Source organism: Melozone crissalis, unplaced genomic scaffold (genome assembly GCF_028551555.1).
Source record: "Melozone crissalis strain CALT ecotype California unplaced genomic scaffold, PUWL_Pcris_2 ptg000272l_1, whole genome shotgun sequence".
NCBI lineage: Eukaryota > Metazoa > Chordata > Aves > Passeriformes > Passerellidae > Melozone > Melozone crissalis.
Window position 1 is genome coordinate 1,064,611 of NW_026536026.1, and position 71,614 is coordinate 1,136,224.

Genomic DNA, 71,614 nt, shown 5'->3' on the forward strand with positions numbered 1-71,614 from the left:
CTTTCTGGAGAACATCTTGCCTTCACCAGCCCAGCGTTTTGGAGAGGTTTTCCCGCACATGTGGAGGCTTGCTGGCAGCACATTTCTTCAGCTGGGTGCCCATCACCTTGCAGAGGGCAGAGGCCAGCTTGGTGGCCACAGTGCAGACGTTGGCGCTCCGCACAGGCAGCACCTTGTTCCCCAGGCAGGACCAGAGCACGGGCAGGGCGTCGCGCTGGACGACTTCAGGGCTCCTGGCATGAACCCCCTGCACAAGCACTGCCGGGACAGAGACACAGCTCCTTACCCACCAGCCTCACTGCAAACAGGGATCTGCCTCTGCTTCTGCTTCTTGCCAGTCTCTCTGGCCAAGAGCAGCAAAATAGCACCCAGAGCCCCTTGGTCCAGAAACGGGCAAAGCAGCTGAGCATCCTGGAAACAGAACCACCAACCCCTCAGCACTAATTGCTCCAACCAGAGCCTTGGCCCTGTGGCAGACTTCCTACCTTTCCTAAATTATTTCACAATCTCCGCATGAACAATGAATGAAATGTCCAATTGCCTTGGATTTCCATTAAGAAATTGTCTAAACCCACACTGAAGATTTGGAAATGCACCATAGAGAGGAAATGGAGAGACTTCTAATAAAAGTGATGATTCCATTTTTGTAACTTTGATGCCAAGTGCCAAATGTCTAATCTGGCTCTTCCCTGTGCTCAGTGGCACACAGCAAGGGGCAGGATTAGAACACACCTCAAAACTCAAGCCCACCAGAGATGGCTGCTGCCTGACAGCTGGATGAGAAACATCAGTGACCAGCTGGGGTCTTTGGCAGAATGCTTTTGGGGATTCCAACAAAGAGCTGTTTCAAACCTCAGGGTGTCTTAGATAATTACCCAGACCCCATTGCCTTGGCATTTGGGCATCTCTACATTTAATGCCACTTCCCCTCCCAATGGTAATGGCATTTTCTCTTATAATATTCACTGAAATAGGGGCATAGAGAAAGAAAAATGCTACACATGGGACTGAAATGTAACCAAAATATGAGTGTTTTCTCACATTGTCCCTGAAATATCTCTGCTCATTTTCTGAACTAAACTGTATCAAACACAGACAAATATTTACTACCAAAAGGCTTCTTGCTTGGCAGATTTGGCTGAGAGAAAAAAAACTGAAATGCTCTGGAGACCATTCTTATTTTCTGATCAGACAAAATGTTATCGAGTAGGCATTTAATATTCTGTGGTGGAAGAGACTTCATTTTCTCTATGCTGTTAATCCATCAGCATTGAAGGAGCTCCTGCAAGTAACCAAAACCAATTCTGCTAAGCAGGAAAGGGTTAAGGTACCCATTTTAAGATGGCAATTCATTTGAGTTTAAATATAATTAAAGATATCGGTGACTACTGAACGTGAGGAACAGCTGTCTGTTCCTACTAAATCTCAGAGAGAACATGTGCTTTTTCTAAAGTAGTCCTAATTTATGGTTAATTCCTTTTTTTGAAAAAGAGATCAAAAGAACTGCTAAACTAAATTCCCTATTGCTGGAGATCTGCTTTATTCAAATGCTCTTTAAAGGGCCTTTGACATTCCCAATTGCTGAACATGCCCTTTTGAGATTCCTAATGAAGACACAAAGTGTATTAAACCTTGCATTCAAAGATGTTGGCATATTTAGCAGTGGATTTAGCCCCAGTTCAATCATGGCTATCAATCACCTTCACTACTGTATATTGAGATTATCCTTTTTCCATTCCTTGGCTCTTGCTGACACAGCAAGCTCCTCTGAGGAATCAATTATCAGCTGCATTTGTAGCATTTTGCACAGCGCTGACACAGGCAGACACTGTTTGCACACCCTGAAAGGCTCAGTCCAAGGCCACTCTGACAGCACAGGCAGGGAGCCTCAGCACTCTGCTTCTGTCCCTGTGCCCCAGAGGCTGCCTTGCACTAAACCTGTGCCTCTGATACCTCTGTTGAGTTCTGGCCTAAGCTGTGACCCCCAGGCTCTGCACGGTTCAGCCTCAAAACTTTCCAAGAGAAAAACAAGAAATCTGTGAGGACAAAACAAACTGATGCCCTGAAACAGCACTGGCCACCATTTCCCCTCAAAAATCACAGATATCCCTGCGCTCCCCAGAGAGGAGCCAGCTGGGGCATTTTTAGCCCTCCCTTTGCTGGAGGTGGTTCTGAGATGCCCCAGTGAGAGCTCAGCCCCAGACCAAGCGCTGCCCCCATCTCAGATGCTGCCCAGCTCTGCAGCAGCCAGGGAAAACCTGCCAAACCCACCTGCCTTGGCTATGGGGCAGCAGGGACACGCTCAGCACCTCCTGGTTTGGAGGAGCTGCTCTGCTGTCTGTTCACGGGCATTCCCTGTAAATGCTCCCTGGGAAGAGCTCTTGGCTCAGAAGGGGAGGCCGTACCTGTGATACGCTCGGTGACATCCAGCAGGGCTTGGCCACTCAGGTGATTCCATTGGTGGCTGGACTCTTTCAGCAGTGACACTTTATCTACAAGGGAAACACACATTTCTGCTCACTTTTCTCAGGTCATAGGAGAAAGGGCAGGGCCAACCCCATTTTATAAAATCAAGCACATTTCTGCAGATGTTTGAATCCTATTCTTCTTTCCTTCCAGCATACTTGGCACGGTTTTAAATTCCAAAAGAAAAGCTCTCCTTTCACATTTGTAAATCCAAACTTGTCTGCTGCAGCAGGAGCTGTGTTAAAACATTTCACATCAGGGACCTCGAGAGTTCAGACACATGGAAGCAGTGAAAAGGTTTTGCACCCCAGAGCAAAAAGGAAGAGCCCCATACTTGGGTCACAGAAAGGCACTGAGTCAGGCAGTTCCTGAGTTCACAGAGCAGCTTGGGAGGAGAAAGTGGAAACTCCCCTTGAAGACCTGCCTCTTCAACACTCCTTTGTTCAGGCATATTCCCCCAGTGCAGCATTCTCAGAGCTGACATAAATCTGTGTGGCACAGGAATTTAGAGCAGCCCTTGCCTATGCAGTTAATTGCTGTGGCCACCTTGCCCCATGCAAAACAACAGGTGGAACAAGGCATCCTTGACAGCTGGGTTTATACCTCTTTGTTCTAAAGAAATGAACTTGGTGAATCACAAGTTCCCCTTTGAAAATAGAAGAAAAGAAGAAAAGTGGAAAATAGGCAGCTAATGCCTCTAATGTAGAGTCTTCCAGGTGGCTGCTCTGCAGAAGCTCTGATGGGTCAGTGTCCCTTCATGCACACAGCAAAGCTGTTCATTTGGGAAGTCAGACAGGGCCCAAGCAAACTCCAAACCCCCTTTGCCTCTGAACTGTAGCAGAGCTGTAGCCCAGGACTTGCTCTTCAGACAAGCAGCACAGAGCCAAGGGCTCCTGGGACTGTTGGGAAATGCTGATCCCATTCCAGCCTGTTGGGGATGGTGCATAAGGACTGCACCTGCACAGCCTCTGGTGGGTGTCAGCTGCAGTGTTCCACAGACAAGAGCAGCTGTCAAGGCACTCAGCGCTCTCTTGTGCAAGAGAGACAGAGACGGAGCTGAGGAGAGTCCCTGCCAGGGCTCAGCCTTACCCAAATGAGCAATGGATTCTTCCAGTGCTTTCACAGCTGCCCCATGAACCCTGGGATCCTTTGAGTTCAGGTTCTTTGTTATTCCCTCCACCAAACCAATGATCACCGGGTTCAAGGCATCTTTCAGGGCTCCTGTGATTTCAGCCAGCACGTCCAGCGCCCTCTGCTTCACTTTCTTTGGCTGTCAGATATTCTCAGGACAGACATAAATAATCAAAAATCTGTGAAGAGAACAAGCAACGTGAAAGCTGGATTCAAATGTCCTTGTTTGAAGAGTGGATGTAGCAGTCAGCAATGTAAAGGATGAAAGTGATCCTTTCTGTCAGGGCAGCACTCGCTTGCACAATTTCACTGTTTTCCTGTGGGCCACTCACTGGAATGGTGGCACAGCCTCATGCTGGTTGAAAGATTTTCTTCTGTTTTTAGGAGGTTTGGCTGGGGACCGAATAGTTCCTATGGTATTTCTCTCCATCTATAAATCATTAAATCAATTCCATTTATTAATGCTAAGAATACCTTTGCTTTGAATGCAAGCAGATGTTTACAATGTCCGGTTTTCTATACAGCTGTCTCAAGTACTGAGGGCAGTTATGATTTTACCATGGCTGGAGGAGATCTAAGTTTTCTTTTGTTTGTCTCAGAGGCAGTGTCTGGAGAAGTGCAGGGCTCTGATCAACTCTTCCAGGATCCAGACCATTTCTCTAAGTAACAGGTGGACTTCTGAAATGTAATGTGTTGAACAGTTCTAGGAACATGGATGGAAATGAGTAGCCAGAGCTGTGCCTGTGTAAGAAACGATGGAGTATATAGAAGTATTCTTAAAAAAAACAACTGGGTTTAAACCAACCCAGCCTGATACTTCTCTTCCCTATGCAAACCCATTTTTGGTCTAGGGAACAATTGCCATGCTTTCAGGGGCTGGATTCCCTTCACCCAGCTGGGAGTAGGAGAGAGCAGCAGTTACACCAGCAGAAAATTCTGCCATCATCTGATGAACAGCAGCAATAGGCACCTGCCAGACAAATACAGCTGGACTGAAATAACTTGCCCTGAAGCCTGGACCTGAATTAAATTTTTTCTGGGTAAGAGGGACCAGCGTGTCCCAAACAGCCAGGACAGAGTGCCAAGACACACTGAATTAACTTTGCTGCTACAGGCTCAGGAAAGGAGCTAAATGAAAGGAGCAGTGAAGATACCCTACATACTTGGGCAATGTTAGTGGAGATGAGCTGGGGGCTGGTTTTGCAGAGGTCTCGGAGGAGTTCCACTCCTTCCATCCTTGTCTGAAACCCCTTGGCTTCCAGGAGATGGTAAAGCTTCTGGAGCAGCTCCGTTTCTTCCACAGCTGGAGGTGACGTGACCTGGGCTTGTGCACAGTGTAGGAGGTGTCCATCAGAGGGAGATTCCACCCTGGAAAATAAAACCAAATGAGGACCTGGTGGTGATAATTATCGTAGCATGGCATCCCCATAGTGGAAATAATTAGCATTGACTCCATGATTCCAGAAGGCTGATCAATCACTTTATTATACTGTACTGTACTGTACTGTACTATACCTATACTATACTGAAACTCATCACCCTTACAGACAGTCTGATAGAGACAGACCAGATTGGTCAATTGAATCCAAAACACCATCACCAGTGGCCAATTAAGAAATTACTCTTTGGTAAATAAATCTCCATAACACATCCCACGTGTTCACAACAACAGGTGCAGCAAGTGCAGGTAAGAATTGTTTCTGATTCTTTTCTCTGATCTTCTCACAGCCTTCCCCAGGACAATGCCTGGGAAAGTTGTGCCTGCTTTTCTCTGTGGAGAGAGCTGCAGCCACAGACAATACCTTCAGTTAAGTGTGAGAAAAACATCTTGAGCAGCTTTCCTAATTATGTCATTTCAAGCTGGAAAGTCATGAGGCTCTGAAGAACAACGTGGACCTCATGACAATCACTACAGGAGACAATCTGCCAGTGACATTCTCACCACTGCTCACTCAGGAAAACCAAGGATGAGATGCATCTGATCTATCTTCAGATGGCTGCTGGGGCACATAGGTCACATTGCTTTGTGGAGAAAGAGAGACACTACTGCCAAGTTTAAATGCCTCCTCAGAAGGGATGTGTGTGTCTTAGAATAAGGAAACTCATCACTCTGGAGAAGTGTCTCTACAACCAGGCATGACAATCTGCAAAAGCAGCTCAGATGCATCTGAACAAATGAACAGGGCCATATTTAAAGGATTCAGAAAATCAGTAAGAGAGATAAAAACAGAAACCAGAAATCCCAGAACTACACTCACATTTCATTTGCTTCCCTAGAGATCAGATGCACAGCTTTATAAACCCACTGGGAACAATTCTCCTGGATCAACCTGTCTCTTCCATGAGCACAGGAAGATGCTAGCTGTGCTACTGAGGCATGTGGTCACTTTCCTGCCACTGCTGAGCAAGACAGAGCTAAATAAATCCCCTCTGCTGTCAGAGGAGAACAGGCACAAGCAGCTCTGCAACTGCCATGAAGAGACAGCAAGGAGCAAATTCCTGTCTTAAATGCTGATTGCAGCACAGGGGGAAATAAACCAAACATGCTGTCCATCAAGCAAATTACATGGACGGCAGGAATATCAAGACAAAAAGTACACATTCAGACACCCGTTGACTGAAGTTGTTCAGGAATTGCCTTGCTCCTTGCTACTCAAACTTGGTACTGTTTGAGTGTAAGAAAACCATGATTCAGCCTGGACAAAGCACACGGATGAGAACTGCATCTTTGTGGAATGGCATCTTGCTTCCAGACTGAGATTTCTCATCAAAACATCCATCTGAAAACGATTCCACTCAGGTGAAAGAAAAGCCCTGTTTGAATTTACTTGTCCCAAGTCAGGCAGCAGAAACTTGGCCCTCTCCCAGCCTCCGCAACACTGCCCTTGCCACTGCCCTGGATCGTCTGAGCTGCAGTCAATGGGTGTCTGTTTGTCTCTCCATTTTTGTGGAAACCCCTCCAGAGAAGTTGTGTTCAGCACAATGCACAAGTAGACATTTTTTATCCTAGAGCATTTGTAGGGAAAGGAAACAATCTGTGGCATTGGTCATCTCTGCCAGAAAGTTCTTCCTGAGGAAGAGACATGTAAAGCTTGCCATGTGCTTTCTCACATCTGACAAAAGTGCTCAGTACCGTTTGCTAGCAGACAATGTGGCCTGGGGCTCCTCTGAGCCATCGTTCCTCTCCTCCACCGGCTCCTTGACAGATGGGCCTTCAGCCTTCTGGTTTTTCATCCCCTACAAAGACACAGAGAAACCCCATCAATCCTTAGAATATAAAACAGGAAATTCCCTGTTGAAAACAGAAGTTAGAACCAGGATCACTGCTACCAAGGCTTAGGGAAACATTTCCTAACTTACAGATGGAAACAGACCAGAGATTCAGTGATGCCAACTCTTTGTTTTCAACAGCCCAAGGCAGGTTATGGGTGCTGCCAGACTGAGCAGCAGTCTAAAATCCCAAATTCCTTAGTCTTGAGCAGAAATGGGAATAATGCAAACTGGCAGGCAATGAGTGTTTGTGAAGGAAGCAGCAGAACAAACTGGACTCTTTGGGGGTTGGCGCATTGTGTTGGAAGTCAATTTGGTTCAACACTCACTCTCCCTGTGCCTGCACAAAGGCAAGCTCTCTTCTGTAATGTTAATAATAAATATAAAATCCCCCCCCATCAAACAAACAGAGGATTTTCCACTGGATGCTGCTGAATTCACCAAGCTTCTTCCAGCTCCACAGGGCTGGACAGCAGGGCAGTATTCCCAGAAGACAGACCGTAATTGTAGTAACTAGGATTGACCTGGACGTCTTTTGTAAATTTGGGAATTTTCTTGGCACTACTACTTCCAGTGTCCTTTGCAAAGACTCTGTTGTCTTCAGAAGCACAATTCTCACTTAATTGCTTTAGAGGGGGCAGAGTAGGGAGAACATGGTGGGGGCTTACGCTTAAATGTAAACCCATTTTCTCCCCTTTCCCTTTCCTCTTTGTGACCAATATTGAAAATATGCAAAACCCCACTTTTCCCCTAATAATATCAGTTCCTTTGTGGTCTGCAGATGAACAGGCTGAGGATTAACAGCTCATTCCCAGGAGCAAAATGATTCAGCAGAAGAGGAATGAGCTAAAGACAGATTGGGTATGTTTGATCTCATATTAGCAGTGGCAATACTTGCACAAAGGAGACATTTCTCCTGCCAAGCACTTACTCTCTTCTTAATTCTTGTCAGAATATCTTCATGGTCACAAGGGGAAAGAGATTGTTCCAAAAGCATTTTAAATTGTTGATGGCTGAGCAACATCTTCACCATCTCCTGTCCAAAATGCCTAAGGAAGGAAGGCAGGAAGGAAAAAAAACAAAAGTGAACAAACAAAGGAAGAGTGTTAACAGAAGAGGCTGATAACTTAAACTCATCAGGTGCAATCCTTGCATGAGAAGGCATTACCTACTCAGCAAAGAGGGAGATTTACCTCACTTGACACTGCACAGTGCTGTCAGCTGAACACAAGAGGCAAGAGGAGAATGTGGGGCAACAGAAAAATAGCATTTCACTCTGAAACTGGGGGTGTGCTTCTGTGGCATCAAAGGATCCCAGGGAACAAGCAAAACACATCTGCTTTGTTGTCAGAGCCTGTTAGCAGTGTCTTGCTGCCATTGCACAATAATTTGCCTTTCTTTACCTGGCAGGGAAGCCAGGACACAACACCTCATGCATCTTCTTGATTATTCTATACTATGTGTATGCAGAGGGGCAGCTAGTTGCTCGGGTGTTCTTGGCAGCTATTCATGGGAATTTAATCATCAAAGGGAGGGGATTTTGGTGTTTAGGGTTGATTTTGCCACTAGGAAACCACAGTTTTTTTCAAGAAGAAATGTGGAGCTCACTAAGCCACAGATAACAGCATTCTAAAAATCTGCAGAACAGGTTTAGAAAGACTGAATATGTTGGCTAAAGACCCCTGAAATATTTCTAGGCAAGTCTGAAGTTAATGAGAAATTTATGTTTGGGATCCTTCAGTGATGAACATTAGCCACCACTTTGGCTTTGTTTTGTGCACCTAAGGCCAATCAGAACTGTTGGACTGGCTGATCTGAGCTCCTTTGATCTCAGTAAAAAATCCTTCAAGCCACAGGAAAAAGTTGGCAATGCTTCTTTTTTCTGGCCAACCTCAGGTTTCCCAGTACAGCCATTTGCCCAGGCAGCCCAGAGCAGTGGTCACAGTGCCAAGGCTGACAGAGCTCAAGAAGAGTTTGGACAATGCTCTCAAGCACATGGAGTGACTCTTGGAGTCACTGCCCATGGCCAGGGGATGGACTCGATGATCCTGATGGGCCCTTCCAACTCAGCATATTCCATGATTCTATGACCCTTATTCACACCGTTAGGTAACTTCATTTTCCCTTTAGTTTCCACTCTTGTGTGGTTTCACTTTTATAGCCAGACACAAAACGGTTTTCCTGTTTTGGGAGGTGAAATGAAGATCATTACCTTGTGTCCTTGTGACAGTCCTGAGCAAGCTTCCCTGCCACGTGTGGCAGCCTCTCAGCCCTGGGGGTGCCTGCGAGCTGGGTGACTCCAATTCTCTCCATCAGGGACAGGAGGAGTTGGGCCGCACACTCGCGCACCGGGGCGGGGCGGCTGCTGGGGAGGAGAGAGCAAACCCTGGGCACATACCTGATTCCCACTCTTTCCCATGAGTGTTAGAATCCTACCCATTGGCCCAGGCCCTGCTCTAGGAAAACACATCAAGCCCTTTGTGATTCTGCAGCACAACCCAATGAATCTGCTTCTTGCCCGTAACAGCTGCCAGTGCTGTGCTCTCAGATAAGACCTGGTGGGGCTGAGACCAGAGCCCAGTGGATGCTGTGTCTGCCATCACCTGTTGGGACAAAAAGGGCACTGATCCACCCCTCGGTGTGGCTGATCTCAAAGCCCATCCTGGTGTGTCCTGAATGGGGGCAACAGCTTATCTGGGGCCCAGGCTCACTCTGGCTTCTTCCCATCAGTGCCTGTCAGTGCTCATGCTTGGGCTTTGCCAGCCTTGTTGTGCTAGCTGCCCTGTCCCTGAGGGCTGGAGGGGCTGCAGAGGCTGGAGCCTTCCTTAGCTGGGAGAGGGGCATCTTTGAGCTCAGCCTGCTCATAAACAGGTCAGGGTCCTGATGCTGAAAGCCCCGTCAGGATCAGTTACAGCTTGAGCTGCTCTGGTTTACAAATGGGAAGGCATTCCTTTTGCAAATTGCTGAAAGGTGGGGAAGATGTCCTCCTCTCCTGGGATTGCAGGTCCCTGTGCTTTGTTTCCTGTCAAGAGAACTCTTCAAAAGACTGTACAAATCAGTCTCTGTGCTGGCCACTTGTGCTGCAGAGCTGTCTGCCTGGTTGTGGTCGTTGTTACCCCGCCGACCACAAAGGGCTCAGAGCCCCAGGCGCTGGGGCTGCCTTTTGTATCTCCTGGAAGCTGGGATCTCTGCTTTAAAGTCAGCATCTTGCATTTTGTTTCCCTCAGGGATAATAGTGAACCCTACTGAAAATCCCCATATGAAATACACACATCTGAATTATATTTGCAGCGGGTGAGTCCAACAGCAGTTACTCCTGTACAACCATGGGCCAGGTGTTTTTCTGGTGGAATGTCTATCCAGCGTGAAGTCAGGCCAGCTGCAAAGATGTTCACACACTGGGGATAGATTGTCCCATCTCTCAATGCTGCTCAGAATTTGTGAGTGGGCTCAGAAGGCATTGTCAGAGATGCCTTGCTACCGAGGTCTTGCCTGCATCAAGGAACAGGACCTGGAAGGTCTCCTTGTCTCTCAAGTGTGGGACAGCTCTGTGTCAATTTCTTTAGCATTTTTTGTATGTCTCAAAATCATACTGGCACACTAATGAAAAGAGAAGAAACTTGCTTGCCTGAAAGAGCAACCTATGCCCTATCAAAGCTGAGAGATAACAGTTCCCAGGAACAACTCTTTCCCCTGGTTTGAGGAAGAAAACACTCTGTGGTTAGGATAGGAACCACACCGTTTAGACAGTGAAACCCAAGAGGAAAGACTAAACTCCCTTTAGAAGTTGAACCCCAGTGCTTCAGGAACAGGCCCAGTGCCCATGCACTTGAGAGGAAAATGCATCATCTGCCTTCTGGCAGAGCCCTCCTGCATCCTGCAGGTTTTGACACTTCCAGCAGAGATTTCCTGTGTGGGCTGGCTTTCACTGCAAGGTCTAAACAGCTTCTCCTTTCTCTGCTTCTGTTTTGTTTCTAGGGGGTTTGGAGATGTTTACAGAGCACTCGACACTGCCACAGGAGGAGAGGTAAATGTCAACAGCCCCTGCAGGCTCTGCTGCACTCGAGGGCTTTCCCCTCTGGTGTGAGCTGTGGCTGGAGCTTTGGGCAGAGCTGTGCTGAAAAGGCACAAGAAGCACAGACTGGTGCCAGCCCACAGAACACATTTGGGACTTTGTCCTCCTCAGCTGCCAGAAGGAAGGCACGGAGGGCAGCGGTTCCTTTCAGAGAAGGACGCGCTCACTCGCTCTCCATTGCTAAAACAAAGGTGGTGCCTTTGAGCACCTCACTGCTCTCTGGGGCTACAGCTTCAGAGTCCTGAATTCTCATTTCTGGCTGCTGGCAAATCCATCTGAAAGTTACTGGTAGTTCCTTGGCCACCTGCAGTGCTGCACTTGGAAACTGCACGTAGGGAGAGATCTGCAAGGCGTCCCTGAAAGCCCTAAGCCCTGCCCATATCCCAAGATGTATCCATAGAGTATTAAGGCATGGATTACTTCTTCTGAGTGCCAAACAAAGCAGCAGAGAGTGTGGTCAGAGGTTTGTGGGTGATAACTGAGACACTGCTGTTACCAAGTGGTCAAGGCAAAATGTCAGTGGCCCCACGTGTCCTGTAACTGGCTCCCAAGGGAGCAGAGAAATGGGCTGTTGGAATGTCAGTTCCTAATTACTGCAGTGCCTAATCACAAGGCAATTTGGCACAGCTCAGCCGTGTCATTGCAAAATCACTCGCTCCACGTGCCTTGTGGTCTCGTGCCACCAACCTCCCAAGTTACTGATTTTCAATGTCATTTTAGGTGGCAATTAAAAACATAAATCTTCAAGGAGTGAGGAGGAAGGAGCTAACCTTTAATGAAATAATGATCATGAAGAGGTATAGGAGTCCCAATGTTGTGAATTATTTAGACAGGTGAGAGGCCATGGTCTTATCCCATGGATGTGTGTTTACATAAAGCAAACATTAGAGGTTAAAAACCCACTTTGGTCAGTGGCAGCAAGTAAAGCTGTTAATTTTTATTTATTCATATTTTTCTACTCATCTCCAATGGATGAGAAGAGAGTGCATCTTGTCTGCATGAGTCTTCCCTGGCACACCTAGTTTGATAATTACTCCAAAATTATTCAATACCTGGATCAGCTGTATCTTCCTAACTCAATAGCCTCAAAGTTCACTGCCTCCACATTTATTTGGGATTGATTTTTTAAAGTTTCTTAAGTGCAGATGAAGCATCCTAAAGTGGATTTCCCTTGGATTGTTGCCCCTCTTTGCCATTGCTATGCATGCCAGGAAGACTAGGTGCTTATTTCCAGAAACACCATGCCTGACAGGTTTTTTATCTGGGCTGTTTCTAAACTGCACTTTTCATCTGCTGCCCATCTAAGACATCTCCTTTTTCACAGGTGTGTCTTTCTCTCTGAGACTGCACAGATTGCAAACAATGCACAGCCAAGAGGGAATATCTATTCCTTTGATTCTGTCCTGGTGACAAAGGCATCTGGAAATAAGAAACCTGGAAGCAAAAATCAATGTAGCCATGCATGTTCATCTCCATGCCCTTGTTTCCTTCTTTCAGCTACCTTCTAGGCGAGGAACTCTTGCTGGTTATAGAGTACATGGATGGAGGTGTCCTGAGCGATATCGTCAGCCAGACCTGCCTGTCTGAAGATGAGACAGCAGCCATCAGTCGGGAGGTCAGCAATCCCAGCTGTGTTTCCAAGGGCTTGGGCAGGATTGTCTGGGAAACAGGGGCTCAGAACAGGAGAGGTTTCCTGTGCCAAGCTTTGTTTCTGTGTTGCTGGTATGCTATGGGCAAGTAAAGGCATCTCAAGTGAAAGGCCTGCCAGTGCCCCTGCACTCCCTGTACTCAGTGCCAGTACTCTTATCTCCTGCTGTTGTATTCTCGCTCTGTCTCTTGTATTTGTATTTGCTGTCCTCCACTTTGCCTCTCTAAATGTTTGCCTGGAGTCTGTCTTCACTGCATTCCTTGCCTGTGAAAGCAAAGGTGCTGGTGGCAGGATTTGAAACAAACAGCAAAGAAAAAAGAGAGAGACTTGTTTCTCTCAGTCCTCAGCTAAAAAGGATAGGAGTGCAGCCACAATGCTCTTTGCTTCTGAGCACATGCACTGCAGCAGGAGTCATCCTGGCTGGTTGGCAGGGGACAGCCTACAACAGCAGGTGCTGTTGCTCTTTCAAAAGCTGACGTGCCTTTCCTCAGAAAGGTCCTGCTCTGCAGGTGTTGGAGCAGCAAGCTCTTCCTCTCAGTGGCCATTACTGTTCTGTCATTACTCCCCATTCCCCTGGAGAGGGAATCTTTCAGATTCTTTGTTTCCTTTCTTGTGTGATGAAATCACATCACTCATTTTTGCCCTTCTGTTTCTGTTTTCTCGCTCAGTGCCTGCAAGGACTGGATTTTCTTCATTCAAATGATGTGATCCATCGAGATGTGAAGAGTGACAACATCCTTCTCAAAACCGACGGTTCTGTCAAACTGGGTCAGTATATTCTTGGTCAGGTGCAGCATTCCAGGGATGTGGGTGTGGGGCTGCTTGGAGTGACTGCCAGCTCCCCAAAAATGGTGCTAGTGGCAGTGCAGGGACCCCTGCTGCGAGCTGAAGGCACAGTTGCAACATGCACAGAGGTATAAGGAGCCACAAGCAGTCAAGAGTGGCCTTGCTCTGTGTGTGTCCCTTCCAGAGGGAGGGAGTTACAAGTCCAAAGTTTCCAAAGAACAAAAGCCACTGCTAGAGGCAGTGAAAAAAATGGGGGGATTTTTAAAGTCACCAATGCCAGGAGATTCAACAGCACATTTTCAAACTTCCACTGGGGAATTCTTTTGCTTGCTTTCCTAATTGCACAGAATTCAGATAAAACCAGTATTTTGTTTTCTCCTTAGCTGATTTTGGCCTTGCTACTCAGCTCACCCCTGAGCAGAGCAGATGGTGCTCGGTAACCGGGACTCCTTGGTGGATGGCGCCTGAAGTGGTGACAGGTCAACCATATGGCCCCAAAGTGGACATATGGTCTTTTGGAATTGTGGGAATTGAAATGATAGAACAAGAACCTCCTTACCTGAGTGAAAGTTCTGGCACGGTAAGGAGCAAATACTCACTGATCCCACTGTCTTTCTCACCTGTCCCATGTCCTGTGTGCCACTGGAAAAAATCCCATTGCCATCTGCTGGAACTACTTCCACCAAGGTCCCCTCCTACAAATGTCCCTGCAACACATCAGCATCTGCTGTACTTTTGGTTGTATCAGTGGGGAATTCAAGCCTTACCACATGCAAACAAACTCCAAACAAACAAAGTGTTCTCAGGCAACACTTTCATTTGGGTTAGTGGTTCCAGTTCTTTTGTCTGTGTAGATGGCTTAATAACAGGAAAAAGGCATCTTAAAAGTGTTGTTATATTTCCATAAATGAAGGAAGGAAACCCAACCCCAAACCCAACAAAGTTTCTAAAACCGTGGTCTTTAGAGAGGAACCTAACCCTGTGTGCAGTTTCTTCTCATTGGGAAACATGGGCATGTGGCTGTAAAGGCCACAGAGTCTCTTCTGCTTCTTGTGCAGTGCTGCTGAAACACTCAGTGACCGTGTTTCTCTCCCAGCCCAAGCAACATTCTGCACATCACCAAGCCAGAGCCTGGTGATGCGGAGAGCCTGCCAAAACCTCCCAGTGATTCCTGGCACTTTCTGGGATGGGCCTACCATTCATGCATTGACTTGAGTAGCCAAATGACTAGAGGGTGGCCATAGGGATGGAACCTCTCCTTCTTCTGACGTAGACAATTTTTCTTTTGCTGCAAAAATGGGAAGCTGAAATTTTCAGACTGCTGAGAGACAGAGCTGCAGGTGGCTCCTGTGTGCCCAAGCAGGCATTTTCATCCCAATACATTTGTGCAGGCATCCTAATGTGTCTGTGTTGAAGAGGAGATTGTAAATGTTTGTTTCCCTACCTGGGTATTAACTGATGGATTTCCTTTCTTTTCTTCCAATTACCATTGTTTTCAAGAACAGCACAAAAAGCCTGATGAGTTTTGTTCTAGGGTACGTGCGCTTAAAGGACCAAAAAGCACTGCAGAGATGCCTTTCATGTACTAACCCTTGAAATTAGTTAGTATAGCAAAGTCCCTCTTCCAAAAAGCCTCTGAAGCTGGCATGAATCCTCAGAGATGCAAATGTCCTTTTGCTGATGTAGTTCCCACTAACTAGGTCAGGCAATGAAATCAGCTGCCAAGGCAAGATCTGAGGGATGGTGGAAAAGCTGTGGCTGCATCGGGGTTTGGGTTTTTGGTTGGTAAAGGAAAGTCATCTCTGGGTCTGTGCCAGGGCAGAAAGTGCCACTGCAGAACAGAGGTTAAACAAAGGGATCTGGGAGAGCCTTAGAGATGTGAAAGCAGGAGGTGGAGCCTGGTGTCTCCTTTTTCTCCAGGCTACACACCTGATAGCCACAGTAGGGACTCCACAGCTGCGGCAGCCCAAGCTCCTCTCGGCTTTGCTGCGTGACTTCCTGAGTTGCTGCCTGCAGACAGACGAGGAGCAGCGCTGGTCTGCCAAGGAGCTCCTGCAGGTAAAATGTGAAGGGGCTGCAGGTGAAACAGGCTCTGAGGGATGGGCTCCTCTTCCACTCAAGTCCAAGGCAGCAGATGAGCCCCCTTCCTCCTCATCTCCACTCTTGCTGCTCTTCAAATGAAAACAGTGAGGAATCCTAGACTGGGCTGGGTGGCAGGGCCCTGTAAAGGTCCTATGGTGCAAGTGTCCTGCAATAAGCAGGGACATCTTTAAAGAGATCAGGTTGCTCAGAGCCCTTTGCCACCAGAGCTGGAATGGTTGCAGGGATGGAGCTCCTACAAGCTCTTGGGGCAAGCTGTGCCAGGGTGGCACCATGCTCCCAGTAAACAAGTTCTTCCTTAGACCTACTCTGATTAGATGCCCTTTGTGTTTAAAAATATTTGTCCACATCCTATTGTAACTGGCCCTGTTAAAAAAGATGTCCCCCACTTTCTTCAAAGCCACTGTGAAGTCTTGGAAAGTGGCAATAAAGTCTCCCCGGGGCCTGTTCTTCACAAAACTGAATAACTCCAGCTCCCTCTGCATTTCCTGACAGGAGAGGTGCTCTGTCCTCTGACTGTTTCTGTTGCCCTCTTTTGTGATTTGTTGGAGTGTTCAGTTTTATCTAAAGGCAAAAGAATTGAAGTAGAGCAATGTGGGGTACAGAGACATGAAATGGTGGTGGAGGAACCCAAGGAAGCCAGTCCCAGCCTAGGGGTCAGAGATTTGGCTGTGGGCAGGAGGGGCTGTGGGGGGCTCACTGTGAGCCTCTGAGGGGCCCTGGTTTGTGCCCCCCAGCCCACCCTCAGAGGTTTCTGCCACGCAAACAGGGACAGCTTGGAGGGAGTTGTCCCAGCCCCATCTGCTGCCTGGCACTCTCAAGCAGACGGGAACTGCGCCAGGGTTACTGCCAGGTTGTGTGGCAGAGAGGGAACTGCAGGGCCCAGTGCCACTGGGCTGGCCCTGCTGGGAAGGAAGGTGCCATCCAGCACACGAGGGCCAGGGTATGGAAAGGTAGACACTGCTTTCTGTCCCTGTGGGAATCAGCACAGTGCCTGTCTTTCAAAGGCAGGGGCCTGTGTGAGTCATTGGAGTTTCCTGAAAGGAAGAAAACCCAGGGACAGAAAGCGCCATTTCTAGAGCACTGGCAGGGCAAAAATCCCAGCATGATGAAGACATCACAATAAACAGATGAGTGGGATTCTGGGCCAGGATTGCCTGTGATGGCAAGGTCTTGCACACTGGAGATGACTGGGGAGCAGATGGTCCCATTGCTCCTCTTTCTGGATCTTTCCAGGAACTTGATGTATCCTGATTGAGTCCCTGAAGCAATGAGCTTGGAAAGTAATGGTTCACTGTTCTTTGTTGTATTTTTTTTTCCGGTGGACAGCATCCATTTGTAACTTCAGCCAAGCCACCATTCATCCTGGCACAACTCATCAACTCAGTGAAGAAGATGAAAAACCCTAACCCTAAACCCTAACCCTAAACCCTAACCCTAACCTTAAATGCTAACCCAAACCGAAACCCTAACCCTGTCCCTATCTCTAACCCTTACCCTATCCCTAACCTTACCCTAACCCCAACCCTAAGTCTAAGCCTAGGCCTAAACCTAAGCCTAAGCCTAAACCTAAGCCTAAACCTAAACCTAAGCCTAAGCCTAAGCCTAACTCTAACCCTAACCCTAGGAGACGAGAACATAGCAATCATGTCAAGATGTTATCTCTGTTACCAATTAAGAGTAGGATTGTAGAGTAGGATTGCTGAACAGATTTGTAGCATAGAATTATAGATTAGAGTTGTAATTAATAAAGTTTCTGAAACATCAACTCATTTGGAAGATTCTCCTCCTTCTGGCCCCTTCAGAAAATTCAACATTTCCTTCTGAATTACCAATTGTTTTTTATTGGTGCTAAGTCACACATATGGCTTCTTTTGTATGGTTCGTAAGTGAGGAGGGCTCCTCTTCATTCATCCTCTCCAGACCACACTGCCTTTGGAATATGAGCCACTGGCTGGTTATGGCACAGCTGTGGTATTTCTAGTTGAGGCAGTAAGGGCAATGGCATTTGAAGGCAAAACCAAAGGAAGAATGAGGCAGCCCAAACATCTTGTGCAGATGCAGGCCTTCAGCTGTGACTGCAGAGCATTGGGGTTCCTGCCACTTGGATTTGTATCCCTAAATGCAATAATCTCTTTGGCTGGAGGAGAGCCTTGCTCAAGTGAGAAAGCAGAAAGATCAGAGAGGGTGCTCGGGAAGGTCTCCTGTGGTGCAGAGCTGTCAGCGCCTGTGAGGTGAGAGTGGGCCCGGCCTTGCCCGGGCTGGAGCCCCAGCAGAGCCCCGGCAGAGGCCGGAGCAGCCTGAGCCCGGCAGAGGCAGGCTGGAAGGAGGCCCTTGGAGCTGCAAGAGGCAGCAGCCGGGCCCTGGGTGCCTCTTGCTGGGAGCGGGTGAATCCTCCGCTCTCAGAGCCCAGGTGGCAGCTGGCTGCTGCCGAGGGGAAGTGCATCCGTGCTGGGCACAGCCCGGCCTGGAGGCATTGGCCGTCTGGAGTGTGCCCAGGAGCAGAGAAAGGCCAAGGGCAGCCGCGGGCCGCTGGGCTGGCTGAGGATTCCTCCTCTTCTGCAGGCTGCCCTGCAACCCCTGGCAAAGGCCAGCAGTGTGTGCAGCACTCTGGGCACCGGGGCAGGGAGCCGGGCTGCTCGGCAGGCTGGAGCACAGGGCAGCTCCTTCAGGCCGGCACTTGTGCCAGGGAAGCGAGGCCAGCGTGAGGCAGGGACAGCTTGGCAGGGCACATCTGCAGGAGCCAGCGCCTCACGCAGCTCTGGGAGGAAGCACCTGCAATCCTGCAGTTCTGCACTGAGCCAGAGCAAAGGTGTGAGATGCAGAGTGATTGGCAGAAATATTCAGGCCCACCAGGCCAGCCTGCTTTGTGCTTTGTGGCGCACAGCATGCGCTGTGCAATGCAGCTCTGAGTTGCTGGGAGAGAGGCAGTCGGGGATGTGCCTGAGGTTTGTGCTTGTGGAGTGAACTGATTTGGAAGGGGGCAGAAGGGTTTGAGCAGGCAATTTGTGTTTTCTTCATTAATTTCTGAAAGAAAGTCATAATCTGTTGCACACAGGTAGGGTTATTAGAAAAGAAAGGCCTTATAAAATCAGGCCCTACTACAGTAAATTCCCAGATAGCCTGTTACATCTTCTACGTGCAGCCAGCTAACTTCCCATGGGAACAGTCATGAGTGCAGTTAGCACAACAAGCTATTGTGCTAAGAAAACTGTTTGCATCTGTAATAAACAAGAAATCTCTCCCATGAGCATCCACAAAAAAAAATGTAATCACCTGAGTAAGAGTGAGTCTTAAAAAGAGTGAGTCTTTGCATGTACACACTAATACACCTTCTAAGCAATAAATTGTGTGGCAAGGAAACTACCAGCCAGCTGGACTGAACATGAGATCTGTGAAAACCCTGTAAGAATGAGTTATGTGAATAAAGAATTGGCTTTCCCTGCTTGAAGAAACTGAGTCCCAGCTGTTTTATTGACACAGCAATGTGGCTTCACTCAGCAAGAGCACTTGCAGGGTGTATTGATGAAACGCTTGTGTTTGATTCCCAGAATAGGAAGAAGAGGCGTGTAACAAACAGGGCTTAGTCTTTTGAATTCTTTTAGCTTTAACAGGAGTGCTGAAGCCTGTATTCCCCCACTGCAGTGCTTACTGTGTGCAACTGGCGATCTTGGCCTTGAGAATAAGGAGAGTGCTCCTGCTAAGAACATAGCTGGAATGCATTCAAAGGGAAGAAAGTGTTTTTAGGAGGCTCTTGACCACCAAAGGAGAATTTGAGGAATGGGAATATTGCCCAAATGACTGTGTCAGCAACCAGAGACGTGCCCGAAGCCCTGCCATATTTGATCCATGTTTGAGCAGGTTGACAAGACAGTGAAGGAAAGTGTCTTGTTTAACATGGGGGACCTTGACCCTTGAAAGAGAAACAATGTATTGGTCAATCGGTGGGCAGTCAAGTTGTGAAAGGGGAACAATGGAGCCGTCGGTGGCAGGGAGTCATGGAGTCATCCTGAGCCATCATCTCACACGCCAGCCATGTGTGAGCTGGTGCTGTAACTGGGAAAATTCCACATCCTTAGCAGGAGATACAAGGCCTGGTTCTGAGCTGGAAGGGTGAGAAGGATGAGATGCACAGCGTTTTGATCCAGGGGATGTCCTGGAAGTGCACTGCCTAACTGCCCCTGCTGCCGAGCACCACGCTCCATCTCCTTCTCCTGCTCAGCGGATTTTTGGGAATCCAGGGGTTGGTATGTATTATTTGCTACTGCAACTAATGGAATAAATTTGCTTTGCAAGCCCAGTTGTGTCTTAGGTTCTTTTGTGCATGGATCGCCTCCTGAACCTGTGGCAACGACCAGCAGGGACCTACAGGACACTCCTATTCTCATGTCAGTAAATTCTGAGAAGTGATTGAAATATGTCAATAAATTTGAGGTAATGTTTAGCCTATGAGTTTCAGCAAAGTATTGAATATGTCTTAGTTCCATGGATACAAAACGGGTAGGTGAGATTGCTGGGTGTGCAGGGCTTAGGGAAGTGATTCCCTATGCACCCACCACTGAAACAAAGTAATGCCTCCTTTCTAGCCCAGAGCTGGCAACAGGGATCAGGCCCTGCTTGGAAACTTTCGTTTTGGCAACTTCTGTTAGCAGGTAAGAAAGGTCAAAATGAAACATTTTCCAGCTGGTTTATCCTTTTAGGCACCAAAGCTCTGTGCCACGGGTGGCCTGGGTGTGTGCAGAGCAATGCAGCCCCCACAAAGCCCTTGGTTTCCCCTCAAGTTGCCAGTTTGACTGCTTCCAAAGGGAAAGAAAGGCAGAGATGTACATCCACAGGAACCCTGGGCTGTGGGCCATTTTCTTGGTCTGGTTTCCTTTGCTTGTATCCCATCTGAGTGCTCAGCTGGGGTACAGACTGTAGGTGCTTGGGGCACTCTTGGAGCTCCTCTTGGATCCCCTGAACAAAAGGGTTTGGCCCATGAGGGGAATTTGTGCTGCTTTGTGACAGAGAAAAACTTCCCAGGCTCTTCTGTGTTTGCTGTAGGGAAGGTTGGTTATTGCTTGGCATAAATTCACAGACCAACATGGAGCGTTTGCTTTGTGATGTCAGGGCATGGTTGCCACGTTGTCATAGTGGCATCAGAAGGTTGCCTTGGTGCATGGAAGGCCTGAGTGTCAGAGCAGCCCTAGGCTTGCTGAGAGCAGGAGTCCCCCCCAGTCCAAGCATTTGTCAGTGGGAAGCTGCCCACTGACAAGAGGCTTGTTCTTTTAGTGTTGGGGCAAACTTGCACAACACTAATAGCATGATTCACCACATTGCCAAAGCAGCTTTTGCTGCTTGTGGCGTTTCCTTTTCTATTTATTATATGACACACTTTGCACGTAAGAGGTTTCCCTTCTGCTTAGGTTAGGGTGTAAACTAACTTGGCATTTGTAGGTCTTCCTGCTCTTTCTTAGTGGCTGAGTTTCTGATTTTGAAAGAGAAAGAGCATTAGGATACCACTGCTTTGGTAAAGCTCCTGCCAAGGCTTTTAGCTAAAAAGGGGGTGTCTGTAGCCACAGGAGCAGCATTTGCAGGGGAACCTGCAGGGCTTCCGTTCCCTCCACAGGAGAGTCTGTGGCAGCAGAGTCTGTCAATTCCTCAGTTTCTGGGACAAGCAAGACAGCTTTGAAAATGTAGACTGGCAGACCTTCTTGGAATGCCTTTTAAAATCTCTGCAGTTGTTCCCAGAATTCAGGGAAAGCTTCTTTCTTCCTCAATTTTGTCATGAAAGGATTTGACTGTCTAACTTGAGCCTTTACCAAGTGCTTAACTAGTGATTCTCTTTGCAAGGAAGTGCAATCTATAAAGCAGTGAGTGTCTGTCACAGCTCAGGGGGATTTTGGGGAAGCATTTCTGGGCAAGCATTTCCAGCAAATTAAAGAGAATTAGTGCATGCAACTGATTAAAAAAAAAAAAAAAAAAAACAAAAAAACCCAGAAGGAGTGGATTTAAAAAGCTGTTTTATGTCTTTGGTAGAACAGGAGCATTGAGTGTTAAAGAACAATTTGGATTTTCTTGGTCATGTTTGTATTCATTTACTGGTTAAACAGGCTGAAGTGTAGGCAAAAGCAAGAATATTGTCCATATTGTCCATATCCCTTGCTGGCTGTGTGAATGAAATGTGTCCGCTGGAGGGATGTTGTGACATGGGAAATCATCTCTGTTTGGGCTGACTTGTTCTGTGGGATTCAGCAGCCCAGGCAGTTTTCTGACAGCATCTGCTTCATTTTCCCTTCCCACTAAAGGTCACATGAAGCGTGTATTCAGTGGTGCTGATCCTGAGCTGAGTGAGAAAGGGACATTTCATGTTCCTGGTGTTAAAGAATTGTAGAGCAAGCTGTCAGCTTGGCCAGTAGCAGTAGAGGGCCGGCTAGGGAGACCGAAAGAAAATCCATTTTCATGCCTTCAACAAAGGTAACAAAGGCATAAGTGGATAGTTCCTAGTTTCCATCTCAGAGCCCTGAAGAACTACAAACTCAGTTTTGCAGAGAAAATGTCGCTTGCTGACAGCAGCCAGAGGGGAACACTGAACTAAGAGAAACTTCCTAGAGAGCAGAATTAGCCCAGTTCCATTTAGTCAGAGGGACTGAGAATTCTATTCTGTAAATTCAATGCCATCTCCTTAGAAGATGCAATTATGGAACAAGAAGGCCATCTTGAAATGCTGTATTTGAAGTCAAACAGGCAACTTTGTGCCCGGAGAGCTGCATGGGCCAAAAGGACGCAGGGCTGGTGGCCTTGAGCAGCTGAAGATGAGGCAGTGTGTGGCCAGATGGCCAAGAAGGCCAAGGGCATGGTGGCCTGAGTCAGCAGCAGTGGGGCAGCAGGAGCAGGGCAGTGAGCATGGCCTGTGCTGGGGAGCGCTGCGGCCACACCTGAGGGCACTCTTGAGGCTCCTCTTGGATCCCGTGAACAACAGGCTTTGGCCCACAAGGGGAATTTGTGCTGCTTTGAGACGCAGGAGAACTTCCGATGCTATTTTCTGTTTGCTCTAGGGATGGTTGGTTATTGCTTTGCATAAATTCACAGACCAACACAGAGCATTTGCTTTGTCTTGTCGGGGTATGGTTGCCACGTCATTGTAGTGACATCAGAAGGTTGCCTTGGTGCACGGAAGGTCTGAGTGTCAGAGCAGCCCTAGGCCTTGCTCAGTGCAGGAGCATCCTCAGGCTTGAGGCATTTTTCGGTGGGCACTTGCACACTTACAAAAGCCTTGTTTTTTCTGGTGTTGCAGCACAGCCTGCAAACTTGCAGAGCAGTGCTATAATGATTCACCATCTTGCTCCTGCGCTTTTTGCTGTATATGATGTTTCCTTCTCAATCTACTATGTGACTCTTTTTGCGCATAGGTAGAGATTGGAGTAACATAGAATGCCATTGTTAAAAATGTTGATGAACTCTCCTTAGAAGATGTGGCTGTAGATGCGAGGAGAAATGGGGTTATAAGCACTAGGTAACAGCCTGTCCCCCTGTGATTCTCTCTTGCCACAGGTGATGAGAGCAAGAGCCGTCTTTCCCCTGGCTCTCTCTACTATTGCAGAAGAGGCCAGAGAAGAGGAAAATGAGAAAGATGACCACCGCCTTTGTCCAGCTGTGGTCACACCACAGGCTGCTCATCATCCCAAGAGAGTAAGTGTCCGTTGTGGGGGGTGCTGTCTTTAGTGCAAGGCAGAGGTGCAAGTTTCTGAGCACCCAGCGCTTGATGTTTCTGGCCGAGGATGCTGAGTGCTGGAGTCCTGCAGGACGTAGCTATTTCCTGCAGGCAGTGACAGCTAGAAATTGGCCTTTGACCTGTCTTGTTGGGGCAGTGCCGAGCTGGGGGCTCCGGCTGAGCTTCTGGCTGCTTGGCTCAGGGAAGCTCCATCTCTGGGCTTCTGCTGTGTGACGGCCAAGGGCACATGTGGTAGTTCTGGAGGGTCAAAAAAGTTTGCTGGTTTCTTTTCCCTTTTTGGAAATGTGTCTTTGGCTTGTGGAAGTGTTCTGCAGTTTTCTTGAGTCGTTCTTCACTTGTAGAGTCACTGTTGACCCAACTGCCTTTTGGCTTTTGAGAAGCTGCAAACAGCAGAAGGGGCAAGTTTCTGCTGATCCATTTTGCGCTGAAGTCTGCAGCTTTGGCAAGTGCATTGGAGCACAGAGTGGGGGTGAAGCTGCAAGTCCTTGACTGCTGTCTTGTGTTGCTCGGAAAAGGAAGGCCGTCTTGCAATGCTGCCTGCAGTATCTGAAGTGCAATGGGCACCTTTGTGGCTGGGGAGTTGCATGGGCCAAAAGGACGCAGGACTGGCGGCCGTGAGCAGCTGAAGATGAGGCAGCGTGGGGCCAGGGGGCCAAGAAGGCCAAGGGCACGGTGGCTGTGCCGGCAGCAGTGGGGCAGCAGGAGCAGGGCAGTGAGCGCGGACTGTGCTGGGCAGCGCTGCGGCCACAGCTGGAGTGCTGTGTGCAGCTGTGGGCCCTGGGAAGCAGAAAGTCATGGAGGGGCTGCAGCGTGTGCACAGAAGGACAGGGGAGCTGGGCAAGGGGGTGCAGCACAAGGCCAGGGAGGAGGGGCTGAGGGAGCTTTAGCCTGGCCAATGGGAGCCTCGTGAGGGACCTTCAGAATCTCCTCAGTGCATCCAAATATTTGAGCCACTTTTGGAAGCGACTTTACCCCCTTTTTTTCCTTGAGTTTTTTTTGTTTGCTTGGAGGAAGAGGCTTATTCATTTTCTTTTTCTCCCAATTAAGGCTCTTTTCATCATTATTTTCTGCCCTTTTATAGCACTACGACTAGGTCTGCTAGAATTTTAATTTCCAAGGTGTCACTTCTGGAGAATACAGTATTTTTGCATGAGAATACATCATTCTGTGCAGGGACCTTGGTGCAGAAGGAGCTGTTGTGGTCCCAGGCCAGCCAGTAGGGCCTTAGAGGTCACTTTGAGCTTAGTAGTGCTTGTGCCTTTTTGCAGCCCAGGGAATCAGTGTGTGTTGTGTTCAGGAATTGAGCAGGAAATCAATGCCCTTGCATTCCAGCTGGTGCTCAGAGATCACAGGAGCTGGGAGGGGCTGGGCTGCATTTCTGATTCCAGCCACTTCAGCACCATCAGTGTGGTCAAGGGCAAGAGAAGAACTTGCCCGAGCACAGATGCACAAAAAGTCCAGTTCCAGCAATGCTCTGGGTCTGATTGCATTCCATAAGGACCTACATGCTCCAGATGCTCCAAGAGTGTGGTTTTTTGAGGCAACAGGAGAGCAATCTCAGGATTGTAGTTGAGCAGGGCACTGGCTACCAAGTTCTGATGTGTGTACTGGCAGACAGGAAAGAGAGATTTCAGTAATGAGATCTGTCTATCTATCTATCTATCTATCTATCTATCTATCTATCTATTTAACATTTACATAATTGCATCTTCCTGGTTCTGGTCCAAGGCAGCTGGAGGTGCAAAGCTCATCGAAAGCATCCCTTTCAGGAGAGGATTAGAGACATGTTCCCTTGACCAATTCTGAGCAGGCAGAGATATTTTCCCCTCCAGATATGGTGGGTTTTTTTCCCCCTCAGAGTTGTTTTCCTCCTCTGGCCTCTTCTGCCCTCAAGTCCCCAGTTAATTCTTTCAATTTCTGCCTGTCCCAGAGCTGCAACAATTCCATGTTTAGGTGGTGTTCCATGTGTTTGGTGACTCTGGTCACACATGCTTTATGTGACACCTGGTTTCCTTCACTGGCATCCCCAGGGCTGCGTAAGTGCATTCGTTCATGGGGCCTTAGGAGAGTCTTCTCTTTCCCTCAGCAGCAGCAGCAGCAGGGAGCGGTGGCAGGGTCAGGACGAGGAGGAGGTGGCTGTCCTGGCCCTTTGCTCCCGGGCCCCAGGCCAGGAGGGCTCTGGCTGCAGCAGGGCGCTCTTCGGGCAGCCCCTGGCAGCCTCTGCACGGAGCACAGCACGCTGCCCCGTCCTGCTTGTGCCACTTTTCTTCAGCACTACCCTAGCTCCTCTTCACAAGGAAAAAACTCCAGCAATCTAAAAAGAGATCATTCAAGTACAGTTCTACCTGCCTTTGCATTGTAGTTCAGGGGATGTATTTTTTGGTCTATAATTTCATGATTTTTATGAAAACATGCATTCATATCTGCACATTTTTGTGGTTTTAATTATTCATATACCTAAACACTCCATTTTAAACTCTTGATTTATTGCAGTTGGTAATTTTGAGGTAGTATATTTTAAAATGTCACAAAACAACACCTTTTGGGTAGTTTTTCTCACTCTTAAAAAAACCCCCATAAGCCATTTTAGTCTCTGTCTCTCCAAATTGGTTCATATTGGCCTATTTTAAATCAGGGCTACAATACTTTTATAGGATTGAGAGAGCTCCAATGAAATGCACACTGGTGATTCCTCTTGTGCAATGTCATGGCCCCACCGTAAAGCTTCTATTTACTTTTTTTTTCTCTCATTAGCTCAACTGCAAACACGTTTAGTTGCAAACTTACACAAGATGAGCAAAATCAAAATGATGTGATGGGCCTTTGGGAGCTCCTTGCTGATCTTTATGCTTCTTCAGCTGAGCAAAGCTCTGATCCAGGAAAAGAGATTGCACTTAGTGCTACACAACCATTTGGCTGGAACTTGCTGATTTCTAGGAACAGCTGGAGGCCTCTCTCTCCCCAGGATGTTTTGGCTGAGCCAAGCTTTGCTGGGTTTTGGCTGCAAATACCATTGCCCTTGCTTTCTTCTATCCACAAGTACCATGGCTGGGCAAAAACTGCCACGTGGGCCATCTTCCAAAGGCACTTTGGTCTGGAGTTTGTGAATGAACAAGAGCCTCATCCACTTCCAAACCACATGAAAAAAATCAGGAAAGAAAACTTCCCATCCTTAACAAACAACTGACAATTCACAAGTGGATCTAGAGCTTCTTTACGCAATGAAAAGGAAGGCAATCTTCCAATGGAGTTGTGCTTTCGGGAGTTTTTCTTCTGACTCCCACTCCCAGCTGGCACTGGAAAAAGTCACGTCTCTGCAAGTGTCAGTGTCTTCTGTCTGCCATCAGTTGTTTTGCTGCAACAATCAGAACAGGCATCAGGCTGGAGAGAGGCTCAGCTGATGCCAGGAACAGGAGCTGCCCCAAGGAGAAAAAAGACATGAACTTTTACCTCCCAAACCCATCTCCCCAGAGGCTCTAGCAGGATTCCTCTGGTTCCCAGAAATACAAAGAAATAGGGCTGAGAAGACCCTTTGCAGCTACGTCTTCATGCCCAAGACTTTGCTGATGCCATTTGGGTTTTGCCTTTTTTCTTTTCTGTCTTTTCTGTATTCCTTGCACATTAATTTAGAGCTCTGTAGACTACTCGATTTGTGACTACTTTTCCCAGTCCTTTTCCATGGCCTTTGCCTAAGCAGAAAAACAAACTTCCAGAGCTCCAAGCGCCAGGGGGTAGAAGGCCCCAGTGTTATCTTGGTTCTTCCTGGGACAGACCCCTGCAGGGAGCTGGTGGACTCACCATCCCTGCAAGCCTTTGAAAGAAGACTGGATGTGGCACTCGGTGCCGTGCTTTAGTTGAGGTATTAGGCCACAGATTGAATTCGATCATCTTGAAAGTGTCTGTCTTCCAAGCCAGGGATTCTGTGATTCTGTGACTGAGGCAGCTTTTCCTGCAGCCCTGCAAAGGGCTGCGGGGGCCCTTGGCCAAGGACGGGGATCAGGGCTCATGGAAAAGAAGCAAAGGGCTCAAGGCGAAGGCTGACAGGGCAGAGCCGCCCCAGCGCGGCGCAGAGCGAGCCTCATGTCCTCCTCCTCACCCTGCGCCCTCTGCACTGCCCTTTGCGGCGCCGGCGGCTCCTCTGGCTGCGGGGTTCCAGGGCGTGCCGGGGGCCGGGCCCCTCGTCTTCGGGAAGCGCCGGAGCCTCGGAGGCGAGCGGCTGCTGCTGTGGCCGGCAGGGGAGAGCTGCGGCTGCGGCCCCGGGCACGGCGAGCTGCCGCTATGGCCGGCTCCTGCCGCGGCTCCTGCCTCTGCTCCTGCCCTGTGCGCACAAACACGGCCGAGGGCTGCCCGGCAGCTCCATCCCGCTCCGCAGCGGGCCCGGCCGGGCTGCTGCTCTCTGCGGCCTCTGCCCGCCGCTGCCGGCCCCGCTGCGCTCCCGCCTGCCTCTGCCGCGGCCGGGCCCGCACGGGAGGCAGCACATTGCGGCCGGCTCGGAAAAGCCCTGCCCGCAAAGCGCCCGCCACAGCCTCGGCCTCAGGGCACAGGCTGCCGGCGTCCTCGCAGCTGCGAGCCGGCCCGGGCCGCCTGCCGGCCTCGGCCACAGCTCCTGCCTGTGTCTCCATGGCCGCGGCTGCTCCGCACAGCGGGCTGAGCACAGCCAGCGCCAGCAGCACCTCCTCAGGGGCCCAGGCTCTGGGCGCTCCGAGCCTGCCCTCCCCCGAATCCCAGCCCTGAGGGGCTTGGCGTCCCAATGCATCCCCTGGGGACAGCAGAGTCGGCCGCTGAGCTCAGCCCATGGTGACACCACCAAGTGACCAATGGAAAATTCACCAAATCCTCATCAGAGACAAGAGAAAACTCCCATGGTGCCTGACAGCCTGAAGCAACTGCCAATTCCAGATCATTCCATCCATGTATGAAAAGAGGCTTTTGCATTAAAGCAGAAAAGAGTTATCAAAAAGGAGGGCAGGAACAAACAACAAAGTTATTTGGACTCATGCTTCTTGTGTCTGTTAGAAAGGCCAAGAAAATGCACTCCTTGCTCTTCTGACACAGCTCTCTCTGTTCATGATGTGGGACAGCGAGTGCTGATGATGTGCAGGAGCTGATGCAAGGGACAGGGACAAGGATGCAGCAGGCACAGTGCCAAGCTGACAGAGGGATGATCTCTGCCAATGGCACTGAAGAAGAAGAGTTTGCAGACAGCACAGAAAATGGCTCTTTGTTTCACCTCTTCTTTCAGTGCTGCTAAGAATATAGCCTGGAGCAAGCTGGGAACACCAGAGCCTGGAGCCCTTTCCAGGCAGGGCTGCATCAGACACAAACCAGCAGGGGACTGAGGAGCCCCTGGGGTGGCAGTGAGCAACCTCGGGCTCTGCTCACTGCTGCTGGCATTTTCTATTGAACCATCTCCAAGGACTTCTGTTGTGCTCTGTATTTCTAAGGGTTTTCCCCCTTGGTTTGTTTTTTGTTGTCTCCTGCACCTTTTTTTCTCCATATTTTCCTATCCTGTCAGCAGCAGCCCTTGTCCAGAACTGGCTCTAAAATATCAGCAAAGTAGCTAGGAACAACAATGGGTGGAATCCTGCGGCTCAGGAATTCATATGCCAGAGTCCTGCCTGTGCCTCATGCTTTGTCAGGACCTCCTTCTCTGTGCAAAACTAGGGATTAGTGGAGTTTTTTTGCTGAAGACCTCCTGAGAAGCAAATGTTGTGCTAAGTGTCGGAGGAAGGAGACCCAGACACCAGTTGGTTCATCCAAGTCCAATTTATTGATCGAATACGGCGGGTTAAATATAGTTCTTAATAAGCTTCATACATATTGCAAAAGTTGAGCTCCGGATTGGTTGGTTACATATCAACAACTACACCTACTTCTACATTCTTGTGCTTATTCTTCTGTTACATTCTGCAGATATTCAGGACTAATCTCACCTCCCTTTCCTCATGTTGCAGCAAGGTCATCCGGCATTCTTGCCTGTCAGCAGTCACTGAATCAGAGACTGCTGACCTCCCTCTTTCAGCTTAACCAGCGGCATTATGTCAGTATGGCCTTTCTCAGCTAACTAACTCTTAATAAAATCCTCCACATTTCCCCCGTTTTCTTCTTGAGCAAGAAGACTAGTCTGCATTTTTGCTATCATACGGCTGACCATGTTTTGAATACAATTAAAGACACAAGGCAAAATAAGCAAAAACAGTAAAACTACACCCAGTAGTCCTATAGCATAGATCACAAGGTTCCTCAGCCATGGCCCAAGTCCTAAGTTTTTAAGCCACTCATCAATTCCTAAACCTTCTTCTTCCTTGAGATTGTCAAGTTCTTGTTGCAGTTCTTTTATCTTAGTGTGAATGGACACCGAATGATCAGACAGATTCATGCAACACATTCCCTCAAACTCTTCACATCCATGCCCTTGTGCTAAGAGCAAAAAATCTACAGCAGCTCTATTTTGCAAAACAGTATGGTTAACACTCTGTACATCTGCAGTTAACATGTCTAGAATTTGGGATGTCTTGTTCAGCTCATTTTTTGCCCAGCACCCTAATTGCTTTGCTAAATTTATAGCCTTATTGGCAGATCCTCCTGGTAAAATAGTTGAAACTACTACTTGCCTGAATGTACCCCAAAACTTTGGGTCTCCTATCTGGCTGCAGTCCAAGTCATGTATACTACGCTTTTTCCTGTTTGATGTTCGACTGAGCTGCATTAGCAAGGACACATTAGGATGAAACAAGGACAATTTTCCCAAATAACAGGGTCCACCCTGTGACTTAGCTGGTACACCATTCCACGCCCTGTCTCCACAAATTAAAAATATCCCTGTAGGTAATTTCATTGGTGCCGTGATTTTTGTACTATTACATTGACTGTAATACTGCGGAGAGAATTCACTCAAATTCAGGGATGAATCTAAGGTGGCCCATGTTTCTTTAGGTTGATTTAAATTTTGAACATACTGGCATTTGCACTTCCAAAAAGATCTAATTCCTCAGGAGGAGAATGCAAAGAGGTGTTAAGTGATTGGATTAGTAAGCATTGGCAATAGCCATCACTCTGACCTGCAGTATACCCTTGCTGCACTGGCAATGTGATGTTTGACATGTTAGACATACATAAAGTTTGATTATTTATCAAACCGCAAAATTCTCCTGGAGACCACACCGGAAGTCCTACCAGGCATGTTCGAAATGGGTTAGTAATTCCTCCATGACTAAGACAAAGCGATGATTGATTAATTTGATTAGCAAGTGTTACCCATAAATTCTCTCTTGGCTGACTAAAATGCGTTATTCCTACTGCTTCACTTGCTACAGCATTGAGCAATATAATAAAAACAAACCTCATTTTTCTTTCTGCTTTCTCTCTTTTTCCTTTCTTCGTTGTCTTTTCCCTGGTTTGTTAGAATGTCTATTGTAAGGCTGAGTCAATTTCCGAATACACTGGTCTAATTCCAAATCAGCATCCTTGCTTACAGGTATAGTGTGAGGTAAGTTTAAAGGCAAATCAGCTTTACAGCGAGCTGCTATGATGCGTGAGGATGTAGTAATTTCAAGCTCTCTAAGTACTTGCTGTAATTTTCACCTTATATATGCTATGGCCACTTGTTCTGTACTCTCATAAAGTTGTAATCTTGACCTTCCTGGTAGACCAGTACTTTGCTTAAGAGCTCTATACCAGGAAGAATATCGAATCCACTTCCCAAAACAAGAGTGACACCATAAAATTCATACTGTCCTCTGTGAATACCAATAAACCTTATTGCAATCAGCACAATGCAAAGCTACCCAAGCATAACACCTATCATTATCCTTTTTGCAAACATAACAAGGAAGTGTATATAGGAAAGGATCAGTATTAAAATTTGTCTGTGTGATCCAATCCAACCAGTTCAATGGTGGTGATTGCAAAGCCTCTTCAGCTTTCTTACTATATACAGCTACCAATTCAAGCTCCTTCTTTAATGCAAAATGTATCTTATCTCGTAATTGCTGTTCTTGTTCTTCAACACCTATAGCATGCCACGAAGCAGGGTCCCATGGAGCTACAGCATCCCACAAGGCAGGGTCCCATAGATGTGAAATTGCCCTAATCATAAAAAACTAATTAGCAATCACTAATAGCCTTATTTAGATGAGGCCGTTCCCTATCTTACCTTCTTTTTCTTGTGTGTTTTCAGTTTTGCTGCTCCTAACTTTACTGGTCCTGTTACTTGCAAACTTAATTTTTTCAACTTTTCAATGCAGCAGTCTAGTGCTCTTTCAGGATTCCTTCTGAAGTGTCCTACAATAGAACGTTGCGTTAAAGGTACTAATTTTCTACACCTTACAGAGACTATACGTGATTTACTTTGAACCTTAATTCTATTTACAACACATTGTACTTCCCATCGATAATAAGCAAGAATTTTCTGTTCAGGAGACTCATAAAGATTTAAAGCTATATATGCATTTTGCCCTGTTTGTCTCCTTAATTCATCTTGCCAGCTTTTACCCCACGTGTGCTCGTGCTTACAAAAGTGACACCATAAATCCCATAATAATGATTGTTCTAACCAAAAAGTTCTATCACAACCCCCACAACGTAGGGCTATCCAGGCAGCACAATGTGGATTGTGACAGTCAAGGCAATGTTCCTTTGCTGGATTTGTTAAACGAAAAGTTGATAATGAGTCAATATAACCAATCAGCTCCTGGGACGTCCGATAGTGACGTGTCAGTGCTTTGTCCAACACTTTCGAGTGTCCCTTCAACTGTAACAGTAGTGGTCGTAGGACTAGAAACAGTTTCTTCCCCAGTCACTCCCTGGCCTCCTCCGTGAGGTGGTCCACCAGAGGCTGCATCAAAAACAGGTTTAGTCCACTTAGCAGGCACCCACAAAGGTCCTGTAGGTGAGGAAACACAAAGATATCCCCGACCCCAGTATAATACTTTTGCAGGTTTTTCCCATAATCCTGTAGTCGGGTTTTAATTTCCTGACCTGACCTCGGATGATGTTTAATTGCAGGAGGGATATCGTCTTCCCCAAAAATACATAAATGATTGATCACATACAGAACCTTAGCTAAACATGATTGTGGGTCCTTTATATCTTGATGCTTTTCAATATACTGCTTAAGGTACCATTTGCTCTTTCCACTATTGCCTATCCAGTAGGAGAGTGTGGAATACCTGTCACATGCTTAACAGACCACTGATTCAAAAATTTCTGGACCCTAGCACTTACATAAGCTCGACCATTATCCGTTTTGATACTCTTTGGGACTCCCATGACAGCAAAGCAACTTAACAGGTGCCTGATAACATGTGTAGCTTTTTCCCCGGCCTAAGCCATAGCCCATATGTAATGACTATATGTATCTATAGTGACATGCACGTACTTAACTTTACCAAATCTAGCTATATGTGTAACATCCATTTGCCATTTCTCATTTATTTCTAAACCTCGAGGATTAACTCCAATGCCTAAACCTATTCCACCATTATGATAACTACATGTTGGACATGCTCTAACAATAGCCTTAGCTTCTGACAAACTCAGCTCAAAGTGCTTTGCTAATCCCTTTGCATTTTGATGATATTTACTATGTGCTTCTCTGGCCAATGTATGCTTATCAATAGGACAAGAGTTATCAATGGGTAGGGTAACCAATTTGTCTGCATGTTCATTCCCTTCTCCTAAACCTTCCGACCATTTATGACTCCCAATATGAATCACAATACACTGCATTTCTTTCTCGTAGAGCTTTCCTTAATTGTATCAATAACTCATACAATCGTTTATTATTCACTTCCTTAATTGCTGCTTCCTCTATTCGTCTGACTACTCCTGCGACATACATAGAGTCTGTGACCACATTTAAAGGCTCCTGTAAGTTGGACACTGCCCATACTACTGCTAACAATTCCAAAGTTTGTAAGCTATCTGCAGGGTCTGCTGTGAGAAGTTGATGCTTCCATTGTCCTTTTTCTTGCCAGGTGACAGCAGCACGCCTTGATTTCTTTCCTGCATCTGTAAAAGCTGTAATAGCTCCTGTATCCAATAATCCATAAAGGGTTATGCTTTGATGCCCATGGGTAATTTCCACTTTTTGTTTTGGTCTATTTTGTAAATCCACAGTTAAAAGTGTAACACCAGTAGAGCCAAAACCCTTTTCATCCCGCGTTTGTCCAGTAAATGATGGTATACCAGATGTCATTTGTGATAGTGGTATTAATTGTGCAATGCGTTGTCCTTTTGTTATTTTAATAGGAGGATAAAGGGTGTAAACCATGATTTGTATTTCCCCTGTATAATCCGCATCGATAACACCAGGTAATACAAATAATCCCAGCATAGTTATTGAAGAACGTCCTAATAACAATGCTCCACATCTTTATCCATTTAATATAAGAGGACCCTTTACTCCAGTTTGTATCCTCTCAGGCCGGTTCGTCATTAGTGTGACGTCTACTGCTGCTGATAAATCCAAATCGAGGCTCTCTGCTGTAGCTGGTTGCAGACAGGAGGTAACAGCGATGTTGCGTCGGCAGCTGGTGTCTCCGATGTCACAGGGGCTACTTGTGTCTGGGTGTGTATGTCCCTCATTGCCGCATCGGTAACACTTGATGAATGGTCTCGAGCTCTGCGTGTCCGCCAGTGAGCCGCTTCGGAGAGGAGCAAGAGCAGCTAACACCTGATTCTGAGCAGCTAACACCTGATTTTGAGTAGACTCTGCTTGCTTTTGTAACCCTAATCCTAATTCCTTTAAAGTTTCTGCTATAAATGCCTGTGAAGCTGTTGGCATTAATGCCATTCGCTCTAAAGCTTCCTCAATGGTCCAATTTGCCCCTAAAGTAGCTAACACTCTTGCATTTGCCTAACAGGTTCACTTTTTACTCCAAACTAACTAACCGTAGAACGTAATTGAGCTAACATCTTCCAATCTAAGGGATTATATTCCGCTATATTATGTGTAAGGTTCCCCTGTGCATCCTACTGTGGTGTGTATGTGACCGGACATGCAAGATTAGAAGCTACTTCCACCGCCTCGCCATCCCCCATCTGCATTACTTCTTTTGCCACAGCAGCCCAAGCTTCCCTCCTCTGTTTAGCCATCTCCCCCCATAGATCACGGTGTGCCCCTGGGATGGGATCTGGCCCTTTAAGGGTGCTATGCTGCTGGCACTTCGGTACCGAGACCGAGCTCTCGCATGGGGAAGGCGGTGGAGCAGGGGCTGACTCGCGCGGGGAAAGCGGCCCCCCCGCTGCTGGAGCTGACAGTGAAACCGGAGATGACTCGTGCGGGGGAAGCGACCCCCCCGTCAGAGCCGGCCCACTCGGGGGAAGCGGCGGAGGCAAAGGTGGCGGCAGAGGCGAAGCTGGCTTGCTCCCACCCCCACCATCCGACCCGCCTGAAGCTGGCGGCGGAGGCAAAGCTGGCTTGCTCTTACCTCCACCATCCAACTCGCCCTCCCCCTCTGACAGGAAGGGTGCAGATGGTTCCACTGTATCTAAGGGAAAATTCTCCACATCATTTTGCTGGGGACCCTTAGGCATAAGTATCTGAGTTACAGAAGGTGCTAAGGGATCATCCTCATGACCATACCCTATATTCTTCTTATAAGCTTCTGTTGCCCTTTCTGCTGCCTTTCTCTCAGAGACCTGCTGAAGTAACGTATTATACACCACCCGCCATAACTTGCCAAATTTCTTTGCTGACTTATCATCATCTAACACTGTATCCCACAGGATATCCCCAAACTTTTTCCACTCTGCTATCTCATGAACTGTATGTGAATTAGCAAAAATTCCTTTAGAATGACCATAAGCTAATAACCCTGGTAATTCCTTTTTTAAATCTATCCCTTTTACTCCTCGTCTTTCTAAATATGAGGAGAAGGGATCGTATGTCGCTTGCCTATCCATACCTATATATCAGCGCGCGCTGTTGCAGCCTTCCAGGCTTCCGGCGACACGTAGAGACTTGAGTCACCTTTGTGATCCTCAAGGGTGCTTTTAAAATCCGGCACCGTCCCGGCTGCAAGAACTCTCACCCAACTTCCTCGACCGTGGCGAATTTATAATCCAAGAAAGCCAATGTTCAGAGTGCTGCCCGCATTCTCCACCATTTGTCGGAGGAAGGAGACCCAGACACCAATTGGTTCATCCAAGTCCGATTTATTGATCGAATACGGCGGGTTAAATATAGTTCTTAATAAGCTTCATACATATTGCAAAAGTTGAGCTCAGGATTTGTTAGTTACATATCAACAACTACACCTACTTCTACATTCTTGTGCTTATTCTTCTGTTACATTCTGCAGATATTCAGGACTAATCTCACCTCCCTTTCCTCATGTTGCAGCAAGGTCATCCGGCATTCTTGCCTGTCAGCAGTCACTGAATCAGAGACTGCTGACCTCCCTCTTTCAGCTTAACCAGCGGCATTATGTCAGTATGGCCTTTCTCAGCTAACCAACTCTTAATAAAATCCTCCACAGAGGAGACTCAAAAATGGACCTTACAAGGAAAAGTTGAAGTACATACTCCTCATGACCTTAAGGCGGTACCGAGACAAAAGGCTCAGCAGTGGCTAACTGATGCCAGAATATTAAAGTATGAGATAATACTAATGAACACAGAGGACTTAGAATTTATGACTTCCAATACCCTCAATCCAGCACAATTCCTAATGGGAGAGCCTATAGAGAATTTAGAACATGATTGCCTTGAATTGGTTAACCTCCAAACAAAAGTAAGAGAAGATTTAGAAGATCAGCCTCTAGCAACTGGAAGAATCTTATTCATAGATGGCTCTTTGAGGGTAGTAGATGGAAAAAGGGCTTCAAGTTATGCTATTACAGATGGAGAAACATTGCAAATTGATGAAAAAGGGAAACTACCCCCAAATTGGTCAGCTCAAAGCTGTGAAATATATGCCCTGAAGAGGGGACTGGACTTACTGGAGGGGGACCGGGGAACCATTTATACGCACTCCCAATATGCATATGGGATAGTTCACACAGTTGGGAAATATGGGAGGAATGTGGATATTTAAGTTCAAAAGGAAAAAGCTTAGCCCATGAGAACTTAGAGCAGTGTTAGAAGCTCTTCAGAAACCTACAGAAATAGCAGTGGTCCATATAAAGGGGCATCAAAAAGGAGACAGTCTTGAAGTTAGAGGAAACCAACTGGCTGATCAGATAGCAAAAGAAGCAGCTTTAGAACCAGGGGATCCAGTAAAAAATGTTAAAGCAGGAACAACACCTGAAGAAGGAGAAAGAAGAGAAGAACCTGTATTTAGTGAAAAAGAATTGGAGGCTATAAAATATTTAAAGTTACTCCAAGGGCAACGAGGGGAATGGTTAACGTCAGATGAACGGGTGTTTTTGAATAAAGCACTGGCTCGGACAGTGCTAACAGAATTAGATAAATTAACTAATTGGGGAGTTCAAGGACTATGTGATCATTTCTTAAGAAATAACCTATGCATAGGTGTATATGGCCTAGCCAAAGCAATTACAAGAGGGTGTGTCATTTGTCAAAAAGGGAACCAGAAAGTCATGAGAAAAGTAGCACCTGGAGGGAGAGAATTAGCTTTAAGACTTTTCCAAAGCATACAGATAGATTTCACAGAGATGGCCCCAGTGCAAGGATACAAATATTTACTGGTTATAGTAGATCATCTCACCCATTGGGTAGAAGCCTTCCCAACCAGAAGGGAAACAACTCAAGTTGTAGCAAAAGTAATCCTAGACAACATTATCCCCAGATATGGAATGGTGAACACAATAGACTCAGACCGAGGTCCACATTTTGTGTCCCAAACATTGCAAAATATAATTGGAGCTTTAGGAATAAAATGGAAATTACATACTCCGTGGCACCCCCAGAGTTCTGGGAGGGTGGAGCGGATGAACAAAATTCTCAAAAATGTATTAACTAAATTGATTGAAGAAATAAAAATGAATTGGCGAAAGTGTTTGCCCCTAGCGCTTTTGCGCATCAGAACAAGACCTCGGTCTGACATAAGAATTTCACCTTATGAAATGATGTTTGGACTGCCATTCTTGTTAACACCCCATAGCACAGGAGACTATCTGGAAGGGGAAGAGGCTACCAGAAAGTACTTAGAGATAATTGGAAGAACTCTGGAAGGACTTAGAAAAAGAGGATACCTCCCCCAAACTTCCCCTCTTGACATGAAAGTTGAAGACATAACTAAGCCCAGGAGACTGGGTTTTGATAAAATCATGGAATACAGGACCATTAATGCCTAAATTTGAAGGCCCCTTTCAGGTACTCCTCATCACTAATTCGGCTGTGCGGACCAGACAAAAAGGTTGGACTCACATTACAAGAATAAAAGGGCCAGTCTCATCCCCAGGTATAGGACCAGATCTGACATCAGCTTCTCCCTCTGGCATTGGACCAGATTCTGCATCACTCTCGTCTCCGGGCACTGGACAGGATTCAACCACATCACAAGTTAATTCATCCAAGTATACTGCGATAAAAAGACCAAAAGATTTAAAGTTGACTCTCAGAAGGAGGAGTCAAAAAGACTGAACTGTATAGGAAAATAATTGGTATTAGAGCCCTAACATAGCTTAAAATGTTTCTAGACAGTTCTGTGTGTAAAATAAGTTTGTAAAAAGTTTAAGACTGTAAATAAGTCATTCTAGTTAAGTTCCCCAATTTGGCTCTAAAGACTCCAGGTTAATCCCCTACAGAGTACTCCACTAAGAGAAACCAAAATTGGTAGAGAAAAGACCAAGAGAAGTTTAACCAGAGAAGCGGGTAGAAGAGACTCTAAAGAGCTTGGAAGCTTCTTCTCAGTAAAATTCCCCAAGAGGCAAGGCCGGGTGGGCAGGCTCTGCAAGATGACCCATACAGGACTCTTGGGAAGGGTAGTAATGATGACTCTGATTGCTGGTGGTGCTCTGGGGAGCCCAGGAGAGCCGGGCAGTGAGTGCTACCAACCCCTCTATGAGGAGGAAGTGAGCTCCTTGTCTGGAGTCCTCATCAATTCTAACCCTACTTGCGTTAACCTCTCCCAATTAGTCCTTTATCAGAAAAATAAGACAATGCATTAGATGGCCCAGAATACTGCCACTTTTAGGCAGCCACTCCTGGGAGAGTGCCCTATAGGAGAAGCCTGGTTGTGCTTTGAGTGGGATGCTGCTGAAACAAGCTCAGTAGATCTAGTAAAAAGAAAAGAAATTGTAAAAACAGTAAGAAAGATGGTTTGTAACAAGTATTTAGCAGTAAAATATTCAGCTACCCAGGGGATCCCAAGAGATCCAAACAAATTGGAGTCTGTTGAAAAAAAGAAAGAACAAGTGTACCCACTATGAAGTATATGAATGTTATGAGTGTACTGAAAAAGAGATAAACTCGTTTGGAAAATGAAAGAACTGTGTAAATATTGGAAATGCCCAACAGAAACTGATGACACATTTCGGGAGAGCTCTAAACACCTGGTTTTGATCTCTAGTACTACAGCATACACTAAATTGTCAGAAGACTGGTCTGGCAGCTGCACAGCTAGAATAATAAAACCAGCTTTCTTCTTATTACCCAAAGAAACTGGATCAAGTTTAGGAGTGCCTATATGCAATGATTTAGGAGAAACCAAACAGAAGAAGCAAAGTGCAATAGAAATAGAGAAAGTCCAAAATTGTAAAGCCAAGTTCAGACCCCAATATCTATGTTAAATAGAATCATCAGGCTCCAGGGAGTATTAAAGATGAAGGATGCAATTATTAGAAACATTTCAAATGAAATAAAAAAAAAATTAGCATGTGTAAATAACCAAGAACAAACTCTTACACTTGATTCCAGTTGGTGAGATAACCTATGGATTTTCAATAAGGATGTATGGGAAAAAGTAGTTTTTCTCACTCTGTGTATACATGGAGGATTGCTCTTTTTACTGTGCTTGTTTTCCTGTCCTGGAGTGACGTTATGATGCTTGTATCCCCATTCATCTGTTCTGTGCCTTTAAGACTGGCTCTGAAGAATGGAAGTTTTGTTTGGGTTTCTCTTATCAGGGACACAGAGACGGGCAGTACTTGGGGCTGTTTTTCACGTCTTGCTTTCAGCTTGCTGCTTTGCTTGCTCTCTTTTCTGCTCTTGCTTCTGCTCTCGCTTTTGCTTCTGCTTATTAGCTAGTTCTAGCTAAACAGTCCAAATTCCTTCCTGGACTGTTTCTCCTCTCCTGTTCCTGTGACCACCTCGAACCTGCTCCGGACTGGGACCCGGGAACACCGAAGGTTTGGCTGCAGCAGCTGCCCCAGCGCCGGAGGGACTGAGAACAGAGCAACCACCCCCGAAAGAGACTTTCTGATTTTGTCATCTTTCTCAGAGCAGTGTCATCTGGTATTGTTCATTTTGTGTGCTGGGGGGGTGCTGGGCCAGTCAAATAAACAGGTTCTTTCCACCTCTCTCCGAGGAATTTTTTCCCGAACCGGTTGGGGGGAGGGGCCGTGTGGGTTTTGCTTTCTGGAGGATCCTTTGCAGATTCTTTAACAAATTTGCCCTAAACCAGAACAATTAAAATAGTAGCATTGGCCATGCAGACCAACCTAAAGAAACCAAGAAAGGTAACGAAGTTAAGTAACCACGATTACCAGAGTGCGCAAGAAATTTATAATCAATACCAAAAATTAAAGAAATATGAAGCTCATCGGTCAGAAATTGCAAGTTGATGCAAGCTTAAATTTAAGCTCGATCAAAGAAGAAGAGGGGGGACTGTTATAAACAAAATTCTGCCAATTTTTCTGTAAAAAAAAGTTACAAAAACTAGTCAGACCACTGTTGCTGTGCTGCTAAAGTGGTACTTGTTTGTTATGATAATTACAAGTCGTTATCATTAATGGTTCTTTTTTGTATCAGTAAAGGCCCCTGCTGGAGCTAAATTAATGGCTCTTCTCCTGAGAAGGGTGGGGACTTCCCCAAACGGTGAAGAGAAGGGACTGAGACTTGGGAGGGGGTGCATGCAAACTAACTTCAGGACCAGCATGCCATGAGAAGCTACTACTCCAAACTTACTGAAAAGACCCCCAAAACAATGAGCTAACATAAAGTTAGGAAATTAGAGTGATGTCTGAATGTGAGGAGCAGAGTGCTGAGCCTGCAGAGATACTGGAGACCTTTGTAGCCCCTCACCCTGAGCACAAAAGTCATCCTGAAACCAGGACCTGGAGGGGGCGAGGCTGCGAAGATTAACATCTGGCTCCTACGAGGACTGGACCCCCAGCTCTGCTCCTAGTGGATAAAGCTGTGCATATCCTTCTCCTCCTCATCACGCTGGGACAGCTGACGGAGACTGCAGACCCGTGGAGCTGCCCAATTATGAGCTGATCACTTTAATTAAAGGCATTAAAAGGAGAAAAAGTCTCCTGCCATGTTTATTTCATCAGGGAGATAAGACTTCTGTTCCCAGAGATGAAGATGATTTCAGAAATAGATGAAGAGAACCTTTGCTCTTAAACAAGAGAACGTTTGCTCTTAAACAGCTCATCTTTAATATCCCATAAGTTGACATGGCCCATAAACACAGCTGTGGAAAAAGTGGTGATAAAATTGGAGGGACTTGACAATTTCAGATTTTTTAGGCGACTGCTATTTGTGGAATTGAGAGCCACGAGAGAACGGTTTTCTTGTGGAGAAGTCTCCATAGCACAATAGAGAGACTCCTCTCCTTAAGTGAACTGAACAAAACTATTCCCGAGGTGCTAAACTGACTGAAAATTTTACGTTTTGTCTCCTTACATTTTCAGTAAGGAAGAAAAGTTTTTAAGGAGAAGAAAAGTGTTCTGAAAGTTTTGTTCTGATTCTTATTCCTCTTTCTTTTAGTTACCATTGATAAACTTTTCTTATAGCCTTTTATTACTTAATCTTTTAGTTACTATTATAATTTTTCTTTATACCATTTTAAAGTTTTGAGCCTACTTTGCCTTCCTCCTAATCCTATCTCACAGCAAGAAATGAATAAGTATATTCCAGTGAGTGCACTGGTAATTAGCCAACACTGAACCCATCACAGTAATTAAAGCATTTGCCAAGAAATCTCAAAATGGCAAACCAAAACCACTACAGAAACCTTCCTGATGAACGGCACAAGAATAGAGGGAAATCGAAGGAGAGCCATGGTTTGTCAGGACTTGCCTGATTCTAATGAGCTCCGTGGTGCATTTGGAGCTGAGCCCTTGAACCTCAGGGCTTGAGAGGAGATTGCACAAACCTTGCCAGGAGTCAGAGTCAGAGGAAGCACCCAAACAGTCTCAAAGCATGAATGGCCCCCACTGAGGTCCATCCCCAACACAGACTCCTCATGGACTCCTTGGAGGAGAGAATTGGAGGCCAGGATGGCACAAAAACCTCTCAGAGAATCAGTGTGGAAAAGAAAATCAAAAGTCCCTTAAAAACCTTGAGTATCTCAAGGTATTAATAAGCTCCACTGAGTGTCAGTACAAAACTCTCAAGGGACTCATTAAACCAGATAATTGGGGCCATGATTGCACAAATTTGTCATAGAGTTTGTATGAAATGGGGAAACACCAAGTACCCTAAAGTAACCAAAGAACCTTGAAGCATTAATAACCCCATGGACTCTCATTAATGATAAGGCCTCTACAGGGACTAATTAAAGTAGATAATTGGAGGCTGTGACTGCACAATCCTTCTCATAGTCTGTATCAAAAGTAAAACACCAAGTAGCTTAAAAAACTGAAGTACCTTGAAGCATTAATGAGCCCCACTGTCTGTTGTTACTGACAAAGCCTCTCCAGGGACTAATTAAAGTACATAATTGGAGGTCATGATTGCACATCACTGTCGCTTTTCCAGCCTCCTCAGGGTTGCTCTGACGTTGCCATCTGATCCTGCAGAGCCAGAGCATCCGCTGGGCAGTGCTAGAGCTGAGAGGGGTCTGCAGGGCAGAGCTGAGCCCCCAGGGCTGGGCTGGGCTGGGCTCTGGCAGCACTGGCAGGGCCCAGCCCTGGGCACAGAGAAGCAACTGCTGGCAGGGACAGCTCCAGGCAGCAGAGCCCTGGGCAGGGGGGGAAAGTGCCCCAAGGCTGTGCAGGGATATTTCAAGTCCTCTCCAAACCCAACTATTCCATGGTTACTTTTTGTTACAGATCCCCATGCCAAGACACAGCAAATGTCCAACAGCAGCTCCATCAGGCACTTCCTCCTGCTGGCATTGACAGACATGCGGCAGCTGCAGCTCCTGCACTTCTGCCTCTTGCTGGGCATCTCCCTGGCTGCCCTCCTGGGCAACGGCCTCATCATCAGCGCCGTAGCCTGCGGCCACCACCTGCACACGCCCATGTTCCTCTTCCTGCTCAACCTGGCCCTCACTGACCTGGGCTGCATCTGTACCACTGTCCCCAAAGCCATGCACAATTTCCTCTGGGACACCAGGAACATCTCCTACACAGGATGTGCTGCACAGCTCTTTTTCTTTTTGTTCTTCATCTCAGGAGAGCTTTCCCTCCTGACCATCATGTGCTATGACTGCTCCGTGTCCATCTGCAAACCTCTGCACTACGGGACCCTCCTGGGCAGCAGAGCTTGTGCCCACATGGCAGCAGCTGCCTGGGCCAGTGCCTTTCTCACTGCTGCATACAGCCAATACATTTTCCCTGCCCCTGTGCCATGGCAATGCCCTGGGTGTGAGAGTCTGTCAGAATTTTCCCTCATCTGCCTCAGGATCGTCCTTGGGAGACCACTGAAGAGAAGACCCCTCCCGTCTATATCTGGCTCTGAAGGAGAAAAGTCACACGCCACGGGCCCTGAGACCTGAAACCTCAGTGTTGAGCTATTGTTTTCACAGGACTGTTTGCTGTATGCTAGAGAAGGGGGCACCATGCCCCGTTTGCAACAATAGCGGCTCTGGAATCTGTCCCATCTCTCGGCCTGACTGGACTTCTCCTGAGTTTCAGGTGGTCTCCTACCGAAGACCCTCACCTGTTTTACAACCACCGTGACAGACAGATGGAGATGTGAGAAGCTTCTCCACCAAGGACTGAGACATGAAACTCCTGAAAGGCCCCTCTGCTCCTTCCAAGGACTGGGACTGAAACCCCCAGCCCGGGGGAGGTGTGTGGGGCAGGCAAGCTGACCGAAGCGAGATGTTTGCCTGCAGATTGTGATCACTGAACCAAGAAAACAATGGCTCTCGCTTACTGCTGAGAACATAGACTACCTGTTACATCTATCAAGCTCATTTACTGCTGAGAACATGGACTACCTGTTACATCTGTTCCCTATTGTATCTGTTTCTCCCCCCCTCACAATTTTCAGTAATAAAAACCTCTGAGTTAGCTAGAGCCTTTGAGATCTCCCCAGCGTAGCAGGCAGACCCTCGGCTGGACTGCACCAAAGGACTTCATCTCTGCGTTGGTAGCTATATTCCCTCTCCCTCCCGCTCTCCCTCTCTCTCTTTCTCTATCTTTTTCTCTCCCTTAATCCCTCTATTGCATTTTTGCTGTGACTATTTCAATAAAATTGCATTTGATTTGATTATCACTGCAAACCCCCTTCTACCGTGTTGGTGTTTTGCACTCTGAGATCATTCCTACGAACCATCAGGTCATCTGTCCACTAGGACGGACCCTGACAGGCCAAAGGCTTTTCCCTCAGGAGGTTGGACTGTCCCTCTCTCTGTGGACTCAATTTCCATTTTGTGGGATGGGAGAAGCCGGCTCTACCTTGGAAAGGTCTGGAATGGTCTCTGCACTGCAGTGGGAGCTGCTGGCTCGGTGCATTCCTGGTGTTCTGCTCACCAAAGGCGCTGCTGGGAATTCACCCCAGGAACAGGCAGTGGGAATTTCCTTGTCCAGAAGTTCTGAGGGGTCTTTAACCTTAGAAAATTTAGGAAATGGATTGGAAGTGGAAGCTAAAATCCCTTTGATCCACAGCTGATTCCTCTTCCCATTCTTTTCTTTCCGCTTTTCCCCTTTCCCCCTCCTTTTCCCTCCCCTCTCCTTCTCTTCCCTCTGGAATTTTTCAGATCCTTCATGCACCCCATCCATTCCCAGGGGCCTCCATCTCCAGGATTCTTCTTGCCGAGCTCCTCACAGTGAATTCCCCTGACAGACCCCAAGTCAGGGAATTTTCCCAAATCCTGGTGGAAAATGACTCAATCCCTGTCAGAACAGGAACCCCAGAAATTTTTCCGCGTCATGGGGCCCTTGCTCATCCGTGTTGGCCTGATGGGAATTCTGCTTCATTCTCACGCTTTGCCAGCAGCTCTGCTCTTCCCAATGGAAGATTCCCAGATCCCAGGATCTCCCAGCCTTTGCCAGCAGCTCCGTTTTTCCCAATAGAAGAATTCCAGATCCCGCCCCAGCTGGTGGATGAGATGTTTTCCACACTGCCTCCATTATATCTAGGGAATATTGCACTGGGCTGAGGAGCTTCTTCCCAGCTCCCTGGAAAAGGGGTGGGAGAGGAATTCCATGAGCTTCCACCCACTGAATCCAAAGCTTTTCACATGGTAATTTCCCATAGAATGAAGGAAAAAGAGGCTATTCCATCCTGTATTGGGAAATGCCAGAACCTCCTGCTCTGGGTAGAGCCCCTTCCACATTCCCAAAAAAAGGGATTTATCAGAGGAAGTTGCTCCTGGAATGCTGCTGGGAATGGCTCTCCTCAATTTCCCATCCATCTCTAAAGCTGCCAGAATCAAAGGCAAGGGGGCAGGGAGGACCCTCAGGTGCTGGCTGCCACCTGGGGCTGGGCAGAGCAGGGCTGGGCAATGGCCATCCCTGTGCAGTGGGGCTGGGCCATGACTGGGCCCCACACATGGATGGCCACCCCAACAACATCAGCCACTCCACAATGCACATCACTGTCCCAACAACATCACAATATTTAATCAACAATATGATCAATAATGTTATATCAATTTGTAAAATATCCAGCGAAAGTCAACTTCCATTAACTTATTTCTCACAATACATACCAGTGAAGAACTGTTATTCCTGTTCCCACATCTTTGCCTAAAAGCCCCATAATTTCAAAGTTACAATAGTTCAGAGAGAAGGGGGTCATATTTTCCATTCCGAGGGAGGTTCCCACCTTGTTCAGCTTCCTTGACAGAGCTGAACAAAGAAACACCATTTCTGCCAGGTTAACCAAAGAGCTGCATTTTTGTCCCAGGAGCAAAGAACCAGGTCCTGTGCCCCCTTGGAACTGGGACGGGCACCAGTAAGCCACCTTAGCGGGAGCACTGGGAGGGGGATTGCAGAGCCACTAAGCACATGGGGGTTAAGAGGAACAAATCTGGTTTTGATTTACGTCTCAACATACGCTACACATGAGGTGGAAAATGACTCTGTGGATTGTACATGTGCTGGGAACCCTGTCCCTGGCTAGGCTTCACATAACAGAGAATCAGGGGAGAGAAAGCTTCAGTGATTGGGCTGTGAGTGACCCCCACTGGCTGGTGGGACAGATGGCCAGGAAAAATGTGTGGGGAAAAATGCCTGGGAAAATCGGGCTCTGGAAGGACCCTTTGCAAATAAAAGCAGCAGACTGTGACACAACAGGAGCGTTTTGCTTTGGGTTTCTTGGAGGGATCAGGGGCTCGCTCAGAGGGTCAGCTTCACCCTCCTTCCCTGTGCGATTCACATTCTCTGAACCTGGGAGAAGTATTGAGAGAAGGAAAGAATGATCCAAACAATTCTTATCTCATTTACTGCTCCTGTGTTCTTCGCAAGCAGAATGAATTGTGGAAGATTGTTTACCTGAAGGGAATTAATAATTGGATTCTGGTGTGAGTGTTTTGATTCACTGACCAGTTGAATCCAGGTGTGTGTGTGTGTGGGGACTGTCGGCTGAAAGTCATGAGACTGTGCAGTGGAGTGCAGTTGAGTGCTTGTCAGATTCCGTTTAAATGTAATGTAATATCATATAGAATAATTTAGTATACTAATTATTAGCCTTCTGATAAGATGGAGTCAGATGCATCATTCCTCCTAGTCGTCAGGCAAAAATATCACTGGTACTCCCCCCGCCTCAACTTTTCCTCCCGGTGGTCCTTCTTCCCTGCCTGCATCCATTCTTCCCTGCTTTGCTGCTTCCCCGAGGCAGCTCACTCCTGTTCGTCCTGGATGTTCCTTCATTGCTCCCCAATGGAGCAGATGCTGCCTGCACCCACCCACCGCCTCTGCCGCATTTCCCGTGCTGCCCACAGCACCGAGCCTGCTGCACCTGCCCACTGCAGCCCCAGCCCACAGCAGCCAGCCCAGAGCCACCAGTGCCGCAGCACCAGCCCGCAGCCAGCCCGCAGCAGCCAGCCTGCAGCCATCGCTCGCCCATGCCAGAGACACGCAGGTGCCCTCCTTGGAAATCACGCCCAGCCACTCACAAAAGCCATGTGGGCTTGCCCTGGCTTGCAGCACACACACTCCATCTGCTTAGCTGATGCCCACAGAGCGCCCGGGCTCCTTGCGGTAACGCTGTCCCTGTCTTCTGTTTCTGTCTCTATCCTTTTCCCGTTCTACTCCCTTCTCTTCCCCTTCGGTACAAACGCTTATCCTCCTTTATCAAGAAACTGTTCTCAGATATAATTTTGCCACTTTTGTGCTTCATTTTCATCTGAGAAACCTTTCAGCAAAATCTTCCCCGACTCCCCCTTTTACAGCGGGATGGGACAGGGGTAGTGGGAGGGGGAATGAGGAAGCCCTGGGTGTACTGCAAGCACTGTGGGGAGAGAATGGGGCAGTCCCTGAGGGTACTTGGGCACTTGGATGGGGCTGGGGAGCCCCTGCAGGTAGCAGCAAAGGGATGGGGGAGCCCTTGGGGGTACTGGGAGAGGAAATGGGGAGCACAGGGTGCCCTGTGTAGCCTCCCCCTAACTCATGACCACCTCCCTTGGAAGGATGGGCAACCACAGGAGGCATGGAGGGAGCATCCCCAGTGTCACCCAGTTCCTCCCGCTTCCCAGAGCATCACAACTTTTGGTGTAGATTTTCATAGATGTCACTGGGTTCCCACGGTTTCCTGTGCAGCTCCATGTACGTTGCCTGAGGATCCTCCACTGGGAGTGCCAGGGGGTCTAGGGGGGGTCTGTGGGAATAAGGGGGTGTGTGGAAGGGGATGGGAGGTGCTGGGAGTTTGGGTAAAAGGTGTATCATGGCTGGAGGCTGCACTCACCTTTCCTGGTGCTTCCTGGCATCTGCAAAGGAAAACTGGAGGGGTGAGTTTGGAGACCCAGGGGCTCCCATCCACCCTTGGGAATGCTGAACCACCACCAGACACACAATTCCTCCCAGGGTCCCCCAGTATCCCTGATGCACCCCCAGTATCCCTGACCCACGCCACTTGCACCAACACCCTGAGCTCCCAGAACCCCATGCCTGGCAGGGAGGGGGACCCCTGATAGAACCCCCAACATCCCTGCAGGACCCTCCAACAGCTCCCAGGGCTCTGAGCCATGGTCACTGGGGGCTCAGCCCCTCCCAAGTCAGGGGCTGTGTGTGCAGCCCTATGGCCCCCTTCTCTGGGGGCCTTCCCACTGATCTCCAGGACCCCTGTTCCCCTATTGTCACCTACCCGGGCAGTGCGAGTGGTACCAAGCCACAATGACACCCATAAGCAGGAGCAGGAACAAAAAGGCCCCACTCACCCCTGCGGCCACTGCAAGTAACAGAGGGAGACACATCAGGCTCACCCATCACCCCAGGGGTCCTGCACTCCCTGGTGACACTGTGTGACCCCACCTGTGTCCCTGTGTGTCCCTGTGTCCCGTGGTGTCAGCTCCAGGACACCGGGTGTGATGGTGGCATTGTCCACAGGCACTGCGGGGACACAGACAGGGCTGAGGCCACAGCGAGGGGCTGGCAGCCAGTGTGAGGGGATAGGGAGGGAGGGGATGGGTGTGGTGGGAGATGTCAGGAATGGGGTCACACCACAGAGGGGAGAGGGGACACTGGGCAGAGGGACCCAACAATGTGTCTGGGGGACATGGAGGTGCCCAACCAGAGCGCTCAAGGAGGCTGTGGGGGCTCCCAGTGCCCATCCCCGCTTTCACTGCGCACCGTGACGTGGAGCCGGGCGCTGCTCTTCAGCACGGCCCCCCCCTCAGAGCGCACCTGGCAGCTGTAATTCCACGAGTGGGAGACCCCCACGGTGGGCACCAGCAGATGTGGGGACCCCTGTGGGCCCCCCATCACCTGCCCGTCCCAATAGAACATGTGCAGGAGGGGGGCTCGGGGCCACAGGGGGCTGGGGGTGCTGAGGCAGCTGAGAGTCAGGGGGGACCACAGAGTGGGTTTGGGGGGATCCTCCAGCACTTGCACAGGGAAGAGCTCAGGGAAGGAGAGGGGAGGTGAGGACTGTCACTCTGAGTCTGCTGGGAGGTATTTTTGGGGGTATGAGGAGATTGGAGTTCCAGCCATGGGGGTGCTCACCATGCACTGTCACTGTCACTGGTGCTGACCGTGATGGCCAGGACCTCAGAAAGCCCTCGCAGAGGTAGTGGCCGCTGTGGTGCCGCTGCAGGGGTTGCAGGGACAGCTCGGTCCCTCTGAGGGACTCTGTCAGGTCCTTCTCGTCCTGGTAAAATCGCATCCTGGGTACTGGGCTGTTCCACCGGCCCCGGCAGCGCAGTGTCACTGTGTCCCCCTCCAGCAGTGCCCATGCTAGCATCTGCAGCACCAGCTCGTCTGTAGGACAGGAGACTACCATCTCACTGAGGGGCTTGAGAGAGGTCCTAGGTGGGTCCCCACGGCACCGAGGACATCTGGGTGCACTGAGGTGCACTGGGGTGAAATGGGATTTCCCTGTGTGCAGGGCACAGGCTCTCGCCATGCGGGGGGTGTGAGGCCACCTACGAAATGGAGCCCACCCAGACCTATCAAGGGCCACCGTGATGAGTTAAGATTCCCCCTTACCATCTACGACTCTCACGGGGGGGCTGCGCCCACTGCCAGGCCTGTCACATGTGTAGGTGCCACTCTCGGTGACATTGAGGTGGTCGCATTCCACCTGCCCCCAGTGCTTCCCGTCCTTGTACCAGGTGGTGGCACCAATGGTCCCCGAGCCCTGACAGGTCAGTGTCACCCGGTCCCACAGCACCGCTGGCCTCCAGGGGGGCTCCACGAGGAGCTGGGTGGTCTGGGCACCTGTGGGTGACAGGAGACACCAGCCTGCCAGGCCCAGTGTGGGACTGGGGACAGCAGGGTGGGGACATGGCATCCCCAAGGACTCACCAGTGAGGCCAAGGGTCTGGGCTGGAAGGCAGAAGGGACATGGCTCAGTGGGGGTGGCACCATGGGGACAGAGGCACAGGGGTAGGGGGGGTGGGGGGCTGTCCCCACCTGTCCTTGTATGACATGGACTCCTTGTGGACAGGGACACTGCAGCCACCCCTTGCTCAGGCAGGACATAGGGACACTGTGGACACCTCTGAACTGAGGATGCCACGGCCACCCTGTGCTGGCACAGGTCACCCCCACCAGCCCCATGATGCCTCCCCAAACCCTTGTCCCGCCTTTTTTGTCCCCATGTTCCTGTCCCCCTTCTCCTGTCCCCATGACCACTCCACGACCCCAGCAGACCCCATGCTTTGGCTCTGCTGGCATTGAGGACATCAGGGGACCCCACAGCCCCTCTGTGCCCCCTCCCCTCCCCATCCCTGGGGTGTCAGGCCCGTGCCCAGGGCACTCACGCCACAGGAGCAGTGCCACCTTCCCGGCCATCCCGGTGTCCCCCGCCATGTGCACTGGCTGTCACTCGCTGCAGGGGGTAGCTGTCCCCTGGGTGGTTGCTCTTCAGCCAAAGGGGAAAGAAGCGAGGTCAGGTCTCATCCCCATGCGTAGGTGGCCCTTGGTGGGGGCAGGATGGTCACAAGCTGGGCACAGGCTGTGAGCAGGGCGGGGACAGGATGGGGACAAGCCTGGGTGGGACAAGGTGGGACATGGGGTTCCCAGGACTGGGGGGCTCAGGGCCTTTGGGGGACATGGACATGACTGTCCAGGGGAATGGGGGGTCCCTGGGAATGGGGGTGCTGATGAGGGGGAATCACTGGGGATTCACTGGGCATGGGGGGGCCATGGGAATGGGGGTCGTCCGGGCTGGAGGGACTCAGGGATGGGAGTTCCAGGGGAATGTGGGCTCCAGGGATTTGGGGTCATGAGGTGGGGATGCTGGGGAAATGAGGGATCCCGTGGGAATAGGGGTTCCTTAGAGAATCAAGGTCCTGGGGAAAGGGGCCTTTCAGGGGTTGGAATGAACAGGAGAGGATTCCTTGAGAATCGGGTGCTGGGACAGGGAGGTCCTGGGGAATGGGAGTACAAGGATGGGAGGCCCAGGGGAGGGCGGATGGAAGGAATCGGGGTCCCATGATTGGGATCCCTGGGGAATGAGGGTGCCAGGAATGGGCAGTGGCTTGGTGAGCCCGTGGGTCAAAGCTCCTTCCCTGGCTGGATCAGATTTTGGGGTGACCCAGGGCTCAGCAAAGTCCCCCCAGGGTGCTTGTGGTTTGGGAGGGTCATGGCAGGGAGATTCTGACAGGGTCTGGGTCTGTGTTCCCCCAGCCCCCAAGGGCTTTTTCCCCACTTTATTTCCATTTCCATTATTTTTCTCAATTTCTCTCAATTTCACAAGACCCCAGTTCATCCCTTCATGATCCTGGGGGGCACCTGAGCAGGGAACAGATTGAGGGAAGCCCAGCGTGGGGGAAGCCGAGTTGAAGGGTGTGCAGGGAGGGCTGAGGAGGCTGTGGGGGATGTGGGTGTCTGACAGTGCCCCCCCAACACTTTCTCTTTCCTGCACAGAAGAAGGAAGAGGCCTTTTGTGCTGAGTGCCACACGGGGGAGGGCAGATTCTGTCCTGGGAGGGCACAACCAGGGGGTACCTGTCCTGGGGGAACCCTATTCCAGGGGCGACACATGCTGGACAAGGGACTCCTGTCCTGGTGCATGGCAGCTCCGGGGGGGTCCAGACTTCTCCATTCTTGCTCGTCCCCTGCAGGATCTGAGCCGGCAAGAGCCGCTGGGGAATGGAGCCCTGGGCAGGAAGGAGCTCCCAAACTCCTGCTCTGTGAAGCCAGTGGCCATCCAAGGGTGGGGCCCAGCCATGGCCCAGCCCCACTGCACAGGGATGGCCATTGCCCAGCCCTGCTCTGGCCAGCCCAGGTGGCAGCCAGCACCTGAGGGTCCCCCCTGCCCCCTTGGCTTTGATTCTGGCAGCTTTAGAGCTGCTGCAGAGGTGAGAATTCTGTGGGTGGAAAAAGGCCTGCCTGTGGTTTGCTCAGCTCTGCAAGAAGCACAAAACCCAAAGGGAGCCGAAGCAGAGGCTCTGGGAGGGCCTTTGATGGTTTTCAGAGCAGGGCTGGCTGCAAACTGCCGCTGCAGGGGGGCATGTGGGGGAACCAGTCCAGAAATGCAGCAATATATAATTTTGTACCTGTCCCCAAGACACTGAGAGAGCCCCAGCACTACTGCAAATCCCACACCAGTCTGCTCAACAACCTGACCTGGACCCTCCTCCTCCTCCCTGCCTTGCTGTGGATGGACAGTGGCCGAATGCCCTGCACCCACCACAGCCTCTCTCTCACTGCTCTCCACACCTGGATGGGGAGAGAAAATTGAGCAAAGGCTTCCTGGGTTGAGACAAGGACTAGGAGAGATCACTCATCAAATCCTGTCACGGGTAAAACTGCTTATGATTTAGAGATATGAATTGAATTTATTGATGATAAAATCAGAGTAGGATAAGAAGAAGTTAAATAAATCCTCCAGTACACCTTTTCTCTGTTATGAAGGACTATGTAGTCATTGGCTTTCACTATTATATTGGTTATTGCAAATTATTCTGATATAATGCACTTTCTAGTCACTTTTTAACTGTTTTGATACACTAAAAATTGTCAGCCTTTTTACCCTAATCTCAGTGTAGAAAATATATTTTAATGTGATAAATATTTTATAGTTTAGTGTAGGAAACACATTCTGTGCTGTTCTTGTGAGCCGGCAAAGGCTTCCTGATTATAAGGAAAGTCCTCTATCTCTCCTGAGGAAGACACAATGGTTGTCATCATGGAGACACGATGAAGGAGAGAAAGACAAGAGATACAGACTCTAGCTGGCTTACAGAATGATGTAGCTCCTTGGTCACTCACTGAGAACTTTGTTTCTCTCTTATGACCTACGGGCACTGAATGTGTCTCAAGTAAATGTAAATATCTTGAAAAACTATAAAAGCAACATGTTGCTCTAATAAATCTCTCTTTCACACTCTTCTGATGGAGTTGTGGTGTTTTGCTCTGTGTCGCGCTCTATAGCCACATCTGGTGCCTGCCCCCTGTGATTGCAACTGGACTGTAAAAAATGGAAAGAAAAAAGAGAGAAAAAAGGTGAAGTGTACCCTAAAACTGAGTGAAGGCAGCAAGGGTGCTGCAGAGGTCCAGACCTAATTCAAACATCTGATTCGAGGTGAATAATTGGGAAAAATAATGGGACATAATTTATCAAACAAGGAAAGGACTATTTTGTCCACATGGAAATCTTTATTGAAAAGGAAAAATGTTAAAGCTTCTGATTATGCTCTTTGTAGCTTACTGATATGGTGTAAATCACAGGACTTTGAAGCTGATGCCGACAATGCCTTCAGTGTCTGGGCATGGAAAGAGGTTTGGAAGAGACTATGGGAAGTGATATCTAAGGGGGATAAGACGGTTGTCCATTTGGCTACTACCTGGAGACTGTTGTATGAGGCATTGAAGGAATGGAAAGCAGAATAAGATAGCGAGGAGGAACTGGAGGAGCAGGAATTAGAGCAAGAAACTGAAGTAGAGGAACAGGTGGAAGATGAGGCTGAGCCTGTCAATGTATCTCCCCCTGAGGAGGCTGCTGCAGCTGCTGTGGAGGTTCCCCCAGGGTTTGCTATTGTGAGAATCAAACAGCAGGCTAAGACTGTTTCTTGGTATTTATCTCCAGAAGACCATGTTAAACCTGTGCATAGTTCACCTGCTCAGCTGTTAATTGAACTGAGTACAAAACCAAAGTCTCTTACACCTGCACAGCAGTTAGCAAAAATGAAGTTACAGAAGTGAAGTGAAAAACAGGCTGGGTCATTGGCCCTTTTGTCTCCCCCTGGGCCATCTGCTCCCCCCTCACCCTCCCCTTGGTCGGCTGTTCCAGCCCCTGCTTTTCCTTGAGCCATCCACCCCTTCTCTGCCCTCCTTCGAGTCATCTGCCTCTGCTCAGTCCCCTGTTGCACCGTCTGCCCCCCTCCTCCCTCCTGAACTGGTTGAAAAATTCAATCCTTAACATTGTGTCCTTCTTTGTCTAGTGATAGTTCTGACAATGAACTGCCAGTTGAAAGTACACCTAAAAAGACCCAGGAATTTGTTAGACCTCGTAGCAGATCCAGGCCAGTTGTTTCTTGTGCTCTGCCTCCCTGCCAGGTGGCTGTGACTCCTTTACACTCTTTACAATTTTGGGAGCATGTGAGAATGAAAGCAGCTGAAGTGGGAGATTGGAATTTGTTAGAGAAAATAGGTCCACCTAAAAGGATGGAGATGGCTGCTGCTGCTGCTGCTTCTGGTGGGCTTGTGGCTTTTCCTGTTTTCAAAGCTGCTCCTAATTCAGGACAACAAGATAGTCATCAGGTTTTTGCATGGAGGGTTGTACAGGACTTTCAGTCAAAAGTAGATCAGTATGGTGTTAACTCTTCACAGGTGATGCAAGTGATTCGTGTTTTAAATGCTGATGTACTCGCCCCTTATGATATTGTTCACCTTTCTAGGATTCTGTTTCAGCCAGTGCAGTATGGTGTGTCTCAAGCTACCTGGAAACAAATGGTTGAAAGAATAGCATTGGACAATATGCAGTTACCTCAGCACGATCCACGTCATGCTTTGGGAGTTGATGCCTTGCTGGGCAATGGAACATTCTCTAACCTGGATTTGCAGGCAAGAAGGGACCCCCTGGTTCTGGCACAGGCCCAGCAGCTGGGTATGAGTGCCTTACTTAAAACAATGGCGATGGCAGGTCCTAAAACAAGGTATATTACCATCCAGCAAGGGGTGAAGGAACTTTTTCTGCAGTTTTTGGAGAGGGTTGCTGCAGCCCTTGAGGAGTAAGTAGAAGATGATAAGTTGAGGTAAATTTTATGCAGACAGCTAGCACAGGAAAATGCGAACAATGATTGCAGGGGAATTATTGATTCTTTACCGGGAGATCCCTTGCTGTCTGATCTTGTAGTTGCTTGCTCAAAGGTTGGTTCGGTTGAGCATAAAATGACTGCTTCGGCAAAGTCATAAAGTCCTCACCCAGATGTTCAGCTTGTGAAGAATCAGGGCATGTGAAGACCCAATGCCCTCAAACTGCTGGATGATGTGTACACTCTAGTTGGTTTGGTTATCGCCCCAGAGGAAGTTCAAAGACAGATGCCTTGGAAATATTTGGGGTTGATAGTCACCAATACACAAATTGTGCCTTAACCTGTAAAATTGGACATTGAAATTAAAACCTCTGCTGATGTGCAGAAATTGGTTGTTGCAATAGGTTGGCTTAGGCCATACTTGGGGATAACTAATCACCAACTACAACCTTTGTATGACTTACTATCAGAGAAAACTTCCTCTACCGATGAGAGACATTTGACCACTGCAGCAAAAAAGGCTGTAGAAGTTGAATTAGCCTTGACATCTGGATTTGTTACAAGGATAGATGTTTCTGTTGGTGTGCAATTCTTTATTTTGAGAGATGATGAAATATCATGCAGATTGTTGTGTCAATAGAATGATAAAAGGGAAGAAAAATTGCATATCTTTTGGACTGGATATTTTTATCTTTCAGGTCCTGAAAAACAGCTCCAGGTCTGTACAAGCTTTTTGCAGATATCATTATCAAAGGTCGCAGACGCTGCCATGACACCTTAGGCCGTGGTCCTGTAACTATTGTCATACCAGTACAACAATGGTATTTTGAGTGGTGTTTTCACTACTCAATCATGAGCTACAATCTGCTTTATCTTCCTTTACAGGTCAAATAGTATATCATTTACTTTCTGTCATGGTTGGACTCTGACACAACGCTAGTGCCTCTATGAGAATACCTTCTCTCTGGTGTCTGCTGTGTGATGTGACTAGGAATAAGCAAAGCAGACTCTTCAGACTCTTGCTTAGAAATAAAGAAAACTTTATTAACTAAACTACAAGAAAAGAAGAAAAAAATACAAGGAAAATGAAAACCTTACAAAAGTAATTTTCTCCTCCCCCCCCCCCCCCCCAATTTCTCAAAGCAATACATTCTCCTAAATCACTCAGTCTGGCACCACTCTTTAGAATACTCAATCCTCAGTTCATGAAGAGGAGAGGAGTCCTTCTTGCACTATAGGCTTCTCCTGGAAACACGTTGAAACTTCGTGTGCTTCTATGTCACTCAGCACTGCTCGGAAAGTTCTTTGCTATTGTGACACCTTCCTTCTATGCTTAGTGCTTTCACTACTGTGCATGGACCAGAACTGCTTCTAGGGTTGTCTTTCAAGGATGTCTTGTTTCACTCTAAAAAAGGCACAGTCTTTCCTTCCGGACATCTGTCCCCTCTAGTTTTTCCACCCCCTGGGGCTGAGGGGTACCCACACTGAACCCTCCTGGTTCTGAGGCACTGCCTCCCCCTAAATGCAGTCTCTATGTCACAGGAAAAAAAATGGTTCAGTCTATGGCTACACAAAAAAAGTCCAGCCAAAAGGCTACTCTATCATCTCTCCCTTCATTCAAGAGTCTTCTCTACTTTCTTCGTGGCTAATCCCTTCTTATCTCATCGCTTATCTCTCTTCTCATTCAGCTTCAGGAGGATCAGCATTTGCAAGGTCTCAATCATGCAAGAAAAGGGTTAAAAATTTCAGTCTCTGCTTGTCTTAGAGCTCCGGAACTCCCACGCTGCTCTGGCCGGACACCTTCTCCCCACCCTCCCCCCTCTTCTCGTTCCGGGCCAGCCGCTATCAAATTCAGATGCCGGCTCTCCCTCTCTCTCTCTCCTGGGGATGGGGGGAGGGGAGGCTGCCCGATGTCTCTTGGTGCTCCTCCACCCTTCTATCTTCAAGGGCCTCCTCTCCCCCCCATCTCTGTCCAGGCCCAGGCCTACCACATGGCTGCCTCTCCCCCACCCAGCAGCAGCAGCTGGACGGTGGAGGGAGATCTGACTTCTTTCCCTCGAAGTCTCAAGACAGCTTCCCAGGGGCGCAGCTCTGGTTTTTAACTCCTGCGTGTTCTCAGAGGTGTGTCCAAACCTCACTGGCTACATCAGGTGCCAATATTAAAATCTGAGCACACATTGGTTTGACTACAGCATCCCAGAATTTCCATTTCCCCATCAAACCAGCACACCTTCTCATCCTATTTTGAATTTCACTAAGAGGATTCCTTTTCAGGGGAAACAACTTTGCTCTTCTGTGCCAGGGGAAGTTGTGACAGTTTTTAGCTGTGCCAGTTTTTACAGATGGATCAGGAAGAACTGGAAAAGCTGCTGTAGCCTGGAAGAAAGATGACCACTAGGAATATGAAGTAATGGTTCAACAAGAGTCTCCTCAATTAATTGAACTTTGTGCCATACTCTTAGCCTTCACCTTATTTCCTAGTTCCGTAAATATAGTTACTGATTCTGTTCATGATGCTAATTTAGTAATACAGTTGGATCAAGCTGTGTTTTATAATGTAAAGGAGAAACCATTATTTGTTATGTTGTTGAAATTGTGGACTGTTATTCATAATTAAAAGCATTCTTATTTCATTATGCATATTTGTAGCCATACATCGCTACCTGGATTCTTTGTTGAAGGTAACGCCTATGTGGATTCCCTTGTGGCTGCCTCAGCAGTAAAAATGGTGCCTAATGTGTTATAGCAAGCTGTTCTATCTCACCAAATTTTCATCACGGTGCTCAGACACTACAGCAGCAATTTAAATTATCACATAGTGAAGCAAAGTCAATTATTTCTTCTTGCCCTCATCGTCATACATCTCATGTTTCACAATATTACGGTACTAATCCTAGAGGCTTACTCCCTTTGCAAGAATGGCAAACAGATGTTACAAAAATGCCTGAATTTGGCTGTCAAAGTATGTTCATGTTACAATTGACACCTTTTCTCATGCCATGGTTGCCTCAGCGTTGGCAGGTGAAACATCTCGGGATGTTATTTATCATTTTTGCCACACCTTTTCCATCTTAGTTGTTCCATCACATGTAAAGATGGATAACGGCCCGGCATATGTTTCAAAGAAATTCCAGGTGGTTTTTTGTGCCTGGGGTGTTGATCATTCCACTGGTATTCCTTATGCCTCAACAGGCCAAGCAATTATTGGACGTGATCATGGTGTGTTGAAGTGCTAGGTACAAAAACAAAAATGGGGAATGCAAAGGGAATTGCCTCAAGTGAGATTAGACAAAGCCATTTATGTCTTAAACTTTTTGCATCCTTTACCTGACTTACATGTGTCTCCTATATTCTATCATTTTCTGTCTTTGAATTCAAAACAGCCAAGCTTTAAGAAAGGTATTAAGGTATGGGTAAAAGACTTAATCACAGAAAGGTGGACTGGCCCAGTGGAATTAGTAACATGGGGAAGAGGATATGCATGCATTTTAACAGAAAATGGAAATCGTTGTGTCTCTGTCCATTTCGTTAAACCTTATTTGGAACCCAAAGAAAAGGACAGGATAAGTAGTTCTACAGCAGAAGTAAAATGAGTAGGTAATTGCGTTGATTATTAGGTGGATGGAAGCATGGACCCTCAAGGAATGTATGGTAAAGATGGTAATTCAAGACAGAGTAAAGGGAGTTACAGGCTTACGCTGAAAATCAAAAATTTAAGGTAATGGATGTTACTTTTGCTTCTTTTCTTTGAATTCTCCTATAGAGAGGTTGGTAGTACTGAGAAATGTGTCTTGTACCATTTCCTTTTGCAGGGCACACACAGTTCCAAAAATAGGGGAATTTGATGTACCTCAGGGAGAAATGTTGCCTTTGCATAAGGGTTGAATTAGTTGCTGAAGTCCAGACTTCGAGCAATTAGGTTGGTTATGAGAGCAGCAACCAATTGTAAAGTTAAGTGGATGCTACTTGGTTCTAAGTGGTGACTAGGCAGATGACTTGGTCTCTGATTCTGTGTGGGAGAAAGTTATTTGATTAGAGGTGAAGGTGTCATTCTGCTACAAATGTGTCATCTGAAAATTGTGAGGTCTGTAACGGTATTTGAAGATCTGTTTTTATGGACCTTGTTTGTATATGAATGTTAGGATTGTGAGGGTGTGTGTTGTGGAGTTGGAAGAAGTTGGTTATCTGTAAGTGAATGAAGAATGGATCCTCTGTCTGCTTGGATTATTGCAAGGACCCTGCAAAAGTCCTTAGCAGTTGTGTTTCTGGGTCAAATACAAAAAGGGGGAATTGTAGGAAAGGCATTTTGTGCTGTTCTTGTGCGTCAGTAAAGGCTTCCTAAAGATAAGGAAAGCCTCGTATCTCTCCCGAGGAAGACGCCGAGGCTGTCACCACGGAGACATGATGAAGGAGAGAAAGCTAAAAGATACGGACTCTAGCTGGCTCACAGAATGACGTGGCTCCTTGTACACCTACTGAGAACTTTGTTTCTCTCTTACGACCAATGGGCACTGAATGTGTCTTTTAAGTAAATGTAAATATCTTGAAAAACTATTAAAAAAACTATAATAAATCTCTCTTTTACACCCTTCTGATGGAGTTGTGGTGTTTTTTGCTCTGTTGTGCTCTATAGCGACACCCCCACAGTGCCCCAAACCAACCCCTTCCTGAGGTCCCCCCTCTTCTTCTCCAAGTGTCCTCTCCCTGAACCCGCATCCTTCTTCAGAGTTCCTTTCCATACCCCTCATCTCTGCACCCCCTTGCCCTCACTGGGGTTCCCCTGCCCCTCCCTGACAGCCCCCCAGGTCCCTCACTGTCCCCTGCTGTCCCCCCCTCCTGCAGAGGTCCCACACTCAGGGGTCCCCCAGTGGGCGCAGTCCCCCAGGGGCACAGGTGGCACTCAAGGATCGCCTGGTGCTGAGCTGTGCGGTGGCTGCTGGGACAGGTCCTCTGTCCTCCTGGCACCGGGAGGGCTCAGGGGCACTGCCAGGCACCGGCCCCCACCTGGAGCTGCGCCATGTTGGGGACAATGACAGTGGTCAGTACCAATGCCAGGACAGTGTGGCTGAGTGTCCTCCTGAATGTCACCATCCTGGGTGAGCAGGACCCTCGGGCTGGGGGTGACTCCACCCACAGCACCGCTATTCCACCTTGCCCAGTGCCCTCAGCCCTGTCTCTGTCCTCGCAGTGCCCGTGGCCAATGCCACCATCGCCCCTGGTCCCCTGGCACACCAGGTGCATGCAGGTAATGCCGTGACCCTGCGCTGCTCAGTGCAGGTGGGCTCAGCACTTGTCACCTGGCTGCACAAGGGGCACGAGGTGGCTCGGGGTCCCCTCCTGGAGCTTGGGGACATCGATGTGAGACATTCAGGCACCTACCAGTGCATGGCCACCAACCTGCTGGGACAGGACGGGCACTACGCGTTCAAGGCACTCACACCTTAGGTGGTCCTGGAGGTGACATCTGGCTCACCCTGGGTCACAGGTGGAGTCACGCAGGGTCGCCGGGATGTTCAGGACTCCCAGGGTCGAAGGTGTGTCCCCTCTGGCCCCAGTAGTGGCTGTGAATATTGGCAGGACCCCCCTGTTCCTGCTCGTGGCTGTCAGTAGGGGCTGTCACTGGTGGCACCACGGAGTGAGTGACAATGGAGGGGATGGGCGTCCTGGAGTGAGGAAAAGCCCTCAGAGTGGGGAAAGTGGTTGGCAGCACCCAGGTCTCCTGAGCTCAGGGAAACTGAGCCCACAGTGGCTTGGCTGGGAGTTCTAGAGGAATATAGAGGGTCTTGGTTCTGCTTCAGGGTCATCCAGAGTGGGCTTTGAGGAAAATTGGGATGTCACTGGGATGTCCTGCAGGGTTTGGAGAGCTTCCGGAGGGCTGTACAGAGATGTGGGGGATCATTTTGGAGTCCTGGGAGTGTTCAGGGATCTGAACTTATTTGGGTTCGACTTATTTCCTAGCTTCCAATCTTCAAGGGTATTGCTTTCTGACTACTGCCCTAACTCTTGTCTGTAGCTCAATTTTCATAGGGTCTGCTCGTTTGGATTTTCCTGGGCTATCAGTATCCCATACTCTTGGGTATACCTGATTCAATACTTCCTCTAACTAGTTCTTCTTGTTTGTTGGTCTGGTGTCAATTGTCAGTCCTACTGCTAAAACCGCACATTTGTCTTCAGGTACCTTCCATTGAAGTTTTCTTTTTCTAAATGGAACTGTTGCTTCCAAATTTTCAAGCAAATCCCTGCATAGGACAGATTTGGGTGAGTTTGGTAAATAAAGAAACTGATGTATTCCCATTTTCTTCTTGATTTTATATCGAAGTGGTTTCAGGAAGAATGCATTTTATGGATGCTCTATAGTTGCTCCTAGTGCTTGACGATAGTTTTCACTTTTGGGTATCAGTGCTTGATTCAAGAGTGAAAATGTGTTTCCACTATTTCTTAAAATTTCAACTTCTTCATCATTCTTTAGCTGTATTTTAAACAGTGGCCTGCCAGGGTAAGAACTGCCAGTCTCGGTCATTTCTTATCATCTAGAGTGGCTGCAAGAGTTTAGTGTACTTTGTCTGCTAACTCTGGGCACTGGCCCTATTTCCAGCGTCCTGATTTCTTACAAGATGCACATTGATTTGGCCCCAGCTTGGTCTGTGGCTGCTTTGAACCTCCTCTGCCTCTGCTATTTTCGCCCCTGCCTCTGCTTCAACCACGCCTACATCAGTCCTCTCCCTGGTGCCGATCCAGAGCTGCCACCATGGTTGCAGGGAGCTCTTTTTCCCGCTCTTGACTATCGTACACTTTCTACTTTTGATGTAGTGTCTAAAAGCTTGCGTGACTGCTCCAAGTTGTTCAAACACTTCTCAAAGTCAGACGGGATTGATGCTGTGCCCATTTCCCTGGGGTGTTCCGGTTCGTGTTTATTTATCAGTTATGGTAGAATGGTTTCTTTTCATGTACCCCGTATTTTCCCCAAGTTGGTTTACCCCTAGGTTTTTCCCTCCCTCAAAGCTGTCCCTCATGCCATTCCCCGCTCTTTGTTCCAGCTCCTTCCCTGCCTCTCAAGATAATCCAGCTCTTTATTCCTGAACCTTCCCTGTCACTTTTGCCTTGGACCAATCCCTGACTGCACCACCCCTTTGGAATTCCCTATTGCTGGAAGTCCCTCTGGCCCATGTGACCTACCCTTTCCTCTCATCTGTCCTAATTAGTGCCAAGCAACTGATGGAATCCCCTCGCTCCTCCCCTGCAGATTCCTTTTTGCTCAATCCTTTGTATCCGCCCCCCTGAGTTGTACCCCGATAAAATCTCATGAACACAAGTGCGGGTGGATCTATGCTGCTGAATCCTTCCCTTGGGATAAACCTTTGCCTGTGGAACCTCACAACTGAGGAGCCTCCTCCTTCTTTTTGGCTGCTCCGTGCTGCAGTTAGTAGATCCTGAACCACTGAGCAGTGGCTCAGCAGGGTCAGCCGCAGGCAGGACCCACGCCTTGGCCGTTCCCCACTCCTGGCGCAGCGCCGCAGTTTTCCCAAGAGCCAGCCCGGGCTCCGCTGGGCTGCGTCCATGGGGAACCCGTCCCAGTGCCCGACCGTGCTGCAGCGTGCTACCCAGGGCCCTTGCACACACTGCCTTCTGCCCTGGGGCCGCCCCCAGCCCAGCCAAAGTGGCCCAGGCTGGAAGGAATGCCTGGCCCCAGGTGTCTAAGACAGCCCGCACAGGATCTTTGGGAAGGGCTCAGACCACCAGCAAACGCTGCCCGGCTCTGCGGGCACAGTCCTATCCCCATATCTTTCCCTGAGAGCATTTGAATTACTAAATGAGAATCATTTGAAGGGAGGACATTTACATTTTCCATTTCAGAGAAGGCTTCTGCCTTCCTTAGCAGGCACCTCTCTCTTCAAACCAAGACAATTGTTTATCATCTTGCAGATGCGCAGTTGCTGGGGAGCCCCGTTTTACACCAGGGACCCGGAGAACCATTCCCAGCAATTGGGAAAATCCTAGGTGGTCCATCCACCCACAGATGAGGTCTCCAAATGTGCCTGAAATTGTGTCCAGCTCTTAGAGGCCTAAAAGAGCAAGTCCAAGTGACTTGATGATATTTTTAGCCCAGAAAGCCCTGCAGCTGATGGCACACTTCACAATCAGCAGGGGACACAGCTAGGCCAAGGCCTGCTGGGAGCCTTTCTCCTCAAATACCCTTCAAACAAACCTCCATGCAAGTCACTTGGAAAGTTTCTTCAAATGATCCATTTCTGGCACATGACTACACAGGGTTAAGTGAAAGATTCTAAAGCAGCTGCTGTGGAGTCAAAGAGCCAGCACTAAGAGTCCTTGTCATCTCTTTGTAGCTAAATGCCACTTTGGGGGATTTGAGGGAGTTTGGAACGAGCTAGAGAGCAGACCTCCGAGTTTTTTAGATGATGCCATTGCTTTTTCTTCTCTTCTACATAGACAGGAAAGGTGAGTTTGGCTCACATCTGCACTGCATGGCTCACAAGGCCCGCAAGACTTGTAGTTACAAGAGCTTTGAAGGATTTCTTGGCCAAGAAGACACTGCCAACAATAATCTTTATGTTTTGCCACCAATCCTTCAATATTTCGTCTTAGGGACTCATGCTACAGTGTAAGCTTCCTTAGCCAATTATGACACACAAACTCAAAGAACTGCATCCTAAGCTTCTTGTTTACCATTGTTACTACTTTGATTTTTTCTAGATCTTCAGCACTAAAACTCTAAACTTTCCTCCACTTCAACGTTCCTCCCCGTGTCTCTGCTATAATAAACTAGAAATCCACATTCTCGCTTCTAGCACCTAGCTTTGGAAGCCCTTTCCAAGGTCTCCCTTCAAATCCTGTGTTTAATTCAAAGCTTTGCTGACAAGACCAAAGGTCTGAGATTTCCCTGCATTTGGATTTCCAACAACACTGATGCTGTTAGTTCCAGAGTGCCCGGGATCCCTCTTGCAAGTCAGCTCTGGTAGGAACAACATGGCTGGCAGGGGGCTGCTTGTGGCCTCTGACAGCCCATTGCTTAGGGCTTGCCAGCGCCCCAGCCCCTCAGGGGCTGCCCCAGCCCCGCCAAGCTGCCCGGCAGCAGCGCCGCAGCACCACAGCAGCTCCAGAGCAGCCCTATCCAGAGGCGCCTGGGAGCCCTCAGCAAGGCAGCCAGCAGCACACGGGCAGGAGGACACGGATGCGCTTTCTGCCCGGCACAGGGCTTGTGGCCATCTCCAGGCACTGCTCTCACAGGGATCCCCGCAGCCCCGGCCCCTGCCCACCCGCTCTGTCACCAGCACAAAGGCTTCAGCAGAACCACCACAGGCCAAGGGGCTTCTGGCCATTTTCCCTGCAACACTGCACGCCTGGGCAGCTTGCTGAGCCATGGCACCCTTCTCCCCCTCTTCCCCAATGCCCTGCAGACCCTGGGCAGCAAAAGAAAGCTCCTGGGAGTCTGTGTATTATAACATACTCTATATTTATACACTAAAGAAAAAACAAATAGAAGAAAAGAAACAGAACAATCTTTCAGAAATGGAAAATTCCCGCTGGCTCAGGTGGCCTCAGCAGACAGAGCCTCTGGGATCAGCTCTCTGCAGAGCTCCAGCAGCGCAACCAGCCGAGCCCCGACAGACGAGGCCGTGTCCTCCATGCCCTGCAGAGCTGATCTTGCAGCCTCGGGAAGACGGAATATCGCTCACTCTGCAGTGCCTGGAGGACATACAATGTTTCAAGTGCCAGATCTGACACGGCACTGCTGATGTCCTCTGTCAGGTGTTCCAGGGCTGAAAGAGAAGGGAACAGAGCCATGGTCAGATCACGGATCTGCGGGGAGCCGAGGAGAGCCCCCTGCCAGGGCCATCGCAGCCGGCTCTAGCCATGGCCAGGAGGGAGCAGGGACCAACGGGACCAGCCCAAAGCTGCTGGCCAGGAATCGCCCAGGTGGCCCTGAAATCTCTGTGTGCTCTCCCCACGCCGCCCCTCGTCCGCACAGGGAGCAGAGCCCTCTGCAGCCGGGCCAGGGCTTGCAGCTCCCCCGGCAGCCCCCGCTGCCAGCCCGCTGCCCTCACTCACCGTGGCAGATGAGCCAGAGCTCTTCCTTCTTCCCCCTCAGGTGCCGCACGGCCATGCCTGTGAACACAGAGCCTGTCACGGCCCCAGCGGCACAGCTCCCTGCCAGCGGCGCTGCCGGCGCTGTGGCCACACAGGCTGCTGGCCAGGCAGAGCTCAGCCCGGGCCCTTGCCGCACGCTGCCGCCCCAGGGCACGGCTGCCAGAGGGCGGCGGCAGCAATGCCCGGGCCAGGCGGGGCTTCACGGCGCCGGGTCGGGCTGGCGCTGCCGGGGCAACAGGCGGGGCCGGGGCCGAGCTGCGCCGGCCGGGCCGGGGAGGGAGCCCGGGCTCGGGACTCACCCGCGAACCTGACGGCCGCGGCTCACAGGGGCTCCTGTGGGCTCTGCAGGTAGGGCAGGACCCGGCGCAGGTGCTCGGCCGCTCGGCTCCTGTCCTCTGCCAGCTGCAGAGAGCGGCAGGAGGGAAGGGTTGGCGCGGGCTCAGCCCCTGGGCCAGGCGCTGCCTGCGCCCCGCCCTGGCCTCCCCTGCCCGCACAGCCCTGAGGCGCGGCCAGCAGCCGCTGGCGCCGGGCTCCCGAGGGGAGAGGCAGAGGGCCGGCTGCTGCCGGGGAGCCGCGGTGCCGGCCCGCAGCCCCGCAGCCCCTCCGGGCCGGGGCGCCATCGGCCCCCGGTTCGGGCCCAAGGGAGCCTGGAGCAGAGCCTTCACGGCTTCTGGGTGCAGCACCGGGCAGGGGCACAGCTGCCAGCCCCACACACTGAGCACCGCGCTCAGGGGGCTTCTCCGGGCTGAGGCTGGGCCTTGCAGGCCCTCCTTACCAGGCACTCGCTGAACTTCCACAGATTCTGCCTCTTCACCAGTCTCTCAAGATTCCTCCTCTTCAGGAACTCGGCCACACAAAGCAGAGTTTCCTGAGAAGCCTGGAGAAGAGCAGAAACGCAGAGATGGAGAGATGGCCCCACAGCCCAGGGTGCAAGGCCCGCGTCCCCTGTGCCAAGGCCTGGAGGAGGCTGCAGCCCGGCAGGTACCAGGGCAGGAGGCAGACGAGCCCCCTGCCAGGGGGACAGCAGCAGCCCACGAGCCCTCACCTGTGCCACAAGCCGCTTCTCATTGTGGCAGTGAAAGAAGAGGGGCAGCAGGCTCTGGTGCAGGGGTGTCTTCAGGGCCTTTTTTTCCTTTTCCCCTTCTGGAAGAGTCACCAGTGTTCGGAAGAGCAGTATGGAGAGCAGCTGCACCTGCCAATTGTTCTGTATGGAAGGAAGAAAAAAAGACCTCAGCATTGCAGCTGCATGGGGCTCAGCTTGGCGCAGGCCTGCAAATCCACAGGGCACAAAGTGTCCGGGCGGCACCCAGTGGCCGTGGCTGGGAGCAGTGAGCCTTACGTGGTCAAAGAGTGGCAGGAGCGCCTCAAGCAGCTGCAGTGTGATGGGGCCGGGCATCAGCATGTCTTTGTCCAAGATGATAAAGCTGAGTAGCATGACTGTCATGAAAACGATCTCTCCATCTGCATCCCACAGGAAGTCCACAAGACTTTCAGTCAGGCTCCACATTTTTTTGGTCTGTGCGGAACACAAGTTTGAGAAACGCCATCCTGCTGCCGCAGGGCCCAGAGGCCAAAGGCCTGTCCTGGAGCCCTGGGGCAGCTGAACTGGGAGGCAGGAGGGGTGGGAGCAGCTGCCCCAGCACCCAAAGCCCAGCCAAGCCCAAGCGACCACATTCCCCAGCTCAGACTCAGCCACTGCCCCCTTCTCACCATTGAGGGCTCCTCAATGAGCTCAAGAAGGGCCCTGAGCGCCAGGCGACGCCTCTCCCTGCACTCGCTCTGCAGCTGCCTTGACAAAATTTGCAGGACTCTGTTAGCACCACGTTCACTCAAGTCCAGGAACTCGAGGACCTGAAAGGTACAGGGCAGTGACAGGGACCCGGCCGGCAGGAGCCCGGAGACGCACGGGGCCGGGCCCAGGCAGCAGCACAGGGCACGGGCACCGTGCCAGGCAGCTGCGGCTCCGAGAGGGCAGAGAGCTGGGAGGCAGCTCAGCCAGGCAGCGCTGGCCGTCAGGCTCACCTCTGCAAGGAACGCCATGGCGGGCAGCTCCCAGCGTGGCTCCTGTGTGCTGAGCAGCTGGAGCAGGTAGCAAGCGATCCGGGAACACAAGGGGATGGAGACACAGCACATCTCCCTGGCAGGAGGAAAAGGAACCAAGACTGTGGGCCAGGGGGACAAACCTTTGCCAGGACTGACACACAGAGGTCTGGTCTTTCCCCAGCATCCTGCAAGGGGCCCTGGGCTATTTGGGAGGCAGCTCCTGGTGGGCGCCCTCCTCTCCCAGCCTTTCCCAGTCTGCTTGGCCATCCCTCGGTGACAAGGCCTTCTGGGCCACGACCTCGGGGACTGTGTGGAGCTCCCTGGGCACAGAGCACAAATGTCAGAGGCAGCAGTGGGGAGAAGGGGGTCTCACCTGGCCAGCAGAGCCACGGCATAGTGGTGGGTGTCAGCGCACAGCAGCGTGTCCCAGCCACAATTGCCTTCCATTGCCACCACCACATCCTCGTGCTGCATTCGGCAGAGCAGGGACTTCAGGGTGCGCACTGCAAACCTGCGTGCACAGCAAAGCCCTGGTCACGCTGGGAACACTGGCTCCTGCCCGGGGACGTAGCAGGGAAAGGAGGATTGGGATGGAGCACCTGTTGGGGCTGGTGGCAAGGCCGTATTCCTCCTGGCATCCCTTCCAGAATGCATCGACCTCCTCTGGCGTATCCAGAGTGCTGGAAAACACTTGGGAGAGCAGATGTAGAAAGAGGCGGGGCAAATACACCGTCACCATATGTGGGACGCAGGGCATCTGGAGGATCTTCCACATAACCACGGTTGCCTGCAAAAGACAAAGCCCCCCGAGACAGGGCTCAGTGCCGAGGTGTCGGTGTGGCAGGGCCCGAGCAGGGCAGGGAGAGGCTCAGACAGACGCAGGGGGAGCACGGGGCCTGGTGGGCCTGAAGCTGCCCCTGGGCCGGGTTTCCACCCGGTGCCTAAGGCAGGGAGATGCAGTGGGGGAAGGAGGACGGAGAGCTGCTGGAGAGGCAGCCTTGGGGCCAGCAAAGGCCAGTTACAGAAACTCACAGCCAGGACAAAGACACCCGTTTTGTCCCCATCCGAGGTGCACATGCTGTGCTCTGGCCAGCTGCCCAGCACATCCAGGAGTATCAGCAGCGCTGGCTCTGCAGTCCTGGGCGAGCACATGATGCTCTTCCACATGGTCAAAGCAGCTCTGTGGGGTTAGAGCTCTGTCTCATACACAGCACCGTGGCCTGGGCAGCAGTGGGGACCTGAGCTGGCTGCCAGCTCTGCCTGTGCCCATTGCCACTCGCCAGCAGCACCCAGGCAGCCCAGGCCACTGGGGACAGGCCCCTGAGGGGCAGCGAGGGAGCACGGCAGCAGGCTCGGGGGCTGACGTGCCGGGGCTGGCCAAGGGAGCAGCCAGAAGGCCCTGGAACTCTCTGTTGGTCACACACCTGGGCCAGGCTTTACAGGCTGATGGGCTGGCAAGCCCTGAGCCCTCTGGGCATTTTGGCCCCATACCTGTCACAGGACGGGGCCACACGCAGGAGCGTCATGACTACGTCAGCAGGCTGTGCTTCGGTGAGATCCAGCAGGGTCCTGTTCAGCCTGTGCTCAGCAAACTGATTGGCCAGGAGCCACTGGTGGATGTACCTGACCAGGGCAGGAACCTGGAGAAGGCACGGGGAGACTTGGAAAGCTGCCAGAGGGAGCAATGTCACCAGCTTCCCCACAGAAGTGCCTCGCTTCCCACCACACTGCCATGGCCTCAAAGAGTTCCAGTGACCAGCAGGCGTGGCTTGGGAGACCAAGCAATTCCTTGGGAGGATGAAACCCTGGCCACAGGCTGCTTACTTGCTTTGGACTGGAGAAGCCCTCCTCTACGAGCATATCCAGCAGGGCAGCACTGGTCTTGGTTTTGAAGATGTGCGAATATGCTCTGAGCCCAGTACCCATGGTGCTGGCCTCTTCCGCCCGAATTTTCTTGATGAATTTGCAAACCAGCTGTAGGAGAAGGGCAAGAAGCCAGGGATGTTGCAGGGAATGCTCCAAGCGCGGTGCCAGCAGGCCCAGCCCAGGTGGGGATGGCTGCAGGTACCTGGGCTGTGCTGTGGAAGAGGCCACGGCTGGACTCCTGCTCCTGTGTGCGCTGCAGGGCTGCACCTGGAAAAGAGCGAGCGCAGCCAGAGCTGAGGGGCTGCGGGAGAGGCCGGAGAACACGGCCCAGCCCTGCGCTCCCCAGGCAGGGACAGCCCCGGGGTTCCCCAGGGGATGGAGCATGGCCCCTGCGGGGTGTCTGCCCGGCCCCACTTCCGTCCTGTCCGTGGGTATGGGATAGGAGAAACTGGGATGGGATAAAATGGGATGAGATGGAATGGTGCCAAGTTGGCTGCAGGCACCAACCCTGTGGCCCAGCTCTGCCACTCACCCTCCTGCGGCAGCTCAGACGGCACCACCGCTTTGGTTTCATGTGCACGGGCAGCTCCAGGGCTTTCTTCCTCCTCTTCCCCCCAGGCCACCTTGGGCGCTTTCAGGGGTCTCTGCTCCATGAAAATGACTGGATTTGTGAGGGCACCTGCAGAAGAGAAGCCTTGGGAAGGCCACAGGTCACCAAGTCCTGTGGTCTGGCCTCGAGCTCAGCTGCAGGAATAACGCCTTGGAAAGGCTCCGGGTCAGACAGGACCGAGTGTGCTGTGTGGGGGCTCCTCACGGCACCGCTCTGTCCCGTTCTGCCCTGTTGTGCGTTCCCAGCAGCTGGGCAAGCTTCTATTTCCCACGTGTCACAAAGGGCCCTTGGTCACCGGGTTCCGTTCCATGGCACCGAGACCGTGCTGCAGCGTGCCACCCAGGGCCCTTGCACACACTGCCTTCTGCCCTGGGGCCGCCCCCAGCCCAGCCAAAGTGGCCCAGGCTGGAAGGAATGCCTGCCCCCCCAGGTGTCTAAGACAGCCCGCACAGGATCTTTAGGAAGGGCTCAGACCACCAGCAAACGCTGCCCGGCTCTGCGGGCACAGTCCTATCCCCATATCTTTCCCTGAGAGCATTTGAATTACTAAATGAGAATCATTTGAAGGGAGGACATTTACATTTTCCATTTCAGAGAAGGCTTCTGCCTTCCTTAGCAGGCACCTCTCTCTTCAAACCAAGACAATTGTTTATCATCTTGCAGATGCGCAGTTGCTGGGGAGCCCCGTTTAACACCAGGGACCCGGAGAACCATTCCCAGCAATTGGGAAAATCCTAGATGGTCCATCCACCCACAGATGAAGTCTCCAAATGTGCCCGAAATTGGGTCCAGCTCTTAGAGGCCTAAAAGAGCAAGTCCAAGTGACTTGATGATATTTTTAGCCCAGAAAGCCCTGCAGCTGATGGCACACTTCACAATCAGCAGGGGACACAGCTAGGCCAAAGCCCAGGCCTCTGCTGGGAGCCTTTCTCCTCAAATACCCTTCAAACAAACCTCCATGCAAGTCACTTGGAAAGTTTCTTCAAATGATCCATTTCTGGCACATGACTACACAGGGTTAAGTGAAAGATTCTAAAGCAGCTGCTGTGGAGTCAAAGAGCCAGCACTAAGGGTCCTTGTCATCTCTTTGTAGCTAAATGCCACTTTGGGGGATTTGAGGGAGTTTGGAACGAGCTAGAGAGCAGACCTCCGATTTTTTTACATGATGCCATTGCTTTTTCTTCACTTCTCCACAGACAGGAAGGGTGAGTTTGGCTCACATCTCCACCGCATGGCTCACAGGGCCGCAAGACTTGTAGTTACAAGAGCATTGAAGGTTTTCTTGGCCAAGAAGACACGGCCAACATGGATATTTGTGTTTTGGACCCAATCTCCAATATCTCATCTTGTGGAGTCGTGCTCTCGGGGTCTCTAGCTGGTCAGAGTGACCCCGAGATATGTTAGAAAGTCTCTTTTCCCAGTCCGGTGGTTGAAGAAGGAGTCAGAGCTCCTCATTTCTTCGTCTCCAGGTTGTTCATTTTATCTTATCTATAAAATTCTTTCTCCTGTCTTTCGAGGTCCGCACAGCCAGACAGTCTAAGGCACTCTGCCTCCCGTGGGGCGGTGTTATCTTTTTATACTAAAAACAACTACGTGTACAATATTTGCCATTACTTTCCCATACATATCATCTACGTTAGACAGTGAGCTTCTACTCTAAACCAGCCTAAATGTGCCAACATCACAGCAGCAGATGGTGGCCAAAAAGAAGAAGGAGAAAGGAAGACATACCCAGATTCCTAATCTTCCCCCCTGAAGTCCCATTCTAAAACGCCCCAAAATCTATTTTTCCACTCGGTGATAAATTCACTGTCATTCTGCTTACACCTTTGTGGCTTGTCATTCTTCCTACAAGGTTGGTAATTGTTATTTCCAAGGGCTAAATCAAAGGCACAGTGGTCTCGGGCTCTGTGCCAAAGCCTCTGAGCCCTCTGACAGGGTCTCGAGTCTTGCAGGGCAGCCAGAGGAATTTCCTGGGTTCCCACATCCTGCCACAGTGTAAGCCTCCTTAGCCAATCATGCTATGACACACAAACCTACAGCACTGCATCCTAAACTTCTTGTTTACCATTGTAACTGATTTGATTTTTTCTAGATCTTGAACTCTGAAACTCTAAACTTTCCTCCACTTCAACTTTCCTCCCCGTGTCTCTGCTATAATAAACTAGAAATCCACATTCTCGCTTCTAGCACCTAGCTTTGGAAGCCCTTTCCAAGGTCTCCCTTCAAATCCTGTGTTTAATTCAAAGCTTTGCTGACAAGACCAAAGGTCTGAGATTTCCCTGCGTTTGGATTTCCAGCAACACTGATGCTGTTAGTTCCAGAGTGCCCAGGGTCCCTCTTGCAAGTCAACTCTGGAAGGATCAAGGCGGCTGCTGGGGGGCTGCTCGTGGCCTCTGACAGCCCATTACTCAGGGCTTGCCAGCGCCCCAGCCCGGCCAAGCTGCCCGGCAGCAGCGCCGCAGCCCCACAGCAGCTCCAGAGCAGCCCTATCCAGAGGCACCTGGGAGCCCTCAGCAAGGCAGCCAGCAGCACACGGGCAGGAGGACACGGATGTGCTTTCTGCCTGGCACAGGGCTTGTGGCCATCTCCAGGCACTGCTCTCACAGGGATCCCCGCAGCCCCGGCCCCTGCCCACCCGCTCTGTCACCAGCACAAAGGCTTCAGCAGAACCACCAAAGGCCAAGGGGC